General features: G+C 42.3%; 2 protein-coding genes and 1 non-coding gene across 3 annotated transcripts; all 3 read left to right on the forward strand.

Moving 5' to 3' along the window:
- The first annotated feature begins 10322 nt into the window (after window positions 1-10322).
- Window positions 10323-54856, forward strand: LOC143106769 (tripartite motif-containing protein 16-like). Its single transcript, XM_076271239.1, has 7 exons — window positions 10323-10352; window positions 19624-20184; window positions 21068-21163; window positions 22884-23117; window positions 23619-23790; window positions 35325-35381; window positions 54321-54856. Exons 1-7 carry the CDS (start codon window positions 10323-10325, stop codon window positions 54854-54856), a joined length of 1686 nt encoding a protein of 561 aa, XP_076127354.1.
- A 9814-nt stretch (window positions 54857-64670) lies between these two features.
- trnar-acg (transfer RNA arginine (anticodon ACG)) lies at window positions 64671-64743 on the forward strand. The gene has a single exon. It is a non-coding gene; the product is annotated as a tRNA-Arg (tRNA).
- Window positions 64744-66362: 1619 nt separating this feature from the next.
- Window positions 66363-67127, forward strand: tas2r202 (taste receptor, type 2, member 202). Its single transcript, XM_076270771.1, has one exon. It carries the CDS (start codon window positions 66387-66389, stop codon window positions 67125-67127), a length of 741 nt encoding a protein of 246 aa, XP_076126886.1. The 5' UTR covers window positions 66363-66386.
- The last annotated feature ends 4962 nt before the right edge of the window (window positions 67128-72089 follow it).

Consider the following 72089-nt stretch of genomic DNA (forward strand, 5'->3'; position numbering starts at 1 on the left):
CCTATGTAATGCATACAGTAGGTAACATATGTAAAATAGTGTAACCCTAAGTTTTTTTGTTTCCTTCCAGTTTGGTGAAATAAGGCCTTCTTATCTTATTATGACCGCCGCGCAGCGAAGCGGCGGTCATATAGGTTTAGTCAGATTTTTTTTTTTTTTTTTTTTTTTTTTTTCTTTTTCGCATGTCCAAATTTCTGTCAATGATTCCCGGGACACTGAAAGACCGGGGTACACGAAACTTGGTGGGCATGTAACCCCATATGGATAGCATGGAACCATCGTTTTTCGTTTTGATCTGTAGCCCCCCCGCTGGACTGGACCCCCCGAAAGGAGGGTAGGGCAGACACAGTTTTCTGTGAATATCTCGAAAACCGTAGGGTTTAGGAGGACCATTTTTTTTTTGTATGTTGATCTCAAGGGGCCATGTCAACCCATTCCATAACCACTCATTTCATGTATAGCGCCACCTAGTTAAACACAAAAAAGTAAAAATGAGGTGTTGTAATTGAAGGTATCTGTGACCTAACAAAGTCAAAACTGTACAAAATTGGAAGTGTAGGATCATTATGACACCCTCTGTATGCACGCCAAGTTTCGTGGAATTCCGTTCATGGGGGGCCACACAATAAATTCATTTATGTTACTATACACCAACTGGCCTGTAGGTGGCCGGAGACAGTTTTCTGTGAATATCTCGATAACCGTAGGGCCTAGGAGGTCCACCTTTTTTATGTATGTTGGTCTTAAGGGGGCATGTCAACCCATCCCATTACCACTTATTTTATGTATAGCGCCACCTAGTTAAAAATGAAAAAGCTAAAAATTAGGTGTTTTCATCACAATATCTCTGGCTGACAAGGTCAAAACTGCACGAAATTAAAACTGTAGGATCATTATGACACCCTCCGAATGCATGCCAAGTTTTGTGTACTTTCATTCATGGGGGACCTTACAATAAAATAATTTATGTGTACATTTAGTGACGTACACCAACAAGGATTCCCGGGACACTGAAAGACCGGGGTACACAAAACTTGGTGGGCATGTACCCCCACATGGATAGCATGGAACCGTAATTTTTCGTTTTGATCTGTAGCCCCCCCGCTGGACTGGACCCCCCGAAAGGAGGGTAGGGCAGACACAGTTCTCTGTGAATATCTTGAGAACTGTAGGGCCTAGGATGACCATTTTTTTCTGTATGTTTGCCTCCAGGGGTCATGTTAACCCATTTCATGTGCACACATGTGCACAGATACACACACACACACACATACATTCACAGTAATCATACGTATGACACATACTCACACAGTAGACATATGTACGCTTGCATGCACAGGCACATACGCAGGCACAAACACAAGCACGCACGCACACACACACACACACACACACTCACACACACACACACACACACACATAACATAAACATAACACAAACAATCAAGAATTTCTCAGAATTATAAACAGGCAAGATGGAGGTGGGGTTGTATAAAATGAATTTTACATGTGAAATCTATGAACTAATCATGTTTTGGTACTTGTTGTCTAGCAGATACCAGTGAGAATTGAGTGTGGATAATGCAATTTAGTGAGACAGTTAGAATCATATAGGCCTTTCAGCGTGATTTCTTTTTGTGGAAAAAATGTGCTGGACTGGGTGGCGGTCATATTTTGTACCGCTCTGCGGTACATCTAGTTCTCTTCCTAGCTAGACGGGCCCTAACTCATAAGGCACAGTGGCCTCATCCCTGTCCTGTCTAGTCCTCACCAGCTTGATAATACCACCTCTCCCTTAACCATGTAAGGAGGAGATCCTGTCATCCTGGTACCCCCAGTACTTTTCCACTCACCCCACTCCTCTGACAGTTGGTCTGACCTACACAAGATACAATGACCTCACACTGCTCACAGCAAATGCAGTGGCATTAAGACTTATGACACTCTTGACTACATTCTTCTAAAACATGAAAACCCATGCAATAGTATAAACCCTTATGAAACCCATGATCACATCCCTTCACATCCTGAAAACCCACCATAATACCTAGTAGAATCCTAGGTAATATCAGTCCGCTGCTGCCGTTGCTTATATGCCTACTACCAACTTCAGGGAACAAAGTATAACTATTGCAGTGCGATGCAAGGGTAGTTTTTATTTTCAAAAATATTCTATTAACATAGACATTTACATCGATTGTCTGGCGTTATAATTTAAGTTGAAGGAAATAGCTCAAGATGACAATGTTTATCAGATGTTTGACAGAAATGGTTTGGATTTAATCTAAAACTTCTGCTATTCAGCTTGTCTAATGAACTACAATGTTGTTATTGATGTACTGAATGTTATGTATTAGTACTTTGTTCTTTACTCCAATATCATTTATGAACTGAAACAGTTATTTTAAAACAGGTATTCACACAGATATTTGCATTTTTAAAACAGCAAATTATTTTGATTTCACCTGGTTTCAGAGAGGATACTACTACAATACTAAAATAAGATGTGGAGGTTGAAACAACTGTTTTTATACAGAAAATAAAGTTTGTTTTGCTTTAATAAATGTCTTAATCTTTTTTAATGTCAATTCAGATAGTTGATTCTATGCCTCAGCCAGCTATAGCCTCATGACCTTTAACCTCTATCTGTGACCCCATGATCTTTAATGCCTTATTAGTTAATTTAGGCTTAATTAACTGTGTTGGGTTTAATGAGGATCCTTCAATCTGCTTTAGAGGTATGAAACAAATATTGCATGTCAAGTATGACCTCACGTGACCTTGACCTTTGACCCCAAGACATTAAACACCTACTAATTTCATCAAGAACTTATGGTGAGTAAGTACACCAAGTTTGGTAAAGATCCTTTTACCAGTATGGGAGATATCAGCTAATATATAGTATATATATATATATATATATAGAGATAGTTACAAGTTGGTAAACTAGTTATTAGCCGTAGTGGGTAGTGGTAGTTGATATTGTTTTCATTACGGCTGTCTGTTTAATTGCGCTTAGACTGGCCTTGGTGTCGTGAGTTTTTAGAGGGGGTGGTGTTTTTAAGTGTAGCTGGACTAAGTAGATTGTTAACGTTAGCTTTACTGAACTCAACTCGTTTTTTTCTGGAGCTGCGTCCGCACTTGCTGTAAGTTTTAATTGTATGGGAGTCTCGTGTTGTTAAGGGATTTGTTTATGTAGTTGTCATAGTTACAAGTTGGTAAACTAGTTATTAGCCGTAGTGGGTAGTGGTAGTTGATATTGTTTTCATTACGGCTGTCTGTTTAATTGCGCTTAGACTGGCCTTGGTGTCGTGAGTTTTTAGAGGGGGTGGTTTTCCGCGTGATCAATTAGGACTAGCATTTAAAGTGGTTATTGTGCTGGAGCGTCAGCGGAGGCGTCAGCGCTCGTGTGCAGCCGTCCTCGTGTGAAGACTTACTCGTGTCAAGACGAATCGAGTCTACCTGCGACGAGTCCACCGAGCAAGGACACAAGCAAGGCACCTCTCAGATAAGTTTCACTCTTGTCTCACCTTGTCTTGTTAGCTGACAATCCTTCTAATAATGTGCCTTCAACATATCCCTGTATCCGGTCAGGTTAATAAGCGTACTGGTGTTGAAAGGCAACAATCAGTTCAGCAGACTTGTCCTACTTTTTCTGTAGGGTTGTGGAATTGCCAATCTGCAGTGAATAAAGCGGACTTCATTCCTGCTCTGGCCTCACAGTTATCGCTTCAATTGCTTGCGCTTACAGAGACGTGGATTAGGCCAGAGAATACTGCCACGCCTGCAGCGTTGTCGACCAGTTATGCTTTTTCGCATACCAGTCGTTCGTCTGGTAGAGGAGGCGGGACAGGCTTTCTCGTCTCTGATGATTGGAGGTTTACACAGTTGCTGCCTGCTCAGGTCCACAACTCGTTTGAATATCATGCCATCATGATAACTGAACCATACAAATTATACTTGGTGGTTATTTATCGCCCTCCAGGACAACTTGGGAACTTTGTGAACGAGTTGGACATTCTACTGTCTGCTATTCCAATGGATGCATGCCCATTATTAATCCTTGGCGATTTTAATATTCATTTGGATAACTCGTCTGCAATTGACTTCCTGTCCTTACTCTCCTCATTTAATATCACACGTGTCCACAGTCCTCCTACTCACAAGGCTGGTAAAGATCTTGATTTAATTCTGGTACGTAACTGTAATACAGACAAGGTTTTGGTTAATCCATTACATGTATCGGATCATCACTTTATCAGATTCTCTGTGTCTCTCCTGGATAACCCAGCAGCTCCTCCTCCGATAATTTCGTTCCGGCGTAATCTCAGAAGCCTCTCAAGTGACCATTTTGCAACATTAGTAACATCTGCTTTACCTACTCCTAGCTCATTCTTGACACTTGAGGTTAATGACGCTACAGAGACTCTCTGCTCTACACTGGCATCTTGTCTGAGTGACTAAAGCATTGAGAGTAGCTAAGTCCTCTGCTCAGTCATCAGTATTAATTCTACTAGATTTATCTGCAGCCTTTGATACTGTTAACCATGACATTCTCCTATCTATACTATCTGAACTGGGAATTTCTGGAAAAGCTCTTGACTGGTTTGAATCTTACCTTAAAGGGCGTTCTTTCAACGTGTCTTGGCAGGGACAAGTATCTAAGTCTCATGCCCTCACCACAGGTGTGCCTCAGGGATCAGTATTAGGACCCTTGCTTTTCTCTATTTACACCACTTCCTTAGGTGATACCATTCGCTCCCATGGATTTGACTATCACTGTTATGCAGACGACACTCAACTTTACCTTTCTTTCCCACCTGATGACTCTAGTGTTTCCCACCGGATTTCTGCATGCCTTAAGGATATTTCAGCCTGGATGAAAGATCGGCACCTTCAGCTTAATCTCTCAAAAACAGAGTTTTTGGTGTTTCCAGCTAAAAGAGCTATTCCCCAACAGATTAACATCCAGCTTGACTCAACTTCACTGACCCCAACTAGATCGGCACGAAACTTGGGCGTTGTAATTGATGACCGACTTAACTTCTCTGAGCATATAGCTTCTATTGCAAAATCATGCCGGTTTATGCTTTACAACATTAGGAAGATCAGACCTTATCTGACACAAGATTCCACACAACTTCTTGTTCAGACCATGGTCATCTCTAAGCTGGACTATTGTAATTCACTATTAGCTGGCTTACCCGCTTGTGTAACAAGATCATTACAGCTGATTCAAAATGCTGGAGCACGCCTGGTCTTCAATCAGCCAAAGAGGACACATGTAACTCCTCTCCTAGTTACTCTCCATTGGCTCCCTATAGTAGCCAGAATTAAATTTAAATCTCTCACTTTGGCCTATAGGACACTAACTAGATCTGCTCCTAGTTATTTTAATTCAATAATCAAGCCTTACATCCCCAACCGCCCACTGCGGTCTTCTGGTGAGCGTATGTTGTGTCGACCAGTCATAAAAACTGGGTCTAATTCCAGACTCTTTTCTTCAGTGGTTCCATGTTGGTGGAATGAACTGCCCAGTGGTCTCCGTTCCTGTGGTAGTTTTGGGTCGTTTAAGAGGGGTCTAAAGACATTCCTATTCAACATATACTTAGTTGTTTAAGCGCTTATGTGTTATGGTTTATATAATGTTGTTTTATTTTAATTGGGCTGTTAATTAATTTGACATTATTGTTTATTATTGATATTCTCCTTAATGTAGTCTTAGCATGTTATTGTTTTTATATTATTGATTGAATTGACATTATTGTTTTATTATTGCCTTTCCCCTTTTTTACATTGCTTTTTTTATTAGGCTATTGATTGAATTGATATTATTGTGTACTACAACTATTCTCCTTACTATATTTGACCTAGATTTTAATCTGTTCCCTGTTCATTTTTAAATATTATTATGTTGTTTTGTATTTATATGTCGCTTTGGACAAAGGCGTCTGCTAAATCCATAACCATAACCATAACCATAATATCTATATGTGATAATATAGGATTTTGGCCCAATAATCATTATACCATGGTCCATTCAAAGCTGTATATCTTTTTTCTGGTACAAATCTGCGCTGTAGGCACCTGAAATTCTTAATCTACATGTAAATCACGGTTTGATTGATACCAAATATCCTTTTGCTGTATTTACTTCCACCTTCAACCCTAATTCGCTCAGACTACTAGCGTCGTTCAGCTGATTAGCTTGCACTTATCTCTTGGGTCCTTACTTCATCCGTTGGATTTACTCACGGTTTGGAAAGTTGGATCCCGCTTCTGACACCAGTTGTCGTGTTGTGACTTCTAGAATGGGCAATGCACCGCTCATCTGACGTGGGTTAAATGACTTCACACGACAAAGAATCCTCCTTTTGTGGAATTTACTGAACTTCGGCAGGTGAGTACAATACATACACATCAGTGGCCGTGGCTAAACTAGGCTATGGTCTCTAGCTCGGGCACAGAACAGTTATGTTAGCCTACTACTGTCCATGCGGTGAGCTGTGAGCCTATCAACCTAGAAACTGAAAACTGACATGGTATCTCCACTACTCTCACTATACGTGATTATGTCACGCTCATGTACGACGGAGTATTAGGGCCACATATGAAGGAAAAAATATTTTTGCCATGACGAGATTAACTCGACATGTCGACTTTAAAGTTGCCATGTCGACATTAAACTCAACATTTCGAGGATAAAGTTGAAATATCATGTCGACTTTAATCTCGACGTGTCGACATTAAACTCAACATTTTGAGAATAAAGTTAGTTTGGAGAGAGAACGACCGCTCGGGACGATTGAAAGGGAGGACGAATGAAACAATGCAACAAGTGCAACAATGATTCAGAGTGTTCGAGTGCAACAATGATGCGCACATGCAGACATAGTGCATAAATAAAGTACATGCACACATATTCCCTCACGGGATCAAAATAGTATGCTTATGCTATACCTGTGTTTATAGCCTCCTATATTTATTGCAGGTGAGACATGGAAAAGCAGTTTTAGAAAAATGAGTTTTACCATGTTAACCTATGGAGAGTGACGGCCTGTGGGTCATGAAGGGCAGTTATTTGGATGTGCGGTGGCCTTACCCACGTAAAACAGAGTGAAATAACATTTTGTACAGAAACATTATATCATTGGATACATGTATTATTCTAGCTATATAGCCTAAACGGCATAGTGCATGGTATTTCCATAACCGCGAGATACAGCGAGATACAGCACTTCACGATGACGGCAATGTGTAGGCCTAGTTAACAGACAAGACGCAATCTATCTGAATATCTGCAATCTAACAATCTATCTGAAATAACACCTATTTGAAGCCCATTATTCAAGTAACATATTGTGTGTTAGTGTAGGCTACATAGCTTAAACTGTGTAGGCTATGTTTAAACTGTATTGCGAGTTTAATGTCAGCACGTCAAGATTAAAGTAGATATGCTATTACAACTTTATTCTCGAAATGTCGAGTTTAATGTCGACATGTCGACTTTAAAGTCAACATGTCGAGTTTAATCTCGCCATGGCAAAAATATTTTGTTTTCTTCATGTGTGGCCCTAATACTCCGTCGTACTCATGGCCAATCAACGTAAGCATCACACAACATAAACATGAAAGGATAAAGGACAATATATGTGAATGGCCTTACAATATGACCGTGCTGATGCTAACAGCTGCAGCTCCCTCAAATCTAGATTCTCTCATGCATATTAGGCTAGCTTTTGCCAATGAAAATGAATGCAAAATAAAAAAAAAAACAGTCCTGCTCCTAACTGAAGAAACGTTACCAACAATGTTAACAACTACTCAGTTTCATTGCTGCAAGTAGGCCAACAAAGTTGACTGTAAATATGCTTCGCCATATTTAACGAACCAGCTAGCTTTGTGATAACAAAGTCTTACCTTTTATGTTTAGTCCACTGAAAGTTATCCACATATCAAACGATTAAATCCACAGTTATGGAGGAATTGTTTTGGGGAAGCAATTGCACTATATCCAACTTTTGCTGCCCTTTTTAAAATTTAACCACTTTAATCCATAGCCTAGAGCATTGAGCATAACATTACAACTATGTTGACATGATAAAGCTAAATGCCCAAGTCACATCAGAAAAGTTATAGGCTACAAACGCAAATTACACTTAATGACAGCTTGTTCGTAGTGTAGCCTAGTGCTGCCTAATTGAAAGGGGATAGGCAGGTTTATCTTAGGCTATATTAGGCTATTATGTGTAGCACATTTATTGGGCTTTTAGCCTCTTTTAATTTATTTGATAAGGAACTGATACAAACTGAGCAGCAGAAAAGCTGTCATAGGTGATACATAAATAGTTTATTATTATAATTAGGTTAGGCTATTATTACAGTGCATGAAAATGCACTGTACTGTTCTTCCTAGGCAACAACAACTTATTACAGTGCATGAAAATGCACTGTACTGTTCTTCCTAGGCAACAACAACTTCTTTTTCTTATTACAGTGCGTGAAAATGCACTGTACTGTTCTTCCTAGGCAACTTCTTATTATTATTTACAGTGCATGAAAATGCACTGTACTGTTCTTCCTAGGCAACAACTTCTTATTATTATTATTCCGCTTACCACTTTTTCCGTACGCTATTTCTCTTGAACAGTTTAACTTGGAAACTTCATTCAAACTTTGTAACGTAGGTATTCAAACGGACGAAGCTGCTATGTCTTTTCAACTTTAAAACTGTTATACTTTTTAAACTATTAAAGAAAAACTTTTTAAAAATCCCCATAGACTTAACATTGCCGATTGTGACATCATAATACGGCAATTAGAATCCTATGGCAGGTGTTCAGGCCACCTGCCAGTCTCAGGCTTTAAGCATACAAACTGGCCCTATTAAGACTACACATCCTGTTCAACTGCTTCCTCTGCCAAAAACTGTTTAAAAATAAAAGTCCTCACTACAATATTTCATTGTTAAACAATTTAACCCTTTAAACTACTGAACTTTTTAACTGTTCAGCTATTATAACTGTTACTTGTCATCAACTATGACTCCTACCCACTGTAGCTAGTTAGCATGGTTAGCATAGTTAGCATGTTAGCATTGCTAACATTGTTAGCATTTTTTACAAAACTGCTAAAAATTATTAGCTAAGTTAGCTAAGTAACATGGTTAGCATGTTAGCATAGTTAACATATTAGTTAGCATAGTTAGCATAACTGTTAAAAATGATTAGCTAGGTTAGCTAAGTCACATGGTTAGCATAATTAGTATGTTAGCATTGTTAACATGCTAGTTAGCATAGTTAGCATAACTACTAAAAATGATTAGCTAGGTTAGCTAAGTAACATGGTTAGCATAGTTAGCATGTTAGCATGTTAGTTAGCATAGTTAGCATAACTGCTAAAATGATTAGCTAGGTTAGCTAAGTCACATGGTTAACATAGTTAACATTTTAACATTGTTAGCATGCTAGTTAGCATAGTAACTTGGTTAATATTATTATATTTTTTAACATAGTTAGCATAACTGCTAGCAAACATTGGAGCCATTCCAACTGTTAGTTATCGTCAACTATCTACCTAAATAATTTAACCATTTAAATGATCAACGTATTTAACTGTTCAGTCATTCCAACTATATTAAATCTTATCTACCAAGCAAATAATTTAACCATATAAACTCATCATATTTTTGTATTTTCATGCACTGTATTTCCTTCAGGAAATGCTTTTCTAGTTAATACTATTACTTTACATTACATTACATTACATTACATTACATTACATTTGGCTGACGCATTTTTAGCCAAAGCGACTAACAACATGGTAAACAGTTTAAGTTTAGAGCAATTCTCAACAATATTAGGACAATTTAAAAAAACATTAGAGTACAGTAAGAATAAGTGCATCAGTGAGTGCTGTTTTTAACAGTTACGTGTCAGTTTAAGACGGCTGGTGAGTGCTAGGATCAGCAAGACTTGTTGTAAGTGTTGCTATGAGAGGAGATGTTCTCTAAAGAGCTGGGTCTTCAGGAGTTTTTTGAAAATGGAGAGGGATGTCCCTGCCCTTGTAGGAACTGGCAGTGTGTTCCACCAGCGAGGAACAACAGATGAGAAAAGTTTTGATTGGCCTGAGCGTACCGGAGGTAGAGCTAGACGTCGTTCGTCTGAGGAGCGCAGCGGTCTGGAGGTAGCGTATGTCTGTATGAAGGCATTCAAGTAGGTGGGAGCAGAACCGGAGACTACTTTGTAGGCAAGCGTTAGAGCCTTGAATTTGATGCGGGCCGCCATAGGTAGCCAATGTAGCTGGATGAGTAGCGGGGTAACATGTGCCCTCTTGGGTTGGTTGTAGACCAGGCGCGCTGCCGCGTTCTGGATCATCTGAAGTGGTTTCACTGCGCAGGCTGGGAGACCTGTCAGGAGGGCGTTGCAGTAGTCGAGTCGTGAGATGACTATTGCCTGAACCAGAAGTTGGGTGGCATCTTGAGTTAAGTAAGTCCTGATTTTCCGTATATTGTAGAGTGCGAAACGGCATGACCGGGCGACTGAGGCAACATGATCTGAGAAGTTTAGTTGGTTGTCGAGAACAACTCCTAGATTTCTTGCAGTCCTGGTAGGTGAAACAGACAGAGAGTCAAATTTGATGTTGATGTCGTGGTGTATGGTAGGTTTAGCTGGGAGGACCAGCAGTTCAGTCTTTGAGAGGTTCAGCTGGAGGTGGTGTGCCTTCATCCATGTAGCTATGTCTGAGAGGCAATCCGAGATCCGTGCTGAAACCAAGGGGTCATCAGGTGGAAAGGACAGATAGAGCTGTGTGTCGTCTGCATAGCAGTGGTATGAGAAGCCATGCGAACGGATAATCTGTCCCAAGGAGGTGGTGTAGATAGCAAAGAGAAGGGGGCCCAGTACTGAGCCCTGGGGGACCCCTGTGGTGAGATGGTGAGGTGCAGATAGCTGACCAAGCCATGATACGTTAAACGAGCGTCCTGTGAGGTAGGATTCAAACCAGGAGAGAGCAGAACCGGAGATTCCCATGTTAGCGAGTATAGAGAGAAGGATGCGGTGATTAACCGTGTCAAAGGCAGCCGATAAGTCAAGCAGAATGAGTACTGATGACCGAGCGGTCGCCCTGGCTTCTTTTAAGGCTTCTGTTACAGACAGCAGAGCCGTTTCGGTAGAGTGGCCGCTTTTGAACCCAGACTGATTTGGATCCAGAAGGTTGTTCTGTGAAAGGAAGTCAGAGACCTGTTTGGAGACTGCTCGTTCAATGCCTTTGGATAAGAAAGGCAGGAGTGAGACAGGGCGGTAGTTCTCGACTTGAGCAGGGTTGAGAGAAGCTTTCTTAAGTAACGGTGTTACCCGGGCCGTTTTGAACGCTGTTGGAAATGTGCCGGAGGTTAGCGATGCATTGATCACGTGTGTGATAGCTGGTGCGATGGTCGGGCTGATGGACTGAAGTAGGCTCGTAGGTATAGGGTCCAGCGAGCATGTGGTAGGACGGCTGCATGTCAGGAGTCTAGATACTTCATTCTCGGAGAGAGGGGTGAATGCTGAAAAAGATGATCTAGCAGTCCCTAGAGGTTGTAGGAGTGCGGTATCTGAGTCCGATGCGTTGAGTGGGCATGTAGAGAATTGACCGCTGATTGCCGCCACTTTGTTTGTAAAAAATGAGGCGAGGGTATCTGCAGTAAGGCTGGATGGAGGAGGAGGCATCTGAGGGTTGAGTAGTGATTTGAAGGTTGAAAAAAGTTTTCGAGTGTCTGTAGCACTGTTGATTTTGTCATTGTAGAAAGCCGTCTTAGCAGCAGTGATGCTGGCTGAGAAGGAGGCCAGGAGTGTCTGGTAGTTTTTGAGGTCATCAGTTAGTTTGGATTTGTGCCATTTCCTCTCCGCGGCTCTGAGTCTGGTGCGCTGCGATCGGAGGGTATCATTTAGCCATGGATGAGAGTGTTTGGATCGAGCTGGCCTTGTGGTAAGAGGGCACAGCTCGTCTAGACACGAGCTCAGTGTGGAGCAGAGCGAGTCTGTGGCCTCATTAACCTCCAGAGAGGAGAAGGTGTTGAGTGGAGGTAGACCGGAGGCAACCACAGAGGAAAAGTGCGTTGGAGACAGGTTCCGGATGTTGCGGCGGAACGTGACCATCGGCTGAGGAGCCGGAGGCTGTTCTGTCAGGCTGACGTTGAACCGGATGAAGAAGTGGTCAGAAAGATGGAGAGGCGTCACCGTGAGGGTGTCTGTGCTGCAGTTCCGAGTGAAGATCAAGTCAAGCTCTTTGCCAGCTTTGTGTGTCGGTGGGCTTTGAACCAGTTTGAGGTCGAAGGAGTGGATCAGGGCCAGAAAGTCCGCTGAGCCTGGGGCATCTAAGTGGATGTTGATATCGCCGAGAAGAAGAAGCGGACAGTCATGCTCAGGGATGGAGGACAGCAGAGTGTCAAGTTCATCCAAAAAGTCGCCTAGTTGGCCTGGAGGGCGGTAGATGACCAGCACGTAGAGTTTTGCTGGGGCGATCACTGTGATGGCATGGAATTCGAATGAGACATATTTGTTTGAAGGTAGTAGCGGGGTGAATTTCCATTTGTTGGAGATCAGCAGGCCCGCCCCACCTCCTCGTCCAGATGGACGAGGGGTGTGGGATAGTGTAAGGTTAGTGGAGAGTGCAGCCGGGGTGGCTGTGTTCTCTGGTTTGATCCAAGTCTCAGTGAGAGCAAGGAGTTCCAACGAAAGATGGTTGGCATAGCCAGCTATGAAGTCCGTTTTGTTGACTGCGGATTGACAGTTCCACAAGCCCATGGAGAAAGAGGTTTCTGTAGGTGAGGACCGTTTAAGTTGCTGTAGGTTAAGGCGATTTCTGCCCCTTTTGGCATGATGCCGTTTTCTGCGATGGCCGGTGATAACAGATATGGTGGAATGGCACATTTTTGCCTTTGTCGGCGCCTGTGCTCGGTGAACTTGCACAGGTAAACTTGCTTGTCTTGACCGCGTCCGTCTTAAACGAGAACGGCTGAAACGAGGGCTGACGCTTACGCTGACGCTTCAGCAACAGCCTCTATTGTTATGCTGACAGGAATTGCCTGCAGCTGTCCTCGCGTCTCACTAATGACTTTTAATAACTATTGTTACTGTTATTATTATTATTCGGATGAGCCAATAATGTAAATCTGAGTCTGAAAAGTTGGCTACAAACAGTCTATACTGCTGTAACTGCACTGCTGCTATTATTAATTGTTAACTTCCGGGAACTCTTTGAGGCTTCCATGAGCGGCCATTGTTGGGAAAAAATGGAACATTAGCGTCAATGGAGTTGTCGCAACTCTACCTTTATATGGCTCTGACTTAACATGGGATTTTACAATATTGCATTGTTGAGGAACATTCTTTTATTTTCAAAGAGTTAGTACATTTGTCATGCTTATTTCAGAATGGTTTGTTGCAAAATTGGTGTCTATTTTTACATGTTGGCCCTTCAATCAATGGAAATGGTTGTTGATGGGGATTGACTGATAGACTGTCTATCCAATCAGAGGGGCCTGTATGATGCCTCTTTACTTTGCACAATTTTGGCTAAAACAGTAGACAGTATGTTTATGTAAGTGAATGAAGATAAATTGTAAAGGTTGAAGATGGGGTTGAATGGGGGTTTCTGGGCTATAGGGCCAGATAATAGCGGTATTAAACCGATGATGTATCATCTTGGGGTCACCAAGTCCCCAAAAAAATCTTCAAAAGTGACCTCACTGCTAATAGCTTATTTAGAGGGCATGCAGGTAAAAGCCTGTCCAGCCATTTAACTACTAATGTAAACGGCAGGAGTTACTGAATGGTACAGTGACTTTGTCTGGAAGTGTGGTCTATTGTCAGATGAAATGAAAATTGAGCTCTTTGGCTAGAAACTTTAGATGTGTTTGGTGTACATAGAAGAATGGCTATAAAAGAACCCCATGCCTAATGAGAATTATGGTGGAGGGGCTGTGCTATTGTGGGGCTGTTTTTATTCCCAAATGCCTTGAGAACCTAATTAAGGTGCATGGTGTCATGAACACCAAGAAAAACCTGAACATTTTCAAAGGAAATCTGCCAATCTCTGCCAAGACACTAAAAGTTGGTCATGATTGGATCATTCATCAGGTCAATGAACCAAAGCAAATGTCCAGATCAAAACAAATATTGTTTGCTTAACACAAAATCATGCTTCAGACATTGCCATCTCAGTCCCCTGATCTAAACTCCATAGGAAAACAGTGGGGTGAGTCAAAGAGGAGTGTGGACCTAGGAATCTGGACGATATGGGGAGATTTTCTGGGGTCTTAAATCCCTTGCTTTGTATTCTCCAACTTTATGGGGTTTTATTGGCAAAGGGAGGCTTAAGAAGTTATTACAAGCAGGGGGTGCCAATAATTGTGAGCAATGTGTTTTTGTTACAAATATTTATTTCTTTATGAGATTTTCCTTTTTCTCCAAATAAATTTGCTTCCCTTCAAGGTCGGATTTTTCCTAATTTCTTTCATTGTGAGATTACAATAAATCACCAACAGATTGTTTTTTTATACCAGTTTTTAGTCAACTTTAACCAAGGTGCCAATCATTCTGGAGGGTACTGTATATAATTGCTATAATTATTGCTATAATTTTAAACTATATTTTCTGATTCAAAGCTGAACAACAGCTGATTTTATACAGCTATAAAACTGACTAAAAGCTAGATTCATGTCAATTCAGGTTGGTTTTTACAAAGTTAAATTGTGTTTTGTTTTATAAATCATGATATTGAATTATGCAGTGCAAGATGCCTCAAAGACAGTAGACAAATGCAGAAAGAAATCCACAAAAGGCAGTGGATCTCTCTCTCTCTCTCTCTCTCTCACACACACACACACACACACCACACATACAAACAAATAGATAACGATTTCACCTGGTGGGGTAAATGATCTATATACTATAGTATGATGTAGTTTGTTGTAAGATTCCATGTTGAATTTTGTTTCAATATGGGTCGCTATAATTTAATGGATTGAACTGTAAATTACGCTGACATATGTTTAAAAATCTTGTTTCATGTGCCCCTTTTTCAATTTGAGCCCCTGGCCCTCCAAAGGTCTCTGCACGGCCCTGATATAGAGAGCTAGGCAATGCCCATGATGATGACTGAGCTGTGTAATGGGTCTGTTGCCTATTAGACTACTTTAGGCTATCACGACTACTTCATGACTACCTAAAACCGTCTTTATTCAGAAACTGTGTCATTGGTCATTGATTGTACTCAAAAAAAGCCCTCTAGCCTTTTTCACAAGCCTGTATTACGCAATGGGTTCCTCAAAATTTCATGCACATTATTATTGATTTACTTTCTTTCAGATATAAAGTTCTTTTGGGAATTTTTTTTTGTGAATAAAATGATGGCTTGATTGAAAAAAGTTGGTACTCATGATCCTAAATTCATAAACTGAAAGTTGGAAGTTGGGTGCTTAATATCACATCGGCTTTATGCAGCCATATTTGTGTACTGTATGGGTATCCTATCCTACATGTAGGTATCTTTGTTCTTCAGGGATATTCTGAACAACGATCTTAATTCGAGTTGAGTGATTACCCAGGCTTTATTTACAATAACTTTAAAAACTAGATGTACCGCGTAGCGGTACAAAATATGACCGCCGCTCAGTCCTGCACATCCATTCCGCGAAAATAAATCATATTAATGAATTTGTCTCCATCTTCTACTCCATTCCCCACTCTTGAAACTTTTGTGTATGCTTGTTTGAAATGTGTGTTTGCACACATTCCGCACACAAAGTAGCCTACTGGCGCTGCAAAGGTGAATAGATTTGTTTCTGGGACAAAAAATCTGTAACATTGTTATAAAACCTTTAAAATCTCTAAACAATCTCAAGTAGGGCAGTTCATCACAGTCCATCCATTGCAACTGGACTGATGAAAGGTACACCTGTAGGCTACATTGTATTTGGGAAAAGCAGAAGGTAGCAGCATAATGTATTTATTTATTTATTATTAAACAAAACAATCCCTGTCAGTTCCATGCAGTTTTCAACAGCTATCAAGAAGAGAGGTCATGTCATGGATTTTTGTGAATGTTTCTTCTTCTACATATGCATAAGTTTAGTCATCTAGTTCAAATGATATTCAGCTTTATTGTCAATGCACAAATGAAATACCAGTAGTCTAAAACAAAATGCCGTTTTTCCCAGTGGTGCAAATAACTGACATGTCCAAAGGGCCTTCATGAAATGCGTTGCGAGACTGTTCATACACATTTTAACGGGCAAAGTTGAAGAGCTACTCTCCGTTATTGTTTGTGCAAATAATATGCTGATTCATGTTCCCTTGCATTTTGCAACCATGAGGTCAATGGTTAAGCTCAATCTTTTGACGCAATCTTTTGATTTTCACCCAGCCTAGTCCATGGTAGGCGCCCGATAGAAATATTGTTTAATTTTGCGATTGAGATATCCACGCACTGGCGCCCCCCCTGCGACGTGTTCGCCCCCCGGTTTTAGAGCTATTCTAAATGCAAAAATGCATAGAGGGAGTTATGACAAAACCGTGACTGTTAACAAACTATAAGCTATATAAGGTAGGCCCTATGCTAGGCCTATTACACAACACAAATTGTCGCTAGGCTATGCTGGCGACCCAAATAAAATCTCCGTTGGAACCAATGGCTTACACCTTACAGTATCAAGCTGCCACCTCTTGGCGAAAAAGTTAATAGTTTTGCATATCAGTAGTAATACATTTCACGTAGCTGTGAATCACGGAAAGGGCGAATGAAGTGGACACTTCTAAACGGAACCCAACCCACTGTACAGTAGCTCAAGGTCTGTGGCTAAAGCAGCCATAATGAAAGCGTTATCATTGTTTGGATACTTCACACACACGTGTTTTTTAATCGCATAGACTACAACTACCAAGCTGGAATCAAAGCACATCGACTCCCCTCTCACACCCTAAACACGCACTTCGAACAAACAAAAAGCGCCTCAGTCTCACGGAATAGCCATAGGCAAAACTGTATCTGACCCTTATAACGTTGGCACTAAATCATTCATCGCAAAGAATGATTTTTGTAGCACGTGCAACAAATATGTGTAGGTACAGCCCTGCCCTGAATACATCTCAACGTGCGCTCTAAAACATCTGGTTTAAATGGAGATTGTAGATCATCACGGGATCATAGACAGGTTATCTTTCAGGTAGCCTATAGCACTGCTATATTTTCCATTAAAAAACCATCACGTAGCGAACGTGTTGTGGCTAACTCACTTAGCTCCTGTTAGTAGCCTAGGTTATGGTCATAAGCAAATGAGATGACAGTCGAAAGATACAATTAGTGCTGTTATCGATTTGCTTGGTAGCTTATAAACGCATTTATGGTTTTCTACAAATACATCAATAATCAAATTGGCCTCCATCACTCAACCATGCTAACAGTAACATTATTTTACCTACGTTCTGCTATTGATAGGATTAACGTAGCCTACCTGCAGTAAAAAACAAGCATGTCCGATAAACATTCTCAGATTTATTTCGGCTTCAAGAGGAAATGGGAATTACATGTCATGCAGAAATCATCCTACCCTTAGACGTTCTCTGCGGTAAACTACTGTAGCCTACAGTCTTGTCCTTGTAGGAAGCATAGTGTCTTTCCAACCCATTTAAGATTAACTTCCAACAAAATTACGTCTCACTGCAACGATGCGCCATCTAGTGGACAAACGACTACTTATCGCCAATACTGGAAATGCAGCCATGATGATGATGATGAATATTTATTTTGGCTTTCTTTTAATCCTACTGAATTTGTAATTATGTATCGGCCGTTCTAATACCGATAGTATGTGGGTGCCTGTGTGTGTGTGTGCATGTGTATATGTGTGCACCACCATCTACAGGCCAGTGAGTGTAGAGTCACTAAATGTACACATAACTTAATTTTTTAGACCCCCCCCATGGATGAAATTCTACGAAACTTGGCATACCCCCAGAGAATGTCAGGTTAATCATACACATAAAATTTGGTGCAGTTCTGAACGTCTTTACTGAAGAGAGGGGCGATTAAAGCAGAATGATATTGCATTTTCATTTTTTACCGGCGGGGTGCAAATCACAAATGAGTGATTATGGGCTAAGTTGATGTGGGCCCTTGAGACCAACATACCATAAAAATTTCTTCATCCTCGGTGCCACGGTTCAGGTAGTTATTGAGGAAAAACTGCATTTTTTGGGTTTCGGGGGGCCCAGCGCGGAGGGGGAGTGGCCCCCGGGGACCAAACGAAATTTTTCCGTAAAAGTCTAGTGGGGCTACATACCCACCAAATTTCATGTGCCCTGGTGTTTCGGTGCCCCGGGTATCGTTGACCAAAATTTCAGGAAGTAGATGACGGGAAAAAAAAAAAAAAAAAAAAAAAAAAACTTTGACAATCCCTATATGACCGCTTCGCTAGCTTCGCTAGCGGCGGTCATAATTATGTTTCATTGCAACTTTGAGGGCATTTCCACCCTTTATCTAAAAAAAGCACAATTTTGCTGTCCATGGGCTAAAAGTGTGTTTATTATAAAGTGTTTTTTTAATCTGGCAACCAAATGCTTAGCTCACCAGTTTCTCCTTTTAATTCTGAATCCATACATACCTCATATGTTATATTTGGTTAAACTAGTCAAAAGTTGTAGCAGTTTAAATATTTTGCAGCGCCCCTAGAGGCTATTTTGTTATCTGTGTGTTTGACACTCGGACTCAATTTGTTCTATAGACCCTTCACTTCAACTTAGAAGTGAAAACCAAACTTTAACACCAATTTGAAATGACTGAGAAAAATTACACATACATACGACCCCACTAATTGTTAGGCGTGAAAGTAGGCCTACTAGGCTACTTTTATAGCCTGGCTAACACCAAACCTCATCTCATTGAGATGGGGTCTGGAACTACACATTCATTTTCTTGAATTAATATGAAACGTGGTACAAAAAACAAATAGCCCCCCCCCCCCCCACACACACACACACACATAGTGTGACTGGATGAATTGGTCAAAGTCCTTTTTTCATTTAGGCAAGTCCCTCCACTAAGCGGCCATATTGCAACTCACTTTGGGCACTAATTTGCGCATGTGCAAGGCTTCACAACACCAACCTCGCTCCAGCAGGTAGATCTCAACACATGATTGGCACAATGTATTCACACATCAGTTTTTGGCCGCAGAAGGGGCGGGATATGTGTAGACAACTGCCATATTGGCGTTACGAACTAGCCCCATGAATTTTTTATGGAGGATTTTTGAGTCCTGTCTCCTCATTAGAAAGTCTCTGGATTAGTGTCCCACCCAGGGAAAAGTCTATGACTTGTGTCCGCTAGTCATTATCTGTCTGTCTGTCTCTCATACACCCTCACACACCCAACACACATACACACTGGGATAGAGAAACATATGTACCGCATATTCTCAGATTAAGTTGTTGTCACTTTTCCTTATCCATGTGACAGCCACTCCTCCTGATGATAATACAGGAAACCAAAAGTGACCTTTCACACTGCTGTCCTCCTTCTTGCTGTGTGTGATCAGGACAAGACATGGCAGACGCGGACGCCTCAAACAAAAGACAAAAAAAGGAGTCCTTCAATTGTCCAGTTTGTCTGGATCTACTGAAGGATCCAGTGGCCATTCCATGTGGGCACACTTATTGTTTGGGCTGCATTAAAGGTTGCTGGGATCAGGAGGATGGTAAAGGCATCTACAGCTGCCCCCAGTGCAGACGGACATTTAGGCCAAGACCTGCTGTCAGTAAAAACACTCTGATTGCTGAGCTGGTGGAGGACTTCAGGAAGACTGGACTCCAGGCTGCTGCTCCTGCTCAGTGTTCTGCTGGACCTGTAGATGTGGAGTGTGATGTCTGCACTGGGAGAAAACTCAAAGCCGTGAAGTCCTGTCTGGATTGTCTGATGTCTTACTGTGAAAGTCACTTTAAAGATCACAATTATGTAAACCCAGGAAGAAACCACTCAGTGATTGATGCCACAGGCCAGCTACAGGAGAGGATATGCCCTCATCATAAGAAGGTGTTTGAAATATTTTGTCGGACTGATCAGAGTTGTATCTGCTATCTGTGCATGATGGACGAACATAAAGGCCATGACACAGTCACAGCTGCAGCAGAATGGAAAAACAAACAGGTGAGTACTGTAGCTTTACTTGTGTCTTCATTTTATTTGAAAGGTCTGATATACAAGTAATGTGTTTATATAATGACAACAGCATCATAGCCTACTTCTTAAAGTCTACTGATTTTCTTCAGACTTATTAGGCTCATTGGAAAATTCACAAAACAGAAAAGCATTGCAGGTGCAAAGTGCAAAATGTATAAAATCTGTCAAACATTGACATGGCAGTATCAGCTGAATATGACACCATACAAAACGTCCAATGTTTTTTACAGTCCCTGAGCCAGTTTGACTTGTGCTTAATGCTTACTACCAGTTATCTAACTGAAAGAAGTTCATGTTGTTTCTACAGGTAAAATATGATCTGTTCATTAAAAAAACTAATATCTGGTCATCTTGGCTCTGATCTAACTTGACCTGTGTTTAATGTGCTCAATGGTGTTTGAAGCCCCCACCGTGAACTTCAAGGCAACACTGCGACCGTTGACTTCAAGACACCTAACCCTTGCCTATCCCTAGTGCCTTCCATGCAGTGCTGCCTAGAAGATGACGTTTGGGGCTTAAAACACCATTGTGCCTTTAATGCATACTGTCAGGGCTCCTACCAAAACCAAATTAATAGAACATAGCACTGTTCTCTGATACAGAAACTGTTCAAGTGCAATTCCTGTTGATCAGATGCACTATGTATTTTTGTCTTGTAATGATTGTATATTGTCTTTTTTTTTTGTTCTTCCATTTTATGTATTTTTTGAACTATGTTTTTAATATTGCCCCTTTATGTTTTTTTTTAAATTTACAATGTTTTAATTCAAAGCACTTAGAAATGTCCCTGTGTATTAAATATGCAATATAAATGAACTTGCCTTAAATTTGTCTGCCTTTTTATAAACAGAAGCAGTTGGGGCAGACCCAGAGGAGATTCCAGCAGAAAATCCAGGAGAGAGAGAAGGAGCTGCAGGAGCTCAGGAAGGCTGTGGAGACTCTCAAGGTGAGTAGCCTACTGACCACAAACAACACAACAGCTGATTGATTAAGGTTTCAGCTCTCTAATATAATTTTAATTATTAGAGCAGCTTTGTTGATGTGCTATTACAAGATCACAGGTGTAAGGTTGTTTTGTCAGAACAAACTCTTTTTTTATCCAATTGCTTAATGATGCATGCTGAATTAATGATGAACTAGATGTACCGCAGTTCGGTACAAAATATGACCGCCGCCCAGTCCAGCACATTTTTTCCACAAAAATAAATCATGCTGAAAGGCCTATATGATTCGAATTGTCTCACTAAATTGCATTATCCACACTCAATTCTCACTGGTATCTGCTAGACAACAAGTACCAAAACATGATTAGTTCATAGATTTCACATGTAAAATTCATTTTATACAACCCCACCCCCATCTTGCCTGTTCATAATTCTGAGAAATTCTTGAATTGTGTGCATGTGTGCATGCACACGTTTATGTTTATGTGTGTGTGTGTGTGTGTGTGTGTGTGTGTGTGTGCGTGCTTGTGTGTTTGTCTGCGTATGTGTGTTTGTGCATGTGCATGCATGCGTACATATGTCTACTGTGTGAGTATGTGTCATACGTATGATTACTGTGAATGTATGTGTGTGCGTGTGTATCTGTTTATGCACATGTGTGCACATGGAATGGAGGCAAACATACGGAAAAATTGGTCATCCTAGGCCCTACAGTTCTCAAGATATTCACAGAAAACTGTGTCTGCCCTACCCTCCTTTCGGGGGGGTCCAGTCCAGTGGGGGGGCTACAGATCAAAACAAAAAACGATGGTTCCATGCTATCCATGTGGGGTTACATGCCCACCAAGTTTTGTGAACCCCGGTCTTTCAGTGTCCCAGGAATCCTTGTTGGTGTACGGTCACTAAATGTACACATAAATTATTTTATTGTAAGGCCCCCCATGAACGAAAGTTCACAAAACTTGGCATGCATTCGGAAGGTGTCATAATGATCCTACACTTTCAATTTCGTGCAGTTTTGACCATGTCAGCCAGAGATATTGTGATGAAAACACCTAATTTTAATTTTTTGCTTTTTAATTTTTAACTAGGTGGCGCTATACATGAAATAAGTGGTAATGGGATGGGTTGACATGCCCATAAACGGAATTCCACGAAACTTGGCGTGCATTCAGAGGGTCATAAGGGTCCTACACTTCCAATTTCGTGCAGTTTTAACTATGTTAGGTCACAGATAGCTGCGATTACAACACCTCATTTTTACTTTTTTGTGTTTAACTAGGTGGCGCTATACATGAAATGAGTGGTTATGGAATGGGTTGACATGGCCCCTTGAGATCAACATACAAAAAAAAAATGGTCCTCCTAAACCCTACGGTTCTCGAAATTTGGACATGCGAAAAAGAAAAAAAAAAAATCTGACATCTGACTAAACCTATATTTAGCTGTGCGGCGGTCATAATAATGAGCATACATCCAAAGCAAACTATTGTAGTAGTATTCTATTAGATATTAGTAAGTGCACTGCATAGTCTGTGATATAAATGTTTAATCATGGGGAGTGCAAGCAATAAATTCTAATTCCACCCTCATGCCAGATTGTTGTGAGTAACAGTGCTGCCATCTCTACAGCACACAAAGAAGCACTAACACCATGAAACACTTTCAGCGTTACCTCCCTCTGTGTGTCTCCTGCCCTCCTCTTTGTGTGTCTCCTAACAGAGCTCTGCACAGACAGCAGTGGAGGACAGTGAGAGGATCTTTACTAAGATGATCTGCTCCATTGAGAGAAAGCGCTCTGAGGTGACAGAGCTGATCAGAGCTCAGGAGAAGGCTGAGGTGAGTCGGGCTGAAGGACTCCTGAAGCAACTGGAGCAGGAGATTGCTGAGCTGAAGAGGAGAGATGCTGAACTGGAGCAGCTTTCACACACAGACGATCACATCAATGTCCTCAAGGTAACACTGACCTGCACTCCTGAAAGTGAAATTAAATGTACAATATATAGTATTTAATAGAACAAACTTCCTGTGTAACATAATATGTTCTTATGAACAGTGTGTGATAAAATCGGTATGATTTGTGATGAGGTACAAAATAGATCCCACTTCTTTACAAGCAGTAGGTACAGTATGTATGTAGGTATGTGACTTGCACACATACATAAACACACTAATGCGTAATTACACACTAAACCAACTGATCAAACCCATTATGTCTGTAGCCTTTGGGGAAACAGCCCTGACTTAATATACAGGTGGCGGCCTTTCTCACCTTTCATGTTTCTCTGCAGAATGTTGTGTCAGTCACAGCTCACATGTGCTCATTCCAACCAGCATGACACTCACAATAAACTAAAAAAAAAAACGGATTTTACTCTTGATGTAGCCCTCGATAAAAACACAGCCCCAACTGAATATTCAGATAGCCTGTCTCCACTTTTATATTTTTCTCTGTAGAATATCCCATCAATCAGAGATTCTCCTCGCTCTAAAGACCTACCCAGCATGACCTTTAGCCAAAGTGTCTCTTTTGAGGCTGTGAAGGAATCTGTCTCTGCAGTGAAAGTACAGCTAGAGGAGAAACTGGAAGGCATCTTCAAGCAGGAAATAGCCAAGATATCTGCAGCAGGTTGGACAAACATCTAGAATTGACACAATCATGAACTACTTTTATAAGACACTGTTATGTTCAAATAGTGATGGATTCATTTGTACTGTATTTTCTGTCTCTCAGCAGTTACTCATATCCAGATCATCCAATCTTTAGAATGTGAGTCTATCATTAAATAACATTTCTGAAAAGTATAGCATACACATGAAAGATAATATATGCAAAGATGTATGTTGGTTTGTTCTGTTGATCCTGGGTGAATGAGTGTCTCTCTGTTGGTTCCCAGATACTGATCCTGAATTCCCAGTCAGAAGAACAAACAGTAATGACAAACTGCCAACCAGTAAGTCTTTAATACCTGATTCTAACAGCCTCTAGTAAAGGAATGATAGCTTCACTGAATCTTTTCATCTTTTAAATATTTTCTCAGCTACCAAAAACTGGAGGCATGGGGTGTTGCAAGTCCCTAGAGTACACATTAGAGTTAATGTGTTTCTTTTTAATAAACTGCCTGTACACTTACAAAGTTCTCAATGCTTCGGTTTACATGTAGAGACCCTCATTATGCTACTATGTAAGTGTGGTGCTATTTTGAGCCTTGTTAGTGGTATAGAAATAGCGATTTCTTTCTACTGTACGTGTGCCCCGAAGGCTAGCGTTAAACGCTAATTAGCGGTTTGCAATAAAACTGGTCACATTCGACTAGCATGAAAATAAAGCCCAGCGAACGGTCGAACTCGTACAAATGTGTTATTAACCCCTAGGTTCATTTTGCGCCGGAATTGTCAATTAAGGCCCTTTACATAGTTATGAAGGTATATTGGGTGCAAAAGTGGCGAGCACATTTAACTGCAGATTTTGCATGTGCACACTAAAGTCGTAAATGTGTAACAGTAAAGTTGAAGTTGTACATATTTTTTTATATCTTGTTAACACAAAATAGGGGCTACGGGTTCACAAATCCTTTTTACAGGTACACAAATCCTTTTTACAGGTACACAAATCCTATCCTGTGAGTCACAACTTTCAAGAGTCACGCACTCGACACTTTTGCTCCAATCGTTGCAGCGCAGTAGGTGCGAAACACATTTGCACATCCGTGTTTCATAATCTGAGAACATGCACAACATTCGTGCATTTGTAAACCCAAATGTGAACTAATGCATCCGAAGTTGTGCATCTGTGAAATAATTTCTCATTAATAAAATTCTACAGATCACTTTGATTTTCTTGCACGACTACAAGTCAATTGATACAAGTGCTCGAATCTGCTTCTACGAGTGACGATACTTTTGCTCCTGGCTAGGTGATATAATAGGAGCAAAACGATTTGTATGTGTGCACGTCGAGCGAATCGATCGAGAAAACAAGGCGGCCGGATCTGGATCGCGCTCAGACTACCATTGCCTGCTCATAAGGTAAGTAACATGATAATAATATGAAGAAAGTTATCTTGTTTGTTGGTTTACATTATCATGACAGCTATGTTTAGCTTAGTTTACCTGCTTGCTAAATCCTCCAGTGCCAGATCAAGCTAGCTATCGCTAGATAAATAACTAGTTTAGAAGTACAGAAATATTGGCCGTCACTGCCCGTCCAAAATCGTTAGGACACACAATCTGACACAATCGTTCTGCAATTTTCGAACAGCTGACTTGTATCTTGCACGAAGACTATTGGATAGTGCAAGGCAAGTTAGCAATTGTTTGCTGTGCAGACATTATGAATAATAAGGTCGTAGAACTTAACACCGCACACCGCAAAAAAAATTTCCTCGCTTTGTGCAAAGAAAAACTATAAATCGTGTGTCCTTCATTGATAAGGAAACATGCTGAGGTTACTTACTTTATGAGCAGGCAATGGTAGTCTGAGCGTGATCCAGGATCCAGATCCGGCCGCCTTGTTTTCTCGATCGATTGCTCGACGTGCACACATACAAATCTTTTTGCACCTATTATATCACCTAGCTAGGAGCAAAAGTCACTCGTCACTCGTAGAAGCAGATTCGAGCACTTGTATCAATTGACTTGTAGTCGTGCAAGAAAATCAAAGCGATCTGTAGAATTTTATTAATGAGAAATTATTTCACAGATGCACAACTTCGGATGCATTAGTTCACATTTGGGTTTACAAATGCACGAATGTTGTGCATGTTCTCAGATTATGAAACACGGATGTGCAAATGTGTTTCGCACCTACTGCGCTGCAACGATTGGAGCAAAAGTGTCGAGTGCGTGACTCTTGAAAGTTGTGACTCACAGGATAGGATTTGTGTTCCTGTAAAAAGGATTTGTGTACCTGTAAAAAGGATTTGTGAACCCGTAGCCCCTATTTTGTGTTAACAAGATATAAAAAAATATGTACAACTTCAACTTTACTGTTACACATTTACGACTTAAGTGTGCACATGCAAAATCTGCAGTTAAATGTGCTCGCCACTTTTGCACCCAATATACCTTCATACATAGTATGGGTAAAAGTGTGGTAAGAGGCATGAGGGCTATCTAAAAATACTTTAAGACTTTTATGAAGAGTTTAGGAGAATAAAAGCAAATACACTAGAATCTATTGAATGGATCTATAACAACAGACAAAAATTACTTATGCAGTTGTCTTGTGATAATGAACTGATTGTGGTGGGTTAGAACTGAAGGTCCTCTAAATGTGTCCTTATCGTCCTAATGAAGATTAATGACTCTTGGATGAGTGTATCTTCATATTGACTTGTCAGTGGGAGGTTGTAGGCCTTTAAGATTTCAACAGTTGGGGACTTACATATTCTTTAAAAAAGGAGAAACGGTCACATAAAATAATGAAGTTTATGCAAAGTGCAGCCTTTTCTCCTTTTCTGTTATAAGTTGTTATAAGTTGTTACGGGTATATGAGTTATTCGGTCCAGCACTCTGAAAAACTATATAAACTAGAAAATATGACCGCCGCTCAGTCCTGTACATCCTCTTCGCGAAAATAAATCACGCTTGTAAATTTGTCTCCATCTCCTTCTCCATCCCCATACTCTTGCAACTTTTGTGTATGCTGTGTCTGTGCATGCGTGTTGTAACATTTCCGCAATAGCATCCATCAACAGGTTATGGGATACTCAAACTTCAAAATTAACACCTCCTTAACCTAAAAACATTTTACACATCATGCCCCTGTCCTAACAAATAACCCATTTGTGACTGAAAAAAAAAATATATATTTATAAGCCTCTAAAACTGTTACTGGGGAATTTCCCAATACTCTTTCAGTAAATATTGAAATAATAGTGTTTCAATGAAGTTTGTGCATTGTCAAATGTTTTGAGTAAATGGCAACATGACCAGAGCTGTTTACTTCATGGTTGCACCTTCAGAAGAGGATGACTGCCTCACAAATCCCAAATAAAAGGTTTTTAAAGTATGTTAAAATAAACATAGGGAAAAGTTTTTTACACATGGTCTTTCCCATACAAAAATGTGGTATATGGCAATATATGTAAATTACATATATGATGTATATGTCAATGTATGCCTCACACATATAAGTCACATATATACACATACATGTTAAATATATTTCAAAATATAGCAAAATTGGCCGTTTTTATATATGTCACATATATTTTCCCAGATATACAAATATATTACAAATATATGTCAGTTGCATATATGTTAATATATTATAAGTTATGTATTTGTACGCATACTAGGGATACCAATATATTGCAAATATATGTCTATGGACATACATTTGCACTCATATTAGGTAAATATATTGCAAAATATATGTAATGTTCTGCTATGTCACATTTATAGAAATATGTCACAATATATGTATATTTCAGAAATATAACATTGTTGATGTTCCAAAGAAAACACACAAAATATTTGTTTAACCTTTTATTAAAGTTTATTTTTTCCACACAAACAATGAGTAAACTCTCCAGGTAGAAACTTTTTTTCTCTGTATGGAAGTGGCACACATTGATTTGGCAGAATGCACTCAGTGTTCTCAAGGCAGCAGTCCTCACAAATCACCACCTGCAAACAGGAAACAGAGAAGATTAATATGCTGTAAAACACACAGAACATGAAAAAAAACATCACTGAAGCACTACTACCTACACATGCATCTTTAATAAACACATGCCTTGGCACAAGTAAGCTTAAATAAGGGCTATGAGATGAAGAACATTTAGCCTAATGATCCATACATCAGAATACTTTGACAAGATTTGGGAAAGATTCTTGAAAGATTGGAGTCTTTTAACTAATGCCCCCCATTCAAGCTTTACTCAAAAGACTTTCAAGAATCTTCCCCAAATCTTGTCAAAGTCTTCTGTTGTAAGAATGGCTTAACACTACCCTTCACAAACTAAAGATCCATTTAAGCCTACTAACGTTCACGTTAGCCTGCATGGTTATTAGCAGCCACTTTAAATGTAGCCTAAGTTATAGCTAGGTTAGCTAACTTACTTACACCTGATATTTCATTCAAACTAAAACATATATTCATAACGACATCTCAGACAGGCTTGTTGTTGGATATGATGTTAACTATCATTCTAGATATTCCACATAATGGTAAAGTTAGTTAATGGAAAAGTTAACATTAATAGCTAACATCGCTAACGTTAGCAATATTAGCTCACTAACGTTATCGATAGCTAATTGATAACATTAACGTTAGCTAATTCTAACATGATGGTTAGACTGTTAACAAACGGATTTGGTTAACATTACACACATTATAAAAACAATATTTTTCTAACTAATTCCCGTGTACTAAAGGCCTTCTTACCTTGGATATGATGACAGCAGAGTTTGCACAGCTTACAAAGTCAGATGCATGACAGGAAAGAAAAGTGAAGGTTGAAGTCACTGTGGTTGGTGTTCAAAAGTCAGTCAACGATGGGGGATGGGTATTGCTGTGTGCGCATGCGCATATCAAGATACTGCAAGCATCCATTATATTTAAAGTAGCTTTGGCCTCACACATTTTTGTATGCACATGGTGCAACGCAAACGCTCCACACAAAACATTGACACATAAGGCAAAAGATGCCGCAGCATACTTCGACACCATACCTGTGACGCCAAGACATAAACAAATATATTCACACTAAGTTCTCCATTTGGAAAATAAGTAGGCTAATGGAATCTATGGATATGTAGGCCTATGCCACCATATATGGAGACTACAAATATGTCTGCCACATATACACACATAAAGTTCTCCATATATTTAGAAAATAAGTAGTGGAATCTAGTGTATGGATATGTATGCCACCATATATGGAGAGTACATATAAGTCTGTCACATATTCACACATAAACTTCTCCATATATTTGGAAAACAAATAATTGGATTTAGTATATGAAGATATATAGCATCTTATATGGGAAATTAAAATATTTTGTATGCATGTATGCAGGGTGCGATTTGTGTAAAAACCAGGGGGGGGGGGGATGATTTTGAATAAGTTTGTAACCCCCCCCCCAAAAAAATAAATAAAAAATTAACGAACGATTCATAACCTAGTAATGTCATGGCTAATAATACCCTAGGCCTATATTATTTTTGCCACCTTTGTAACATTTTAGTTTTAGTTTACAGTGGTGTATGACTTTAAACAGCGAGTGTGCTTGGTATGACGATCAGCTCCTCTAATGCAGGGTAGGACTACGTTTTGACAAGCATACAAATTCACCTTGTTCTTGCCCCATCTGAAATGACTTCTCTACTTTTGCTGCCTCCATCCTTTCTGTATTTGTTGTGTAAAAAACGTTGTATATTATGGCACTGAAGTCTTAAGTTAGTGAATTGGCTAACAGTGTTAGTTGGTAACCAAATAGCCTACACATTGCGCTACACGCTGCGTAGGCTACGTGCATTCTCTCTCCTGCTGATTTGCGTTCAGTAGCCAAGTGCGTAATATTGCAAAAGTTAAAAAAATAAATGTGTTTATTGTAGCCTACAGAAAATAAATAGCCAATCATACTGTCAGTTAATTGCCTACAGTGCAGTGAAGAGTTTGGAGAGTAAAGTTATAGGGCAACTTGAAGTTTTATGAAAATAATTTACGAACCAGAACATAAACCTGAAGCTTCTATTTCTTGCAGCTGTTAAAACACCCGCTAGATAGTTTAAATACCCACCAACATACGTTTTTGCAGTACAGATTATTTCTAAAAGTTATTTGTCTACTACTGGCTGATTTATCAAACGAGTGCTTTCACGTTCGTCCTCCGCAAACTACAGGTGTTTCGGTAGAGAGCCATTGAATAAGCAATGCCAAGCAATTTCTGTAACACTTTTTGTGACATTCAGCAAATATCTCCTCATTTAATGTAAGTTCCTTCGGACAATAGGCCTACGTTCTACTCTACGTGCAGTTGTCCTCCATCTCAGTTGCATCAGTTTTCTAATTTTGAAGGTTCTAAAACATTATTATGCTTCACTGAATCCTTCTCGTTTTCTTTCATTTGTCCAGCTAACTTTTCCATTGAACCTAGCCATTTATGATGGATTACACACTCGACATTCTGAAATGTCCTGCACGATCAAGGCCAAATTAAGTTATCACGCAGCCACTGTGTCAGCAGCATCAGTGCTGACGGTGACGGTGCGTTTCTGATGTCAGATTATTACTAGACTGTTCTCACGTTGCAGCGCTTTACTTATATGAAGAAGCATTAATTAATATAAGGGGCAGAGGGGGATAAATGTTGTCCCCCCCGACGATAAAAATAATTTAGCAGAGGTAGGGATAGGAAAACCAGAGGGTGGGAAATCCTCACCATCCCCCCCTACAAATCGCACCCTGCATGTATGGACATATAGCTTTGAATATATGTTTGACATAAATATTTGAATCGCATATATGTCCATATAAGTAAAATTATAAGTCCCTGTTATTTGACATACACTGTAAAATGTAATTTGTTGACTTTACTTAAAAAAAATTAGGAAACCGATTGCCTCAAATTTTTAAAGTAAAGTTGACAATCAATATTTAAGTTGTTATAGCTGAAAAGAAATGTGTTAGGACAACTCATATCATGGTAGTACACTTGAGTACAGTTAACTCAAAATCATTAGTTATTATGACTAGAAAAATGTTAGTAGAGTCAACTCATGTCATGGTAGTACAGTGAACTCAAAAATCATTAGTTATTATGACTAGAAAAATTTTAGTAGAGTCAACTCATGTCATGGTAGTACAGTTAACTCAAAAATCATTAGTTATTATGACTAGAAAAATGTTAGTAGAGTCAACTCATGTTATGGTAGTCCAGTGAACTCAAAAATCATTAGCTCCTGTCACTAAGGAAATGTCAGTTCAGACAACTGAGTTATGTTCAGTTAGCAGTACTCATTAAGACAAGTTATCGTTACATGGCTAAGTGTTCTCAATACTAAGGAAATCTTAGGAAACCGATTGCCTTAAAATATTCAAGTAAACTTTACCCAAAAGTTTTAAGTTGTTGAAACAAAGAGAGACAACAGTTTGAATGAATCACTGAGACACTTTATTTGATCTAAACATATCAATAATGTGAACTGCAGACTCAATACAAAAAGGCTCAACAAAAGCCTGTAGGCTGAAGGCTGTAAAACACTTTAAAAAAATTAAAGACCTCCATAAATAAAATGGAAAGAAATCTAGATGATCTTTAGTGTCTCTGTGAGTGAGTGAGAGAGAGTGAGTGAGAGAGAGAGAGAGTGAGAGAGAGAGAGAATGAGAGTGTGTGTGTGAGTGAGTGCGTCAATTTACTTGATCAATACATAATACACAAACAAAATACATAAACTGCACATCCAAAACAAAAGGCTCAACAAAAGCCTATGACCTTTAGTGTCTGTGTGTGTGTGTGTGTGTGTGTGAGAGAGAGAGAGAGAATGAGAGTGTGTGTGTGTGTGTGTGTGTGTGTGTGAGTGAGTGTGTCAATTTACTTGATCAATATATAATACACAAACAAAATACATAAACTGCACATCCAAAACAAAAGGCTCAACAAAAGCCTATGAAGGCTGTAAAACATTTAAAACAAATTGAGAACTCCATCAATGTGTGTGTGTGCGTGCGAGCGAGCAAGTGTGTGTGTGAGAGTGAGTGAGAGGGTGAGAGAGTGTGTGTCACTTTACTTGATCGAAACATATCAATACAGTGAATTGCAGATACAAAACTAAAGGCCCAACAAAAGCCTATGAACATTTAAAACAAATTGAAAGACCTGCATAATTGTGAGTGTGTGTGTGTGTTGAGTGAGTGAGTGCGAGAGAGTGAGTGAGTGAGTGAGTGTGTGTGTGTGAGAGAGAATGAGAGTGTCTGAGTGAGTGAGTGTGTGTGTGCTATTGAGTGAGTGCGTCACTTTACTTGATCTAAACATATCAATACAGTGAACTGCAGATCCAACAAAAGGCTCTACAAAAGCCTATGAACATTTAAAACAAATTGCATAATTGTGTGTGTGTGTGTGTTGAGTGAGTGAGCGAGCGAGTGAGCGAGTGTGTGTGTACGTTGAGTGAGTGAGTGCGAGAGAGCGAGCGAGTGTGTGTGTTGAGTTTGTGAGTGAGTGTGAGAGCAAGTGAGTGTGTGTGTGTGTGTGTTGAGTGAGTGAGTGAGTGCGAGCGAGTGAGTGTGTGTGTGTTGAGTGAGTGAGTGCGAGAGAGTGAGTGAGTGCGAGCGAGCGTGTAGTGAGTGTGTGTGTGTGTGTGTATTAAGTGAGTGAATGATTGCAAGTGAGTGTGTGTGTGTGTGTTGAGTGAGTGAGTGCGAGAGAGCGAGTGTGTGTGTGTGTGTGTGTTGAGTGAGTGAGTGTGTGTGCGTGTTGAGTTTGTGAGTGAGTGCACGCATACGAGTGTGTGTGTTGAGGGAGAGCGAGCGAGCGTGTGTGTTGAGTGAGTGCAAGAGAGCGAGTGAGTGTGTGTGTGTGTGCGTGTGTGTGTGTTGAGTGAGTGCAAGAGAGTGAGTGCGAGAGTGTGAGTGAGTGAGTGTGTGTGTTGAGTTTGTGAGTGAGTGCGAGAGTGTGGGTGAGTGAGTGAGTGTGTGTGTGTGTGTTGAGTTTGTGAGTGAGTGTGTGAGAGAGAGCGAGCGAGCGAGTGTGTGTTGAGTGAGTGCGTGTGAGCGTGTGTGTGTAGTGAGTGAGTGAGTGAGTGCGAGTGAGTGTGTGTGTGTGTGTTGAGTGAGTGAGTGAGTGAGTGTGAGCGAGCGTGTGTGTGTGTGTGTGTGTGTTAAGTGAGTGAGTGAATGAGTGCGAGTGAGTGCGTGTGTGTGTGTTGAGTGAGTGAGTGTGTTGAGTGAGAGCGAGCGAGCGTGTGTGTGTGTGTGTGTGTGGGGGTGAGTGAGTGAGTGAGTGAGTGAGTGTGTGTGTGTGTGTGTGTGTGTGTTGAGTTTGTGAGTGAGTGAGTGCGCGCGCGTGTGTTGAGTGAGTGTGAGAGAAAGAGCAAGCGAGCGAGCGTGTATGTGTGTTGAGTAAGTGAGTGAGTGTGTGGTGAGTGAGTGCGAGAGAGCGAGTGTGAGAGTGTGTGTGTGTGTGTGTGTGTGTGTGAGAAAAACAAAGAGCTTCACTACTCACTGAACTACAATGTACAATTGTAGTTCAGTATTTTAAGTATTGCAATTAGCTTGCTCATAGAAGAAATTATTAGAAGCCCTATTTATAACCAGACAGATGAAGATGTTTTATTACATTGCAGAATAGCTGCTTGTGGTCACCAGCCAAAAAGGCTTTGCTGTTGTCACAGAGGAAAGTTCACAACATTTTTGTACATAATCATATCACTTTTGCACAGATTAGTAGAACCTCTCATTAACAACTGAAGATGTGTGTGGGAGGGGATTTTTTTTCAGGTACCATTAAACAGACATGCAAACTGGTCAGGGAAAAAAACAAAAAAAGGTGAGAAGGGTACACGAGGATAGTGGGTCATATGACTGATGCTTTTATGCTTGCTGCTAACAAAGCATCCTACCCTAATGGAAGCATATGAAATGTACCACACATGCCTGTTCTTTAAAAGGATCTCCGGCTAGTTTGAAAAATTAACCTTATTGGGTTAGCCCTACCGTTTGCCCCACAAACATGATAGAAGAACACCCCTATGTTTTCGTTGTAGCGAGATATTTTAAGACAACGTTTTTACTAGTAAGTCGCCATTGTAAAAATTTGATCCTTAAAATTTGATCCTATAAGCAATTTGATCCTTAAAATTTGATCCTATAAGCATAACCTATGGATTACACATTGTACTGTATAGTTTACATTGCATGTCGAAATTGCATATGGTATATATGAAAATAATAGGCAACTTTTATGACACTGTTGTTCCCGAATTTGGAGGTGTTGTGGCATTTGCAGTGCATGTGTTGTGACCCCTCTCGGCCACTGTAAATTAGGACCTAAAACTACTTACAAAGCATGTCTTGAAGAAATCTTTGTTCTCATCTCCAAGGAGGATGGGAAGGCCGCGGAGGACTGCCGTACGCTTTGCAGTAATATCTGTATTCTGAAAGATAATTTTATACATAGCACCCATAAATGGTCAAGGACCACCAATTAACAGCTCTGCATATACAGTTATGTGCAGAATAATAGCAGTGTGTTTTAAAAAATTGAATAAAGCTCAAAATCCTTAGAATAGCTGTTAATTCCACAATGCATTGGGAACACTACACATTCAATTTCAAAAAAGTTTGTGTTATACCTTTACAGAAAGTGAAAAAGGAATGTTAAGCTGTTCAAAAAAATAGCAGTGTTTGCATTTTTCTTTACAAACTCAAACATTTACTGTATAAACTGAAACATGTCTCAAGATTTTGCTTTACTTTGAATTACTGCACTAATATCTAGTTGCAATACTATTATTTCTGAGAATTGCTTCACATCTGTGTTGCATGGAGTCGACCAACTACTGGCACCTGTGAATAGGTACATTGTGCACCACCATGCTTGGTGTCTTCAGTGTACTGTGGCTTGAATTCAGTGCATGTTGGACAAACTGTCTGTGGCCCCCTTGAATTTTGCACCTTTTTGCTTAATATCTCTGGTCGTATTTATAGAAGACCATTCATATTTGGATGGCTGTAAGATTATACATAAATGATATGTGTCTGTTTACGTTTCCGTAGTTACACCATATGTTGAGAATAAAACACTGTTACATTTGTACCACTGTTACAATTGTACCAGTTCTCCCCTACTGGAGAGAGAGGCTACACGGCTCTCAGCGGGACAGTTCAACTAGTGAGTGTAATTCCCCAAATGGTGGAATATCCCTTTAAGAATTGGAGTAATGTGGTCATTTCCTCTGATATAATTACACTTCTGTGGTAGTATGGTGAGGGTTTCTACAGACAAACCAAAGTATTGTAAACTTTGAAAGTGTACAGAGAGGTTATAACAAGACCTGTATCTGTAGGAAGAACATTCCTGGTCCGGTAACGTCAAATCAGCAGGCGCGTTCGATCTTGCAGCGATGCTTCAGTGATGCTTGAATGATGAGTCCATCTCCATCTTCACTTTGGTTAAAGTTTTGTTAGTTATAATGCATTTTTTCTTTCTCAGTGTATGATGTCCAGGCTGCTTTTACTGAGCCAGTAACCAGAGAGGAGTTCCTAAAGTGTAAGTTGGTCTGGTCTACAAACACGTATAAAATTGTTACAAATATGTACACAGTCATTTATTCAAGTATTTGTGGAATCACAAACACACATACACACACACGCAAACATGCACACACACACTATATTTTTGAAAACACCATTCATACCCCCATTCATAACCATTCATACAAATATAGGATCACACACACACACAAACACACACACTCTCTCTCAATGATATGAACACACACACATGCAGACTCACAAACATAACCACACACACTTTTAACTAGATGTACCGCATAGCGGTACAAAATATGACCGCCGCTCAGTCCTGTACATCTGTTCCGCGAAAATAAATCACACTTCAATTTGTCTCCATATTTTACTCCATCCCCCACTCTTGAAACTTTTGTGTATGCTTGTTTGGCATGCCTGAGTGTGTGTGTGCGGCTGCACAGAGAGTAGCCTACTGGTGCTGAAAAGGTGAATAGATTGTAGAATAGCCAAAGAAGATGTAGCATTGTTATAAAACATTCTCTAAACATCTCTAAACAATCACAAGTAGGGCAGTTCATCACAGTTCATCCATTGCAACTGGATTGATGAAAGGTCACTTACACCTGTAGGCTACATTGTATTTGGGAAAAGCAAAAGGTATCAGCATAATGTTATTTATTTATTTATTTATTTATAAACAAAAACATCTCTGTCAGTTCCATGCCGTTTTCAACAGCTATCAAAAACAAAGGTCATTTTTGGATGGATGGACTTTTTGTGAATGTTTCTTCTTCTACATAAGATTTTAGTCGTCTTTAGTTCATGTAATACTTTATTGTCAATGCACAAATTAAGTAACAGTAGTCTGAAACGTTATTGTTAATGCACAAATTAAGTAACAGTAGTCTGAAACGAAATGCTGTTTTACATCTAGTGGAAATAACTGACATGTCCAAATGGGCCTTGATGAAATGCGTCGCTAGACTGTTCATACACATTTTAACGGGCCAAAGTTGAAGAGCTGTTGTCCGTTATTGTTCGTGCAAATATAGGCTAATTCATGTTCCCTTGCATTGTGTAACTGAGGTCCATGGCTAGTCTGGCTTTCACCAGACCAACCTCAATCTTTTAAGAAATCAAAAAATAAATAGCGGGCAGATCACCAAGAGTTCACCAAGCCTAGTCCATAGGCACCCGATATTGTTCAAGCTCTGGCTATTCTAAATGCAAAAATGCATCAGGGAGTTATGACAAAACTGTAACTAACAAACTAGATCCTAATAGAAAGCTGTTAGCTTCCCTAAGCTACAGGTAGGCTTATAAGGTAGGCCTATTTACAACATAAATTGTCAATAGGCTATGCTGGCAACACAAATAAAATCTCCTTTGGAAACCAATGGCTTACGCCTTACAGTATCAAGCGGACTTAAACTGCCATATCGTGGCGAAAAGTTGTAATAAAATTCACGCTCCATGAGTCAAGGAAAGCGCGAATGAAGTAGCCACTTCTAAATGGGACCCACTACACAGTAGCTTAAGGTGTGTTGCTAAAGCAGCCATAATGAAATGAAGGTGTCATTGTTCGGATACTTCACACACACGGGCTTTTTAATTTCACAGACTACAACTACCAAGCTGGAATCAAAGCACATCGATTCCCCTCTCACACCCTGCACGCACTTATACACAAAATAAACAGGCGTCTCAGTCCAGGGCTCTACAGTGCGCCCATTTCACTCGCATATGCCAGTAAAAATGATGACGTGCGAGTGCAAAAAAATATTTAGGCGCACTGGTGCGAATGACTTCTAACCATGTCAATGTTTGTCTACAAAATACACCGCAACATCGAGAAACAGTACTGGTGCAAACCATAGGATCACGTCGCGAATGCAGCATAAAACTACACCTCCCATCAACGTTAGCAGTTTCGCGTTGGGACTCGATAGTAGTAGTCGCTTCTATGAAATCCATGAGCGCGCAGAGAAAGCGGAAAGTTAGACTAGCCAGCCAAGATGAAAAGATTGAAGAAATTAGTTCTTCCGCCTTCTATCCACCGAATTAATCGGATATAGGAGGAACAGGATAAGATTCTGAGAATGCAGTGAGAGAAGGAAAGGTAACCTAACATGCTTTTTAGCCCAGTTGACGTATTGGCTGCAATATGCAAAATATAGCTGTAGCGAACAGGCATAAAAGTAGCTTCCCGTAATACTCCCATTGTATTCAAAGGTAGAACGCTACTGACAACTCCAGGCTTCCACGCATGCTTGTTTGTTTACACCGAATACAAGCTTAAGTGCAAAACGAGTGTAGGCCTAACGTTTGGCTACTGCCCCCATCAATGCAGATATTTCAAATAAAACAATAAAAGTATAAAAATATATATATATCCTTGATTAGACTATGTTTTGTGGAAGAGAAAATTGACTGTTTTAGTAGTAGTATTAGGCAGTATGCAGTCAGATAGGTCACATGGGCATATTTGGATTAGCTACAGGTGGATTCACAAATAAATAAATTAGCCTACATTTGGCAGGATACTTGATATACAGGCTAAATGCAAATATGGCAATGTATTGTATTATTTTACATTAACAAAATGTAGGAAAATAAAACAGACTGAAAATAAAGTAGGCACTGATCTTTAAAATCCTGTTTCCTGTAGCCTAAATGTTGTCAGTCATTCTTAATATTCGCAATTGGTGCACTGGCATGTTTAACTGTTAGCTGCAGTGTAATGTTAGATTATGTGTAAATTAAGTACAGAACTGACTGTGCTCCCAAATTTTTGTCTGTGCTCCTAAATTTTTTAACTTGGGGGCACAAGTGCTCCTGGAAAAAAATGTTAGTGTAGAGCCCTGCAGTCTCACACATGTATAGGCAAAACTGTATCAGACCGGTGTAACGTTGGTAAATCTTCCATTGCACAGAATGATTTTTGTAGCACATGCAACAAATGACAGTCGAAAGATACAATTACAGTGCTGCTATCAATTTGCTTGGTATAACCGCATTTATAGTTTTCTACAAATGCAATCAATCAAATTGGCCTCCATCACTCAACCAACGCTAACGGTAACATTACCTAGGTCCTAATTGATATTATAAGATTAACGTACCTGCAGTAAAAACCAAGCATGTCCAATAAACATCCTCAGATTTATTTCGGCTTCAAGAAGAAATGGGATTTACATTTCATGTGAACATCATCCTATCCTTATTAGATGTTCTCTGCGGTAAACTATAGTCCTTGTAGGAAGTGTCCATTGTTATTCCAACCCAGGTTTAACTTCCAACAAAATTACGTCTCACTGCAACGATGCGCCATCTCACTACAACGATGCGCTGACTACTTATCGGCAATACTGGAAATGCAGCCATGATGATGAATATATATTTTGGCTTTCTTTTAATCCTACTGAATTTGTAATTATGTATCGGCCGTTCTAATACCGATAGTATGTGGGTGCCTGTGTGTGTGTGCATGTGTATATGTGTGCACCGCCATCTACAGGCCAATGAGTGTACAGTCACTAAATGTACACATAATCTATTTTTTTTAAGACCCCCCCATGGATGAAATTCTACGAAACTTGGCATACCCCCAGAGAATGCCAGTGTAACAGAGGTAGTTTTCCCTCTACCACGTTCTCTGCGTTGTGTTGTGTATAATGAGAGACGCCACAACCGACCTGGTCTTTGACTACTCTTTTACTGAAATATAGGACAAAACAAACACATCAGACAGGGAGCGAGCCAGTCGCATCACAGCTCCTCTGCCTCAGGACAGTAGCAAAAGAGCGCGCGCGGCAAGACTACGAGACACGCAGTTAACAGCGTCGCCACAAAAGTACATGTGAATAGACAATAACAGAAGTACATAAAACAAACATGGCATACCTGAAATATAGGACAAAACAAACACATCAGACAGGGAGCGAGCCAGTCGCATCACAGCTCCTGCCAATCAAACAGGTAAACCACATTTAAATGCATTCAGTCAATTCACCAGTATGAAGGTCTAGCTAACTAGTTAACGTCGCTACACCTGCAGCCACGTTAGCAGACTGTAGCATGTAGTACTACAGTAATGTGCATTGTGTAACGAGCTAACATAAAAACAGTGATTAAACAAACATAACTTGTATATAAGGTGTGCAACACCAGAAAACAGTTCTATGTGAAAAATGCACCATACAAGTAACCATTAAAGCATAAATAAAAGATATGATGTATTGTCTGCAAGACTCCACATACCTCTGCCTCAGGACAGTAGCAAAAGAGGCAGAGGAGGGGGCTACATGAACACTTAAGGGGTCTTCAGCGTGGGAACCGACCCCTGCCACACCCAAGCCACACCCCCCTACAACCTACTGTACCTCAGAGGCGTGGGAAACTACAATAGAACTTGTAGAAACGGTGGGGGAATTCAGGGAAGCATAATTAACCCTGCTACACTCACCCCCACTGACTTCACTGAATTTCACTCATGAAGAAAACAAACAAAACAAATAAAAAAAATACATAGCATGCAGGACAGTGAACCCACAATAAGGACAGAAAGTCCACCAACACATGAATGCTGTCCAGTGACGGACTAGAGAAGTAAGAAGCCAGCTAGAGGGGTTAGCTTGGCTCTAACTTATCACAGGAAAAAGGTGCCATATACACCTTACCAACTGGGGTACACCCACCTACAACCATAGCCTAATGCAATAGGCAGAAAATTATGACATTCTTTCCCCACAAGGAAAGATATACAGTATGGAGGGAAAAAAAACAGTATTTCACAAAAGAAAACAAACAAACAAACAAAAAGAAATCTCCCTACAGAGCTCCTCTTAGAAGACTCCGCACCCACTGGAGAGCCATAGTCTGTATAAGCCTCTTCACCGGCCTAACCAGTCTACCCCGCCTGGTGCGTAACCCACCCCCATAATGACCAGGTGAAGCACGGGTGTGAGCAGCAGACCTAAAAGTTGAGGGGGGCTCAACGGACAGAGACTCTTCGGCACAATCACTTGGCACAGCACAGCCAGAGTTCCTGCTGTGCAAAGACGGAACAGTGCTTACTGAGTCCGAACTACCTGTGTCCGGAGCCACTTGAATCCCCTGCGGATCCCCTGTGTCGCTACTATGCGAAGTGGAAGCACCAGGAAGTCCAGCCACCCATGATACAGTTCTGTCAATAGAAGCACGATCCCCACTGAACTGTGAGCTGCCCACCTCACTAATGCTGCCACCAGAAAATGACAGATGCTCATCATCATCCACGTTGGTCAGTGGCAAGAAGTTAACCGGCAAGATGAGATTCCTATGCACAGTTTTCACAGTACCCGTTGGACTCCTAATTCGGAAAGTGTGAGTGGAGTAGTTCACAGAAACTACAGTGTAAATGGTCCCCTCCCACTTATCCGCCAGCTTCTTGTTGCCCCGCTCCCCCTTATTGGCCAGCAGGACCCTATCACCAACTACAACAGGTTGCCCCTTAGCTCTCCTATTGTACAGCTAAGCCTGCCTGTGCTGCTGCTTCTCAGTGTTAGACTGAGCTAAAGCCATAGCCTCCCTCAGGTCCTTACCCAGTGATGCCACGTAAGTGTCAATGTCTACTGTGTCCCCATCCAACAGAACATTTTTAAACATCAAGTCAACAGGCAACCTAGGAGTGCGGCCATACATCAAAAAGAAAGGAGGGAAACCTGTGGTCTCATGAATAGTACAGTTGTACGCAAAGGTGAGGTTATTAAGAAGCTGGGGCCACTTGACCTTTGACCTAGGGGGTAGGGCCCTTATCATATTCCCTAAAGTGCGGTTCATCCTCTCTGCTTGACCATTCCCCATGGGGTGATACGGGGTGGTGTGAGACTTGTCCACCCCAGCTAACAGAAGCAGCTCCGCAATTAAAGCGCTTTCAAAATTAGCCCCCTGATCTGAGTGAATACAAACAGGGAAACCATACACACAGAAGAACTTATTCCACAGCACCCGAGCTACAGACTTAGCAGACTGATTAGGGCAGGGATAGGCACACGCCAGCTTAGTGAAGTGATCTGTCACCACGAGGACATCAATGGACTTATTATTAGAATCTTCTGCAGACCAAAAATCAATGCAGACTAATTCCAAAGGAGCTGAGGTAGCAATGGAAACGAGAGGAGCCCTAGCCTCAGGTTCCGGAGCCTTGCTAACCACACACCTCTTGCACCTGTGAACATAATCCCTGACATCCCTTTCAAGCGTGTCCCAGTAAAACCTTTGTCTTGCCAGCCACAGAGTACGTTGCTGGCCCTGGTGACCTGCCTCGTCATGAACCCCTTTCAGAACCATGGACCTCAGTGCTTCGGGCACCACATACTGGAAGGCATTTTTTCTAGACACAGGATTCTTAGCCACCCTGTACAGCACACCTAATCGTGTTGTCAGTTTACCCCACTGCCTTAAAGTCCTAAGTGTCTCCCGGGATTCATGTACCCGCTCACGCCTAGAGGGGCGTCGCCCCCTATCAACAAAGAACCTGACCCTGCTAATGGTGAGATCCTGACACTGTTTGTCATACAGTTCCTCATGACTGAAAACAGGCAAAGTATCCTGCCCAGTCATGGACATGGCCCTCAACTGCTGAGCATGAGAGATAGCCCTAAGCTTAGCACCATCCTCCCAATTACGAGAAGATTGGAGCACAGCAGAGACCTCCTCACGCGAGACCCCACCTCCCGCCATGTTCTGAATGACATGTGTGGCCTCAACACACACGCCAAGAGATGCAGAAGCCTCACTCTGACCCACATGTGTGGCCCCAACACACACATGGTCAGAGGCAGAAGTCTCAGGGGCATGTGTGGCCCCAACACACACGCCAATAGACCCCGCAGCCATGCCCCGAACAGCATGGGTGGCCCCAACACACAGACCGTCAGCCACGGAGGCAGCTTGCCGCTCTCTCATTTCAGCAAGCTCAGAGGATAGGCGAAACATGTCCTGAACTGAATCCACCTGCAAATTCTCTGCTTCTTTAAACAACTTGACATAGGGTGTTCTGGTCAGGCGATGCATAACTCTGGATCTCACAAATGGCTCTCTGCTAAGGGCATCCGCCACCACATTCTTAGGGCCTGGGATATACAAGATGTCAAAGTCAAAGGCCGCCAGCCTAGCCACCCAGCGTTGCTCACAAGCATCCAGCTTCGGCTTCGTCAAAACATACTTAAGGGGGTTGTTATCAGTCCATACAGTGAACCTGTGGCCCCGCAACCAGTGACTAAATTTATCACAAATAGCCCACTTCATCGCAAAGAACTCCAGCCGATGAGCAGGGTATTTAGACTGGGCATGATTCAGCGACTTGCTCGCAAAAGCAATAGGCCGAGCTTTGTCCTCACCAGGCTGCACCTGAGACAGAACAGCCCCAAGACCACTAGTGGAGGCATCAACAGACAAGAGAAAAGGCTTTGAGAAGTCTGGATGCGCTAAAGGCACACTACTCACCAGTGCATACTTAAGGCTCTGGAAAGCTTCTGCACACTCAGGGGACCAGTCCTGAGGGCAGAGCTTCCTCCTCTGCACAGGTCTACTCACACCTTTACCCCTGCGTGGTCGCTTAGACCCACCTGTAAGTGCAAAAAGTGGCCTCGCAATCACAGAACAGTTTTCAATGAAATGCTGGTAGTAAACCACCATGCCTAAAAAGGAGCGGATCTTGCTTGCAGATGGCGTGACGCCATCAGCCTCCATCAAATCTGACTGTGAAACATTCACAATAGCCTCAACCTTATCTGGATCACTAGCCACGCCATCCTGAGAAATTATATGCCCTAAAAACTTCACAGATCTCCTAAGAAAATTGCACTTAGCAGGCGATAGCTTCAAGTTGTGCTCTTTCAGCCGTTCAAACACCATGCGTAAGCGCTGCAAACTTTCCCCTTCAGACCTGCCAAATACAAGGACATCGTCCAAATAGCACAGGAGACTTAAGAAATTTTGATCGCCAAAGACAGAGAGCATCATCCTCATAAATGTAGCTGGGCTATTGCAAAGGCCCTGAGGGAGCCGGTTATATTCATGCAACCCTAATGGCGATGAAAAGGCTGTATATTTCTTGTCATCCTCATGTAACGGCACATTGTAATAACCCGACGTGAGATCCATGGTGGAGAAAAACACATTGCCACCTAAAGCTGCAAGGACATCAGCCTGGTGGGGAAGTGGGTGGGCGTCTTTCACAGTGCGCGCATTAAGCCACCTAAAGTCAGTGCATATCCGCAGATCTCCGTTTTTCTTCCACACCAGCACCAGTGGAGAAGCGTACTCACTACTAGACTTTCTAATAATTTCCTTCTCCTCCATCTCATCCAAAGTCTCTTTCAACCTCTGGTAGTGGGCCGGGGACAATCTGCGATATGGCAATCTGAATGGACGGTCATCAGTCAACCTAATCCTGTGGCAGAACCCATGCGCCTCACCACAGTCAAGACGGTGACGAGAAAAGACAGACTCATGTTCTTTTATTAGGTCAACTAACTTATCCTTCCAATAAGAGGAGACCTGACAACTGTCAATGGGTATAGCACCCAGTCCAAGACCCTGCAGCGAAGAGTCACCATTAGCAACACTGCTGCCAAGATCACTCTTGACAGATAAGCTGCCATGAGAGCCACCTGCACTCACTTTAGCTGCATGCTGTGAAACAAAGTCCTGATCAAAATCCTCCAGTGCAACGCATGGATATACATCAGCTACCTTCGCATTTTTGCGTAAGGTTACTGCAGCTGACGTGGGATTAAAAACCTTGACTGGAAGCCACCCATCTCCCCACATAGGAGAGACAACACGCCCTACTAGCATCTGCCTATTAATACAGCGCGAAGTGCTGGGCTCCACAGCAACCGTGCTGCCGACAGAGATGCGCGTCTTAGGCGGTAACCTACCCCACACAAGGTGTTCAGTCATGGGCTGTAGCGTGACTGCACTTCTCAGCCTCAGTGTGCCCACTTTATCTGGGATGGACCCCCCTCTCCATCTCTCCAGACTGGATAACAGACGCAAAAACTGACTATTATCATTCTGACCTGCAACATCAGGCTGGCTCACAACCCGCCAGAAAGCATCACTGGATTTAAACTGCCTAATCAAAGGCTTCAAAACATTTGTGCCGACAATCAAGGGATCCACCTGTCCCTCAACAATTAAAACTGGGACCTCAAAACTGAATCCATACATTTCAATAACCAAATCGCATACACCCAGAGGACTAGTCTGCTTACCCCCACAGCCAACCAGGACAATATCAACAGGGACTGGAGACTCACCTGGCAACACACCGGCTTCCCTCAGACGCGGTACAACGTCTGCACTAAGCGTGGTCGCCATTGACCCAGTATCCAACATCCCCTTCAATTCAACTTTGCCCTGCACCAACACAGACGTGTAAAACAGACTGTCACTCTGCGCAGCTTTCATGGTGTTTTGCATGACTATTTTACTTGATTTCGGCAATTTCTCACACAAATATGAATACACAGACTCAATATCATCATTTAAGTTGGAGGGTAAACTCAGATGCCTGCCACTGCCCTCCTCTGAATGGAGGCTTCCTAGTTTCCCTGAGGCGGCCTCGGCCTCTGCGCAGTCCCCACTACAGCAGAACCAACAGCACGCCCTAAACCCTGAGACCTACCCTGACACTGCGCACGAGTGTGCTCAGGACTGAAGCACGAAAAGCACAACCTATGTAACCTACAGTGAGACTGTGTAGAGTGATCAGCACTCTGACACACATCACACTTGAAACTGCGCTTCACATTCTGCTTAGGGTAAGTATGCTGAGCAGCCTGCACATTGCACACTAATGCCTTCTCAAGCATGCCCAGTAACCTGTCCAGCGTGGTGCCCTCTGTAGCCTCGCTATCTGGCTTGCCCACCCCCACTGCAGACCCACCAGACAGCATAATGCCACTCTCAGCCTCAGTTACAGGCGTGACAGCAGAAACAGTGTGCTGTGACACACGACCCCTCTGACCCTTGCGATTTCTTAAAAACTCATCCAGACGTGCCTGAACTTCACAGGCCGTCCACTCATTCTGAGGCTTGCTTAGAAACATCACAGACAGGTCCCGGTCAGGGCAATGCCTAATAAACATGGCAGCGACTTCTACAGTCTGCAGCCACACTGACCTACCATCATTCCCCATAGACTGTTCTGCTACCTCCGCCGCTTTATTCAACCTAATCCAATAATCAAGAGGTTGCTCATTGGTATACGGTGTGGTAGCGTAGAAGTCAGCAATAGGCATACCTGAATGCACAGCACTGTCAAAATGCTGCCTGAGGAGGCGAAAGACAGCATTCACATCACCAGAAGTAGACACCTGGACATTACTACGGAGCCAAATCCTAGCTACATCCCTGGCGCGGCCCAACAGTCTGCTAAGGAGCTCGTCCACCAGTTCCCTCCCAGTGTAACTACTCTTACTCAGATACCCCCTCATCAATCCCTCCCATTCACACAGAGTGAACTTATCCGAGCTATCACCTCTAAAGAAAGGTGGCTCTTTCCTCTCAGACTTGAGGACGAGATTAAATTTCGAAGCATCCATGAAAGCACCACCCCCTGGGGAATGGCCTACAGCGAGAGGTGTAGGTGAACCTGACTGAATATTCTTCAAAAGACTCGCAGTGACAGACTGACTAATATTAGCACTGATCTCTTTCGCCTGCTCACTACTCAACTGGACTGGAATGTCCGACTCAGTGAAATTGAGTGGTAACACATCCTGACGCATAGGCGTAAATGGTGTAACCCTGTTACCATCAGCTAAACCAGGGCTACCTGGAGTACTACATGTGAGAAGGCCCCTCCCCCTCCCAACACTAGAGTACCCACTATCCATACCCCTGCCAGCGTGATCCAAGGTAAATGTTAGATGGCCTCTCCCAAAACTAGAATGCCCAGGACTACCACCCCTAACATCCATGGTAAACTACCCACTCAAAAGGAATTTAAAAAAAATAATAATAAAAAAATCACAGTTATATATACATACACAATGCTCTCACGTATCACCCAAGCAAATGCAGGAACAGATAATTAAAACTGCAACGTAAGAGTCTTTGCAAAAGATACATGCGCACAATGGCAGTTCGTGCAGACGACAGGGGCTCCGACGACAGCAGACTGCTCCGATGAAGAACGCAGCAACAGGTCCGGTCGAACGTCTCCTCGATGCAGCAACCCCAGCGTTCGGCTTCAGCTGAACAAACGACGGGTCAATCGGCACCAGTGTAACAGAGGTAGTTTTCCCTCTACCACGTTCTCTGCGTTGTGTTGTGTATAATGAGAGACGCCACAACCGACCTGGTCTTTGACTCTTTTACTGAAATATAGGACAAAACAAACACATCAGACAGGGAGCGAGCCAGTCGCATCACAGCTCCTCTGCCTCAGGACAGTAGCAAAAGAGCGCGCGCGGCAAGACTACGAGACACGCAGTTAACAGCGTCGCCACAAAAGTACATGTGAATAGACAATAACAGAAGTACATAAAACAAACATGGCATACCTGAAATATAGGACAAAACAAACACATCAGACAGGGAGCGAGCCAGTCGCATCACAGCTCCTGCCAATCAAACAGGTAAACCACATTTAAATGCATTCAGTCAATTCACCAGTATGAAGGTCTAGCTAACTAGTTAACGTCGCTACACCTGCAGCCACGTTAGCAGACTGTAGCATGTAGTACTACAGTAATGTGCATTGTGTAACGAGCTAACATAAAAACAGTGATTAAACAAACATAACTTGTATATAAGGTGTGCAACACCAGAAAACAGTTCTATGTGAAAAATGCACCATACAAGTAACCATTAAAGCATAAATAAAAGATATGATGTATTGTCTGCAAGACTCCACATACCTCTGCCTCAGGACAGTAGCAAAAGAGGCAGAGGAGGGGGCTACATGAACACTTAAGGGGTCTTCAGCGTGGGAACCGACCCCTGCCACACCCAAGCCACACCCCCCTACAACCTACTGTACCTCAGAGGCGTGGGAAACTACAATAGAACTTGTAGAAACGGTGGGGGAATTCAGGGAAGCATAATTATGACCGCCGCTAGCAAAGCTAGCGAAGCGGTCATATAGGGATTGTCAAAGTTTTTTTTTTTTTTTTTTTTTCCCGTCATCTACTTCCTGAAATTTTGGTCAACGATACCCGGGGCACCGAAACACCAGGGCACATGAAATTTGGTGGGTATGTAGCCCCACTAGACTTTTACGGAAAAATTTCGTTTGGTCCCCGGGGGCCACTCCCCCTCCGCGCTGGGCCCCCCGAAACCCAAAAAATGCAGTTTTTCCTCAATAACTACCTGAACCGTGGCACCGAGGATGAAGAAATTTTTATGGTATGTTGGTCTCAAGGGCCCACATCAACTTAGCCCATAATCACTCATTTGTGATTTGCACCCCCCCGGTAAAAAATGAAAATGCAATATCATTCTGCTTTAATCGCCCCTCTCTTCAGTAAAGACGTTCAGAACTGCACCAAATTTTATGTGTATGATTAACCTGACATTCTCTGGGGGTATGCCAAGTTTCGTAGAATTTCATCCATGGGGGGGTCTAAAAAATTAAGTTATGTGTACATTTAGTGACTCTACACTCATTGGCCTGTAGATGGTGGTGCACACATATACACATGCACACACACACACAGGCACCCACATACTATCGGTATTAGAACGGCCGATACATAATTACAAATTCAGTAGGATTAAAAGAAAACCAAAATAAATATTCATCATCATCATCATGGCTGCATTTCCAGTATTGGCGATAAGTAGTCGTTTGTCCACTAGATGGCGCATCGTTGCAGTGAGACGTAATTTTGTTGGAAGTTAATCTTAAATGGGTTGGAAAGACACTATGCTTCCTACAAGGACAAGACTGTAGGCTACAGTAGTTTACCGCAGAGAACGTCTAAGGGTAGGATGATTTCTGCATGACATGTAATTCCCATTTCCTCTTGAAGCCGAAATAAATCTGAGAATGTTTATCGGACATGCTTGTTTTTTACTGCAGGTAGGCTACGTTAATCCTATCAATAGCAGAACGTAGGTAAAATAATGTTACCGTTAGCATGGTTGAGTGATGGAGGCCAATTTGATTATTGATGTATTTGTAGAAAACCATAAATGCGTTTATAAGCTACCAAGCAAATCGATAACAGCACTAATTGTATCTTTCGACTGTCATCTCATTTGCTTATGACCATAACCTAGGCTACTAACAGGAGCTAAGTGAGTTAGCCACAACACGTTCGCTACGTGATGGTTTTTAATGGAAAATATATAGGCTACCTGAAAGATAACCTGTCTATGATCCCGTGATGATCTACAATCTCCATTTAAACCAGATGTTTTAGAGCGCACGTTGAGATGTATTCAGGGCAGGGCTGTACCTACACATATTTGTTGCACGTGCTACAAAAATCATTCTTTGCGATGAATGATTTAGTACCAACGTTACAAGGGTCAGATACAGTTTTGCCTATGGCTATTCCGTGAGACTGAGGCGCTTTTTGTTTGTTCGAAGTGCGTGTTTAGGGTGTGAGAGGGGAGTCGATGTGCTTTGATTCCAGCTTGGTAGTTGTAGTCTATGCGATTAAAAAAACACGTGTGTGTGAAGTATCCAAACAATGATAACGCTTTCATTATGGCTGCTTTAGCCACAGACCTTGAGCTACTGTACAGTGGGTTGGGTTCCGTTTAGAAGTGTCCACTTCATTCGCCCTTTCCGTGATTCACAGCTACGTGAAATGTATTACTACTGATATGCAAAACTATTAACTTTTTCGCCAAGAGGTGGCAGCTTGATACTGTAAGGTGTAAGCCATTGGTTCCAACGGAGATTTTATTTGGGTCGCCAGCATAGCCCAGCGACAATTTGTGTTGTGTAACAGGCCTAGCATAGGGCCTACCTTATATAGCTTATAGTTTGTTAACAGTCACGGTTTTGTCATAACTCCCTCTATGCCTTTTTGCATTTAGAATAGCTCTAAAACCAGGGGGCGAACACGTCGCAGGGTGTGGATATCTCAATCGCAAAATTAAACAATATTTCTATCGGGCGCCTACCATGGACTAGGCTGGGTGAAAATCAAAAGATTGCGTCAAAAGATTGAGCTTAACCATTGACCTCATGGTTGCAAAATGAAAGGGAACATGAATCAGCATATTATTTGCACAAACAATAACGGAGAGTAGCTCTTCAACTTTGCCCGTTAAAATGTGTATGAACAGTCTCGCAACGCATTTCATGAAGGCCCTTTGGACATGTCAGTTATTTGCACCACTGGGAAAAACGGCATTTTGTTTTAGACTACTGGTATTTCATTTGTGCATTGACAATAAAGCTGAATATCATTTGAACTAGATGACTAAACTTATGCATATGTAGAAGAAGAAACATTCACAAAAATCCATGACATGACCTCTCTTCTTGATAGCTGTTGAAAACTGCATGGAACTGACAGGGATTGTTTTGTTTAATAATAAATAAATAAATACATTATGCTGCTACCTTCTGCTTTTCCCAAATACAATGTAGCCTACAGGTGTACCTTTCATCAGTCCAGTGGAATGGATGGACTGTGATGAACTGCCCTACTTGTGATTGTTTAGAGATTTTAAAGGTTTTATAACAATGTTACAGATTTTTTGGCCCAGAAACAAATCTATTCACCTTTGCAGCGCCAGTAGGCTACTTTGTGTGCGGAATGTGTGCAAACACACATTTCAAACAAGCATACACAAAAGTTTCAAGAGTGGGGAATGGAGTAGAAGATGGAGACAAATTCATTAATATGATTTATTTTCGCGGAATGGATGTGCAGGACTGAGCGGCGGTCATATTTTGTACCGCTACGCGGTACATCTAGTTAACCCTGCTACACCAGGTCAATCATACAAATAAAATTTGGTGCAGTTCTGAACATCTTAACTGAAGATAGGGGCGATTAAAGCAGAATAATATTGCATTTTCATTTTTTACCGGGGGGGTGCAAATCACAAATGAGTGATTATGGGCCAGATTGATGTGGGCCCTTGAGACCAACATACCATAAAAATTTCTTCATCCTCGGTGCCACGGTTCAGGTAGCTATTTAGGAAAAACTGCTTTTTTTGCGGTTCGGGGGGCCCAGCACGGGGGGGGAGTGGACCCCGGGGACGAAACGAAATTTTTCCGTAAAAGTCTAGTGGGGCTACATACCCACCAAATTTCATGTGTCCCGGTGGTTCGGTGTCCCAGGTATCGTTGACCAAAAATTCAGGAAGTAGATGACGGGGAAAAAAAAAAAAAAAAAACTTTGACAATCCCTATATGACCGCTTCGCTAGCTTCGCTAGCGGCGGTCATAATAATTTTAATACAGGCACTGACACACACTCACACATGCAACCATGCATACAGCCATTCATACAAAAATGTACAGAATCACACACAAACACACACACACACAGCCACACACAGTTTTGAAGTTTTTAATAGAGACACTAGAAACGACACACACACACTGATACACAGAAACAAGTCTAGCGTTCATTATACTCGCCATTCCCGACCTGTTGTGCGACAGTGTCTGACAGTGTGATGTCACGGGAGCGCCGTAACTATTTATGTCACAGGCAGGGGGCGCTATTCGCCATTGACTCTTTTCTTTCTTCCCAGAGGAGCAACACATATCCCACCCAATATACGCCAAGGCAAGAGAGTGTCGTTTAAAACAATGAGGTTTTTTATTAACCCTGTACTGCATGAATTATCACCTACACTTAAAAAATGTTTTAATGCATTTTTCTTACTTAAAATGGTTTAAATAATAGAAATGTCAAAAAGAAATTGAAAAAAAATGTAAAGGGGGGTAGTTGGTAAATTGTTGCCATATGGCAACAGTGTGCAACGGTAAAAAAAGCTGTAAAATCCATTTTTTCTTTAAAAAGTCATATGAACTAAACTAGAAATGTAATGCCAGAGGAATTTCAATAGTGAATGGAAAGCTGCTGGCAGGGCCGGTTCTCCCTATATGCACACTATGCAAGTTGGGTTTGGCCCCGCAAGTTAATGAAGGCCCCCTCCCCCTAGCCTAATGTATGAACTTTGATTCGCTGTGCTGCATGGACAATAGATGCACATCGTAAATTAGGCCTATATGAAGTATTAAAATTATTTTTTAAAATAGTCTACGTTTGAAAAAAATATTTAAATAATAAGAGAATCAGGGGAGCCAGTTCATAGTCTATTGGCAAGTAGCCTACTACAGACACACAGGTGAAAAACAGTCAGCCAGTAGGCTACTAGCACAACCAGACCCTTACAAAAAAAACTGCATTACTTCAAGTGTCAAACTGTAGAGTATGAAAACCACAGTTTTGGAGAAAATATTTGCAGTTCTTATGCAGGGAATGCAGTATTTTAGACACAAAAAACTGCATTGTACTGCATACTTTACTACAGAAATGCAGTATTTTGGACATGAAAATACTATACTGCACTGTAGCCTACTGTGGTATAACTGAACTGTATTTGAAAAAACGGCAGTTATTTTTTGCAAGTGGATATGTACAGCAAGCATCAAAAGCAAACAGCCCAGACGGTGAAACTGGGCATTTATTGCTGTGTTAAGTTGATTCACACACAATTATGTTTCTTTCTCATAGTCCTTTATAAGGAAAAAAAAACTATATTTGGTAACTTCCATAGATATCCAAAATGGGGTGGGATGATTGTATTGGGAGCACTGAGGTGTCAGACGATACTGTAAAAAAATGGTTACATTTTCACACTCAGAGTTCAGGTAGGAGGGCCCCTTAGCAGGATTTTGCTTAGGGCCCCATGGAGGTCTGAACCGGCACTAGGGTGACCAGATGAGATTGGCTGAAATTCGGGACGCTTTTTTTTTTTCGCGGGGGGGGGGGGGTTAGGCCTACAGCGAATTTTCAAACCTGTACCAAAACACATTTTTATTCAAACATCAAGTCTGCCTCAAAATACAACAGAGAAATCATGAACTCAAAATGTCATTGTGGGAAAAAAACAAAACAATGACTGCGTAACAGTGCAAATCAGACCTTTCAGAATAAGGATAATAGCCTAACGCTAATAACAAGCCTTGCCAAAATTATGGGTCATTAAGTAAGAATTCAAAATAATTGTTAGATTAAGTAGATTATGTTAAAACGACATGGACATTAGGCCGAACTTCCGACGTATTTTTTTTTGGACACGCCGGCTCTGCCTGCTGCGCTGCCTGCACATTCAATGTCCTCGGCTTCGCGAAATCAGTGCATATTCGCGCCTAATTATAGAACGTCAAAAAGAAACAAAGTAGCCGGGCTGCATCCAGACACTTAGCTGCCGTCGGGGGCTGCATGCAGTCGACTCAACCTCTCTACGGACAGTTTTTAATGTTTATCAGAAAATAACTACTCAGTATTCTGATTGAGTATAATTTTCGGGACAATTAGGGCAGGATTCGGGATTCGGGACAACTGCTTGGATATCGGGACTGTCCCGAATTTTTCGGGACGTCTGGTCACCCTAACCGGCACTGGCTGCTGGCTTCATCATTGAGTCCAAATGTTCACACCAAATTTGAAGCATGTACATCAAGCCGTTCTGAAGTTGTGACACAAGCAAGAAAGCTGGCCTTTGGAAAATGTACTTCAGAGAAAGCCTAATTGTATGCAATGCAATAGGCTACCTGCAAAACAGGGCTGTTGGTGTTGATGACTGCTCATTCTGCACCCAGATAACAATTATCTATGTTGAATCTATGTTAAATCAACATTACTTTGTCAAAGTTAAATTATTAAGTCAGTCACACTGCAACATTGATCATCACTTTTGCATCCTTCATTAATATTGAAGCAATGTTGAAATTAACTACAGATCAACGGGATTCCAATGGTATTTCAACTAAAATTCAACTTATTTTGAAAAGCAAGTGCATTTATTCACTCTTCTTCATCAAGAAAAATTCATATGTGCTGTGCTTTCCTGTGCCATTCAATATAGCATACATAGCAGTTGCAGTCAGCCTGATCCTCCACACCATCTAGTAGCAGAGTGAAGCGGCACCAAACCGAACTAGGAGGGGGGGTAGTTATTAGATAAATATGTTCAACTGAACAACAAACTACAGTACACACAGTGAGGTGAAGCACACACTAATCCCGGCGCAGTGAGCTGCCTGCATCAACAGCGGCGCTCGGGGAGCAGTGAGGGGTTAGGTACCTTGCTCAAGGCCTACTGGTCGGGGTTTGAACCGGCAACCCTCCGGTTACAGGTCCGAAGTGCTAACCAGTAGGCCATGGCTGCCCCCAAATACAAAATACAACTTTGATAATTTTTATAGCCTACTACTGTAACTTTGGCCATGGTGCCCTGAAGTGTCATCTTTGTGGCCCCCACCAAATATGCCCAACTGAAGGCCAAGTGGCCTTGCCACTAAAATGGTGAAATTCCAAGCCTGTCCCTGGGTCCTAGTTCTTTCCTTATAATTTCCTGTGTTGCAAATCTCGCTGGATACTTCGTTAACTTATCCAGCAAACTATTAAAAATTCACGACTGTAACAAATCAGTCATCCGAACTGCAACTCTTGCCTAGCAGGTTTAACTTCCCTCTCTTCTCCTGACTATTCAAACTTCATGACTACCATTTTATTTAAATGACTCAGTTTATTTAAGATGTGGGCTAGACTATATGAAATGCCTGAATGTGGTTGATGCCTGTAGAGTCACACCTGCTCCCTGATCTTGGCTTCAAGCTAGAGGCTGAAATTTGTCGTGGGACAGGGACAGAGGAAATTATGTCATTTTGATGTTACACTGTTGCGCGACAGGTCGGGAACAGCGAGTATAATGAACCCTTAAGTGTGTCCTATTTTCTCTTCTCCATCAGATTCCTGTCACTTCACACTGGATCCAAACACAGCACACAGAAACCTCCATCTGTCTGAGGGGAACAGGAGGGTGGAGAGGAGAGCTGAATTTCAGTCATATCCTGATCATCCAGAGAGATTTGATGGGATTTATCAGGTGCTGTGTAGAGAGGGTGTGTCTGGACGCTGCTACTGGGAGGTTGAGTGGAGTGGGGTGTTGGCTTATATAGCAGTCTCATATAAAAACATCAGCAGGAAAGGAGGGGGTGATGAGTGTGGGTTTGGATATAACAATCAGTCCTGGGGGCTGCATCCCTGGGTTCTGAGGCCCTACGACAGTAGCAGCTCCTCTTTCTGGCACAATAAGAAAGAGACTGAACTCCCTCTAGTGGCCAGTTCCAGAATAGGAGTGTATGTGGATTACAGGGCAGGAACTCTGGCCTTCTACAGCATCTCTGACACAATGACCCTCCTGCACAGAGTCCAGACCACATTCACTCAAACACTCTACCCTGGATTTAGGATAGGTATTGAGTCATCAGTAAAGCTGTTGTGACCCACACTGTATACAGCAGGACAGAAATGGCAAGACCCCAGATACAGATAGATGCTGTGATCACACACACACACACACACACACACACACACACACACACACACATCCACACATCCACACACACACACACACACACACATCCACACAACACATCCCATCTCATCAGCACACATATAAGCCACCACTCACATCTGAGATTCTCTGTTCATCCTGTGATGACACGCTGTATGATGGAATGTTGAATATGAAGCTACTTATGTTTTACTGACTAGACGACAATCTTTATGAGACAGTAATCAGCCAACTTTTTAGAATAATTAAGAAATATTGCCTGTAAATGGTCATATACTGTCTCTATATAATGTTGTCAAACAGATCACTAGAGCAATCCATCTGAACCCAGATCAGAATATTGAAATCATCTGTCTACTGTGGGAAGGCAAAGTCATATTGATATAGGCTAGGACTTTCTTGTATGTGTTATATTTTAACCTAAACGGCATATATATATCATGTAGTCATATAGGTTTAGTCAGATTATTTTTTTTTTTTTTTTTTTTTTTTTTCTAAACCCATCCACCACCCCCCCCCCCCCCCCCCCCTAATGGAGGACTTTTTTTTTTTTTTTTTTTTCTAAACCCATCCACCACCCCCCCCCCCCCCCCCCATTATGTTGGAGTTGAGCCATAATATTTGTTGCAGTATGTCCTCGTTTCTTTCTGGTGGGTGAAATTGAAAGTGGAGCCAGCTTTGCAACGCTTCAGTCAAGAAAGCAGAGAGTTTAGAAAAAATATCCTTCATTGTAAAAAGTTGTGATGAGTGAATTTGAATAAAGGGGAATAGGTTTTTTTTAAACATTGGGTGAACCATTCCCAGCAGTCTACTAGAAAACCATTCCTTGTTTTTTTTTTTTCTAAACCCATCCACCCCCCCCCCCCCCCCCCCCCCCTAATGGAGGACTTTTTTTTTTTTTTTTTTCCCATCTTTGTCTTTTTTGTATTTCTCCTTTTTAATTCTGTTGATTTCTTTCACATCATAATAATATAACATAATAACATAGCTCAAAATTGTAATTTCCTTTGGCTGATTCACTCATAAAATTAAATCTATACGAATTGTTCAAATAATAATAATGTAAAGAAATAAGGAAAATTAAAAGTCAGGTTAATCATACAGAGGCAATAATAAATAAATGTAAAAATAGATAATAAAAAATAATACAATAGTACTGAAAGTAAATAATAATAATAATAAAAAAAAACTTTTATAGCAACTATATCTAGAGTTGTCATTTTAGGCTAGTTTATTATTTGTCTATCTTCCCCCCAGTTTTCCCAATGTTCCCCTTCTATAAGTTTAATCCATCGTTTTCTATACATTGCATTATGAGCTCCATATGTCATCCCACACTCAATTTTACAATATAATTTAACATAACTCATGAACCTTTTGATACCTACTCTATTTTTACATTTCGAACCAAAAATAAACATTTTCCCCAGTAAAATGATTATATTTTGTATTCCTTCTGCCACAGCTAGGTTACCAAATAGTACCATGTACAGATCTGTTTGTAGTTTGATATCGTGTACAGACAACCAATTTTCAACCTGAAACCAAAATACCCCAGAGGTTGCACAGTACCAAAAAAGATGTTCCACTGTCTCCTCCTCTTCTTGACAGAATCGACATTTTGGAGATGGTTCAATTTCCCACACATGCAACATTTTTTTTGTTTCCAAAAACTTGTAAAACAATTTATATTGGAAATATCTTATTTTATTGTCAAGCGTTGTTTTGTATAGTGTTTTAAATACATATGTCCATGGTATTGGAATATCCAACTGCCATTCCCAGTAGTTCATAAATTTATAAGGGATATCTATGAATTTGCCGTTTACCAGATTGAAGTTATACATCTCCTTGTTTATTTTTGTTTTTGTGATCCACTTACCCACTTTCATATGGGGCTTGCATACCCATTGTGAAAAAGAGAGGCTTTTTATTTTCCTTTTCCATATTCGAGGTATTGATCCTATAAGCTGATTATACTGATGCAGTGAACCAACATCACCATATTTTTGTTTTATCTGTTCATATGATAATATTTCACCTTTCTCCACAATGTCGTTGAAGAACACTATTCCTTTCGAAAACATATGTTCTAAGAAAATTGTTCTGCCTTTCAGCATTATGTTGGAGTTGAGCCATAATATTTGTTGCAGTATGTCCTCGTTTCTTTCTGGTGGGTGAAATTGAAAGTGGAGCCAGCTTTGCAACGCTTCAGTCAAGAAAGCAGAGAGTTTAGAAAAAATATCCTTCATTGTAAAAAGTTGTGATGAGTGAATTTGAATAAAGGGGAATAGGTTTTTTTTAAACATTGGGTGAACCATTCCCAGCAGTCTACTAGAAAACCATTCCTTGTTGAAATAGAATTTTGGGATAAGAGATGCCTTAATGGATAAATTCATAACTTTTAAGTTTAGCAGTTTTGTGCCTCCTACATTGTAATCATTATATAAGTATACACGTTTAATTTTATCTTTCTTTCCATTCCATATAAATTTAAATATTTGTTGTTCGTATTCCTTATAGAATGATTCAGCGGGTGTTGGAAGTGAGAGCATTATATATGTAAACTGTGACACAACCAGTGTATTGACAAGTGTTGTTTTGCCAAATATCGTCAGTTTATTCCCTTGCCAAGGTTGTAATATTTTGCTGAGCCGTTTTAATTTGATGTTGAAGTTCAATGTTGATATTTCCTTCACAGTCTCTGGTATGTGGATTCCTAAAACATCGATGCCACCATCTGTCCATTTCACTGGCATTTTGCATGGAAGGGTAAAGTTTGTATGTTTGAGTGAACCTAACCTCATAATGTGACATTTTTCATAATTGGGTTTCAAACCAGATAATTTGGTAAAATGGTCCAAATCGTCTATGAGATTTTCCAGGGATTGTGTGTTTGGTTTGATCATAAATGTTGTGTCATCCGCATACATTATTATTTTCGAGTGTATGCCGTTTAGTCCCAATCCTCTAATTTTTTCGTTTGACCGTACTCTTTCTGCCAATATTTCAATGGCTAAAATAAACAAATATGGAGAAAGAGGACAACCTTGTTTCACTCCCCTCTCTAACTTAATTGGTTTTGAAAGGTGACCATTATTAATTACTGTACTGGAAGCTCCCCTATACATGACTTTTACCCAAGTTATAAAGGAATCCCCAAAACCAAAATATTGTAAGCATCTAGTGAGAAAAGTCCAGTATATTTTATCAAAAGCCTTCTCAAAATCAGCAACATAAATAAGACCATCTTTTTCCTTGGTTTCATAGTGCTCTATTATCTCCAATAGCTGTCTGATGCTACTAGATATATTTCTGCCTTCAAGGAATCCGGTTTGATCATGATGTATCAGTGCTGGTAGAACCTTTTTGATCCTTGTAGCTATACACTTAGCTAAGATCTTTGAGTCATAGCCCTGAAGAGTCAGTGGTCTCCAATTCTTTAGGTGAACAGGATCTTTACTTCTTCCACCGGAATCTTGTTTTAGCAATAAAGAAATTGCACTTTCTCTTTGTGTTCTTGAGAGAATACCTTCAACATATGAAAAGTTTAGACAATCAATAAGAGGCTTTTTAAGTTGTTCATAAAATACCTGATAAACTTCAATGGGAAGGCCATCTAGGCCAGGTGTTTTTCCTTTTTTAAAGGACATTATTGATGTATAAAGCTCCTCCTCTGTTATTAGGCCCTCACAGGATTGTTTTTGGACCTCCGTTAATTTTGCATGTTTGCTAGGGAAAAATATGTTTTCATCACACTCTTCATGAATATCCTCTGCATAAAGTTGTGTATAATATTTTTCTATTTCATTCATAATGTCATCTGGTGTAATTAGTATTTTCCCATCATTCGTTATTAATCTTTGTATATTCTTTTTTGAACTGTTTCTTCGTTGTAAGGTTAAGAAAAACTTGTTACATCTCTCTCCCATTTCCATCCACTGTGCTTTGTGTTTATAGTATGAAATGTTTGACTTTTCCTGGGTTAAATGTTCAAATTCTTTTTGTTTTTGCTCAAGTTTATCAAGAGTATCCTGAGTAGTGTCTTGTTTCTCCACCAACTCTGTCAAGACTTCAATTTCTGTTTTTAATTCCTGTTCCATTGTTTTAAAACATTTTTTTCTGTACGAAGCCATCTCAATTGTATGGCCTCTAAAGGCACATTTAAAGGCCTCCCAAACTATATGCGGGTTAGCCGTACCTATATTGTAGGAAAAAAAATCCTTGATAAAATTTGATGTTTTCTCCACAAAGGTCTGATCTTCAAGCAACTTTTGGTTGAATTTCCAGTACCCCCTACCTCTGGGAAATTCTGTCATTTCAAGATGCAGGGAAATTAGTTGGTGATCAGATCTGAACTTATCTTCAATCATCACTCGTTTAACTTTGACTACCAGTGAAAAGGAAATAAGAAAATAATCTATTCGGCTGGCCTGATTCTGCCTTCTCCATGTATACCGTTGCGATTTGGTTTTTTTTAATCTCCATATGTCTACCAAATCCTTCTCATCCATTATTGTTCTAAGTTCTCTAAGTGCACGTGGGTGGTAGTTCATTGCATTCGATCCTTTGCGGTCCATTTCATTATTCTGAACAATATTGTAGTCCCCAACCATTATGTACAGGTCACTTACAAACTCTGTACCATTTATAGCCTTATTAATATCTACAAAAAAGGAGGGTTCATCACCATTTGGCCCATAAAGATTAATCAAACACAGACTTTTATCTTCAATTTTAAGCTTTATAATAATCCATCTTCCCTGAGGATGCACTTCTACATTCTCTATCTTCAAATCATAGTCCTTATTGAATAATATCATCACTCCTCGTGTATTCTTATGGCCATGGGAAAACAAAATTGAACCACCCCACTCTTTTCTCCAAAGATCTTCATCAGGGGGTACTGAATGGGTTTCTTGCAAACAAATTATAGTGTGATTTTTTTCTTTAAGCCATGTAAATAATTGTAATCTTTTACTCTTGCTTGATAAGCCATTAACATTATAACTTGCTATTTGAACGTTAGTTCCCATATCTATCTAAGTGGAATGATTTAAGGAATCCATGTACCTTTGCATATAACCAAAAATAAATAAATAAAAGGAAATACAAAAAAGGAATATTAGACATCCAAGGCTTAATATTCTGTCTGCAACTTAGTCTTTGCCCTCCACCACCCCCCACCCCACCCCTTACACTGACCACCCCCCACCCATACATTTTGGTCATCGTACACAAACGCATACTGTAGCCTAATCTACCAGAAAAAATAGAGAGAAAAAAAGAATAAGTAGAAAAAAGCAAGAGGGAAAAAGGAGGAAGTAAAAAAAAAAAAAAAGAAAAAAGGAAGTAAGAAAATAAACAGCAAAAGAGAGTATAAAAGAAAAAGAAAAAGTCACGTGACGCTGAGCCATCCGTAGGTTATTCCTTGAAAATGTCCCATATAGGCTATTTTAATTATTTCCAAAGCTCATTTTGCTTTCTGGTGGCCAAGTCCAGATCATGCAGCACTTTCAGTTCTGGGGGAAGCTCATACGAAAAGAGACCAAGGTGTTAGGCCTTTCATCCACTCGTCACCGGCCAGTGGGGAAAAATGTATAGGCCTACTCAAAACCTAAATCAAAACGTGAGCTCCTCTCAACGGCGAAAGGGTGAAATTATCAGTTCCTCACACAAATGGAGATTCAGCATTAGGCCACCCAGCCAGGTGTCGGGCCGCAGTTGCCACCATCAAAAAGTTACACCAAACCGACATCTTTCATTGTATCGCGGCGTTCCACCCATGTTTCGTCATGTAAAATATTTTAAATGTAACTTACCAGCGTTGATATCATGTGATGCCAAGCCTTAGAGTACTCACAACAACCACGGCGTGACTGTGGGGTCTTTGAAAAGCTGGTTTTCGATGTATAGTTTATCCACAACCAGGCGCGTCTTTGCCTTGCGGGCTTTGTGATCCTTCATGATTGGCACCAATGCGCGTCTTCTGTCTACGATTTCCCGAGGGAATTGTTCAAACATCGAATAGTGTGACCCCTTGAGCTTCTTACCCTGGCCTAACACCTCGAGTTTGTTTTGGAAAGTTGCAAACTTCACCACCACTGGCCTAGATGTTCCATCCTCCCTTCTGGCCAATACGGTGGGTGGTTTCAATTGCGACTTTAGCCAATTGATCCTCGGCCATCTTCAAATCCTTGTTCATGAAGTCCTTTACAATATTTTCGGTCACTACATATGTTTCGTTTTTTTCTTCTTTCAGGCCCACGATTATAATATTGTTCTTCATGCTTCTACATTGTATGTCAAGGATATCTTCTTTCAGAGCCCTGTTTTCCTTAGATAGCCTACCAATCTCCACCTGTAAAACCTCCACGTTGGACTTCAGAGAGTTGTTTTCCGCCCGTAGCTCTTCAATTAGTTTGTTTGTGAATTCCACTGATGTTTTCAGTTCGTGAATGTCTCTACTCATATCCTGTAGCAAATCGAGTTTTTTAAGTTGTTCAAGTTGTTCGTGAATGGTATTCAACAGGTGGCGGTCAGCTGAACTTATCACCTGTGTGAAGCTGGCCCCCCATGTTACTCAAAAATGATTAAAAACACTGATATTCGTTTGTGCTATGTTTGTGCCGGTTTGTGCCGTAAAAATTATCGTTTGTGCTGTTAAGGGTTTTAAGTAATTAAACTTTAAATTTTTCTGGCCAGTGACGTCACTCAGCCCCCCATACTTGTCCAAATTTCCCCAAAATAGTCTCAATCGTTTGTGCTACGTTTGTGCTCATTTGTGCCATTAAAAGTAACATTTGTGCTACTATGTTTTTTAAGATATTCCACGTTATTTGTTACACGTGTGACGTCACTCAGCCCCCCATCAATGTCGAAATCTTTCCAAAATAGTCTCAATCGTTTGTGCTAGGTTTGTGCTGATTTGTGCCGTTAAAATAAACATTTGTGCTACTATGTTATTATGGTTTATTTATTACTCGCGTGACATCACCAGCCCCTCGTCAATGTCCAAAACTCACCAAAATTGTCTCAATCGTTTGTGCTATGTTTGTGCTGATTTGTGCCGTTAAAAATAACATTTGTGTAGCTATGTTTTTAAAGTTATCACGCTTTGTTACAGGTGTGACGTCATCCAGCCCCTTATCAGTGTCCAAATCTCCTCAAAATAGTTGTGATGGCTTTGGCTACGTGCGTGTTGATTTGTGCCATTTAAAGAAACGTGTGTGTACTATGCAGTGCGTGTGTGTGTATATTCACTCCAAGTTGGCCTACCATAACTCATCACTGCACTGTAGCCTATATTCTCTAAGATAAACAAATGTATTCTTCAATAATTGTATGCATCAGAATTACAGTGGATTGTGCACACAAGCAGCACTTAGGCTTTGTTGCTGACCCAAGTCTCCAAGGCCACCGTGGATATATGAAACTTTGCAAACAGCAAAGGAAGGAGGCAGCAAAGCTAGGAGTTATTTTAGATGGACAAGAAGGTAGGCTAAATTGGTATGTTTGTCAAAATAATGTTTAAACATTAAAGTCATACGACAGTAGGCTATACTAAAACTAAAGGTACATTTGTAGCCTTTTTAGCACTTTATAAAGTTGACTAAATTATTAGGCTACTCTTTAGCTATAAACCTAAGAAACAGCTTCCTTGCACTTGTGTTTTCTGCTCAGATCAGGAGAAACATTTGGTAGGCTACAGTTTGGGACGATTTGGCCAGTGTGTGTGAGATGTCATGCGCATAGCAGATAGAACTTGGTAGGCTAATGTAAAAATATAGTTACAGAAAACACATTGATGGGCTGGGCATCACGTGTAATAAACATAGGAGAAATGTCGGCGCAATCAGCACAAACGATTGGGTAGGCTATAGGCCTAGGTTTGGACATTGATGGAGGGGCTGGGTGATGAGCTAGGCTACAATTGCTGGACAAGGCCGCTGGACAATTTACATAGTAGCCTACCCTACAAACGTTTATTTAAATGGCACAAATCAGCGGCTATTTTGAGGAGATTTGGACACTGATGATGGGCTGAATGACGTCACACATGTAACAAAGCGTGTTAACTTAAAAAACATAGCTGCACAAATGTTATTTTTAACGACACAAATCAGCACAAACATAGCACAAACGATTGAGACCATTTTGGTGAGTTTTGGACATTGATGGGGGACTGGTGACCTCACGCGAGTAAAAAATAAACCATAATAACTCAGAAAACATAGTAGCACAAATGTTTATTTTAACGGCACAAATCAGCACAAACCTAGCACAAACGATTGAGACCATTTTGGAAGGATTTCGACATTGATGGGGGGCTGAGTGACGTCACACGTGTAACAAATAACGTGGAATATCTTAAAAAACATAGTAGCACAAATGTTACTTTTAACGGCACAAATGAGCACAAACGTAGCACAAACGATTGAGACTATTTTGGGGAAATTTGGACAAGTATGGGGGGCTGAGTGACGTCACTGGCCAGAAAAATTTAAAGTTTAATTACTTAAAACCCTTAACAGCACAAACGATCATTTTTATGGCACAAACCGGCACAAACGTAGCACAAACGAATAGCAGTGTTTTTAATCATTTTTGAGTAACATGGGGGGCCAGCTTCACGGAGGTGAACTTATCTCCGCCATTTCTGGTTCGCTTGCGCTTGAAAGTTCAGCACGGGCTCTCTTGTTGTCAGATTCTTTTTGTCTCACTGACATTTTGTTGTAATACTTGTCAATAAAACTTTCCAAGTCCTCTAACTCCGCCAGTATGCTATATTAATCGCATATTAATTATATTAATATCATTATTTTTTTTCTTTTTCGCATGTCCAAATTTCCGTCAATGATTCCCGGGACACTGAAAGACCGGGGTACACGAAACTTGGTGGGCATGTAACCCCACATGGATAGCATGGAACCATCGTTTTTCGTTTTGATCTGTAGCCCCCCCGCTGGACTGGACACCCCGAAAGGAGGGTAGGGCAGACACAGTTTTCTGAATATCTCGAGAACCGTATTTACCAAGAATAAATGCATTTTTCATTTTTTTTATTTTGCTGGATTCATTGTGATTTTCCTTGTCAACTTCAAAGAACTCCTCACGTCTGTGACAGACAGAAGTAACACTGCTAAATTCTAAGCTTGTTTAGGACCAGTGAACGCGTAAGAACGCTAGTAGGCCTATCACTCTGTGGTGTGGTACTCTCTGGAATTTATGCACCAAGGTAACTGAAGTAGCCTAAATATATTTGTGTCTTGAAATTATGTTTGAAATAAATGTCTAAAATGAACAAAAATGTTGTGTAAGAGTTATCTTGTATTTTATAAGTAACTGAAAAGAGTTGATAGCAGTTGGATAGTTGAGTTAGTTATTATCAATAAATATAACAGCTAATGTCGGGATGAGCAGGAGACTACCATAAATCCTCAGATTATGGCCGGGATTCTATATAGCCGGGCCTCGGTTAATAGCCGGGGACGATTCAGACAAATAAAGGCCCGTCCCCAAATATAAGCAGGGGTAAAAATTGCCTACCAGTAGGGCTACCATGAGCACTAGAAGACAATTGTTTCGATTTAACTCAATGAAATAAGACCTCTTCTTAATATTTTATATTATTGGTTGGATTAATGCAGGCAAGGAAAAGTCGTTTTCCTACACCAAGCTCAGTCGCTTGCCGCCCCCTTCTGAGCTTGCCAGAGGCTGAAGCAGTAGGCTACTACATTTAGGGTCAGTGGCGCAATGGATAACGCGTCTGACTACGGATCAGAAGATTCTAGGTTCGACTCCTGGCTGGCTCGGCAGCAACTTGGGGCCAGCCGTGGCCTACTGGTTAGTGCTTCGGACTTGTAACCGGAGGGTTGCCGGTTCGAACCCTGACCAGCAGAAGTGGCAACGTCACCGACTGACAATCGGCCAACCCAGGTTTGGATTCCCAACCCGCTATTGCAAGTGTGTGTCGCTTTGGATAAAGGAGTCTGCTAAATATCAGCTCAACTTTAACTTTGGTTCTTGTTTACACTTGTATTAGCACTGTCGACTTGTGACAAGATGGCCACACATTTTAAAAATGAAAACAAAGTAAAAGGGGTCCGAGTGTGGAGAGGTGAGGTGCAGGAGCAGCACTTCCACCAGTGGCCTACAGGGGGCAGCAGCTGCACTGGCACTCTGCACAAGGTGGCACTACAGATCCATGGATTGTTGGGATCAGTACATTCTCCTTATCTCTTTGTCTCTGTCTCTCTCTGTTACACTTACACACACACACACACAATCTGAATCAGAGAGTATGGATATTGTCATCTTTCAGCCACTCCCATTCCCTCATCATCTGATAGAACAGTAGACACAGACACACAAGACACGCACACATGCACACACACACACACACACACACACACACACACACACACACACACACACAGCAGCAGCAGACAGAAGGAGAAAATAATCTGATCTTGTGCTTCTTTCAGAAGAATGTTTATATATTTGTTTCCTGAATGGCCTCCTGTAACTCACTCTGCAGGCTACTCTCCGTGGCATATCCCCTAACATATCCCCTTTCTGTGATAAATGTAAACAACAAACAGGGACTCTTAACATCAGTTTTGGTCTTGTTCTAAGTTAATTCTCCTCTGGTCTCCTATATTTGACTACGTTTTCAAAGGCTTTTCACAAAACTATTGCACCTGACCCAATCCTTGCCGTCTTTGGTTCAGTGGTGTTTAATCCCAACATCACAAACTATGAGGGGCAAGCCATGTCCCTCTGTACTCTGTTGGCCAGGTGCCTCATTTTGCAACAGTGGAAATCAGAGATCAGCCCTCTACTCCAGCAGTGGCCTAGAGAGTTAAGCTATACATGGGAAGACTTCACTATAAGATTTCTAACAAGGAAAGAATCTTCCAAAAAAAATATGGCAACCCCTGCTGCATGCGAGACAAATAATGCCCAGGGTGAGTGTACAGCTTTTCTCTTTCTTTTTCCCTGAATTTGTTTCTGTGCACTATGTTGACTGTCATTATTTCTGTTTTTCTCTCTTGCTGGCTTTTCTTTTTTCTTTCTTTTTTGTCGGGGTGGCTTTGTTGGCTTTTTTTGTTTTGTTGCTGAAAATTTCAGAAAACCCTGAGGAAAAGCTCTTGTATTGTTGAGTTGAGTTTTGAGTTGAGTTTGAGTTTATTCACAATCCCATTCAAACATTTCAATGAACCAGTAGGGGTACAAAGACAGACGGCTAGAGTGAATGGGTCCCCCAAAGAAGCTAGAAAAGCTTATACGTGGGGGCCCATGGTTCATGAAAGGGTAACAGTGCACGCCGCTTGTTATAGTTATACTGTATGACCGCAATGATTCCCTCAATAAATACATTTAATAAAAATGTTTTATTCCCAACACAGCGGCATGGCAGAGAAACCAGATATGGTGCTGGTGCTCCAAGCTGGTGATGGAGCCGGTGCACTGCTACGCCCGCGCCCAGGAGCTGGTGCTGCGCCAGAACGCCACCTGGAACACCGCCTTCCTGCTGTTCTACTTCACCACCAAGCTGGTGATGGAGCCGGTGCACTGCTACACCCGCGCCCAGGAGCTGGTGCTGCGCCAGAACGCCACCTGGAACACCGCCTTCCTGCTGTTCTACTTCGCCACCAAGCTGGTGATGGAGCCGGTGCACTGCTACACCCGCGCCCAGGAGCTGGTGCTGCGCCACGTGCGGCCCACCGTGCTGCTCATCCCCGTCTGCGGCCTGGCCTTCTGCTGCCCCCTGCTGGCCAGCATGGCCACCAGCAGCCACAACGCCACCTGGGTGACGGACTGCGGCTCGGTGCTGTCGGTGGACGTGTCCGGCTACACGTACGTGGTGCTGTACCTGGTCTTCTGCGACGTGCTGCCCGGGGTCATCATGCTGAAGAGCAGCGTCTCCATCTCCGTGCACCTGCTGCTCCACCTGCGCCACCTGAAGTCCAGCACCAACGGCCTCCACGGGCCCAAGCTGGGCGCGGAGGTGCGCGTGATCCGCATGAGCCTGTCGCTGGCCTTCATCTACCTGCTCTTCCTGGCGGCCGAGCTCTACACCCACTACCTGATCTTGCAGCAGCACCAGAACGTGCTGGTCATCACCGTCCTCCTCTACGTGGTGCTGTACCTGGTCTTCTGCGACGTGCTGCCCGGGGTCATCGTCACCAAATAAAGGGACATTCAGTGTGAGGAGGGACTGTATTGGGCATGTAATAAAGCTGAGATTATACAATGAGAACACAATAAAATCATATTTCATATTTCATTTTGGGATTGGGGAGAAAGACCTCTGATTTCTCAGACTTGTTTATGAATATTTACATCCCGAATACACTTCTTTTGGAGCTCAACTATGTCATCTGTCTGGCTTAATCACCAGTTAAGTAGGTTTTCATTTTTAAATACAAATGCTAATGCCCACAACTTCTCCAGACCAAAAAACTGGCACCTACTTGACTGGGCATAACTGAGTCAGAATAAGGATTAAGAAGAGGACTTTCCACTTGCTACTTATCAGCACCGATGTGTGGGCTGACACACACTCACAAGACAAGCATGGGCTGCAAACAGATGTTAATACTGTAAACCTAATGATAGGGAAATCAAAAAAAGAAGAACTGTATAATGACATTTAGTTTTTAGTTATTTTATGTATTCTGTCATAGCCTACATGTCTCTGATTTTGTCCTGTAATGGACGATGCTGATGCTGAGCATTTTCTTTACGCATGCAGATTCACTTTTACTATTGCATACCTTACATAACATATTGTAACGTCCTGGGTGTGTTTTATGTTAACTGCCTGTAGAGGCGCTGCAGGGGGGGCGGGCACGCCTGAGCAGCAGAAAAGTTACAGTGTTGTTTTATTTGTTGTGTGGAGTTCGCGGGAGTTCTAGGAAAAACAAGGACTGATATATATCGGCAAGACGCAGCCCGGTAATGGCAATGAACTCAGCAGTCGATGCAGGCTCCCAGGGGAGCACCTGCGGGTCTTGGCCAATGATATAGAGAGCCTTACTAAGCGAGCATATATAAGTATAAGTATAAGTATATATACTCTTTTGATCCCGTGAGGGAAATTTGGTCTCTGCATTTATCCCAATCCGTGAATTAGTGAAACACACACAGCACACACACAGTGAGGTGAAGCACACACTAATCCCGGCACAGTGAGCTGCCTGCATCAACAGCGGCGCTCGGGGAGCAGTGAGGGGTTAGGTGCCTTGCTCAAGGGCACTTCAGCCGTGCCTACTGGTCGGGGTTCGAACCGGCAACCTCCCGGTTACAGGTCCGAAGTGCTAACCAGTAGGCCACGGCTGCCCCCAAATGTGCACACATGCCACCTGATGTGCAAAGTGAGTTGGCAAGAGACCAGTTCATCAGAGCTCTGTCACCCACTGAGCTGCGTGTGCATGTGCAGCTGGAGCATCCACGATCGTTGCAGACTGCTTTGGAGTTGGCGGTGGAGAGAGAGATTGTGTGGGGCGTGTCAGCTGGAAGTAGCCGCAGTGAGGGCATGCCTACAACTAGAGTGGCGGTGGGCACCAGCCCAGGCCTGGAGAAGCCAGCGTGGGCAACTGAGATAACTGAACTGATACGGGCTATGTCTCTCCAAACAACCCGTGCCCCGCGCACATCACCCAGGCTGTGTTGGGGGTGTGGACAACCAGGATACCTCCTCAGGCAGTGCCCAAAAGCTTCCACGGGCCCGGGAAACGGTGCGGGGTCCGCATAGGGGAGGCTGTGCGGACTTCAACCTCATCCTCCTCCTCCTCCTCTTCGTCGTCTACAGGAGGGGCCTAACAGCACAGCCGGGGAAGTCAGGCCCTACTTTCCCCAGAAGCAGACGACAACATTTCCCCAGGGTCAGTGGTAGTGGTGGGGCGGACATGTGTTGGGGACTTTTGCTGCGTCCCAGTGACTGTAGAGGGGGTCCCCTGCTCTGCTCTTGTGGATACAGGATCCACAGTAACACTCATAAGACCTGATGTGGTGCCAGGCAGGAGTTAGAGCCCACCACTGTGCAGCTGCGCACAGTCACGGGCGGCCTGGCGATGCAAGGCAAAGGCATGATGACTGTGACTGTGGGGGGCAGGGCTGTCCGCCATCCAGTGTGGGTGGCAGGTGTGCAAGACCCGTGCATACTGGGACTGGATTTTCTTAAGGCTACAGGCTGCCAGCTGGACCTAGGTGGAGGCACGCTGAGATTCCAGGATGGGCCTGCCATCATGTTGGCGGCTACAACGCCGTTGTCTGCTGCCCCCACCACTGTGCCAGCACGAGAAGTTGTTACGGCAGATCCCCAGGTCACACTCACGTCCCCCAAAACTCCACAGTTCCACTTCAACCCGTCACTGCCCCACCATGGCATGGCTTGGCAACCTCCTCCATCTCAGGTGGGGACAGAGGAGACAGACTCCAACACCATGGCACCCCTACCGGCAGCGCCAGCCTCCATCAGCATGGGCCACCCCACGGCCCTGCTGCCCCAGCCAGGGGATGGGGCGGTGCAGTCTGCCATACGGAAAATCTGGATGGAGAACCGTGATGGCCTGGACTCACAACAGCAGGAGCTGTTATGGATGCTTTTATTTGAATTTAGGGACAGCTTTGCACTGAATGAGGATGAGGTCGGCCGAACACAGCTGGTGGAGCATGAGATTGACACTGGCGACGCCTACCCCATAAAGTGTCGGCCTCGCAGGCTTCCACTGGCGCGTCAAGAGGCATGTGACAAAGCTGTCTGAAACATGCTTCAGGCCGGCATCATCGAACCGTCAGACAGCCCCTGGGCGGCGGTGGTGGTCATGGTGCCCAAAAAGAACGGTGAGTGGCGCCTCTGCTCTGATTACAGACCACTGAACGGGGTAACAAAGAAAGACTCATATCCACTGCCCCGCGTCTCAGGCTCGGCCTGGTTTTCCTCACTGGACCTCCGATCCGTCTATTACCAGGTTCCCCTCTCCTCGTCTGCCAGACCAAAGACTGCTTTTTGCACTGGGCGTGGGCTTTGGCAATTTAAGGTCCTCAGTTTCGGCTTGTGCAATGCGCCAGCAACATTCGCCAGACTAATGGACCGGGTGCTGACTGGCATACCACGCCAGGAGTGCCTGGTCTATTTGGACATCCTGGCACATGGACCATCGTTTGACGCCGCCCTGATGTCGTTACGCTGCGTGCTGGGAAGAATCAGGGATGCCGGGCTGAAGCTCCACCCAGATAAGTGTCATTTTATGCAGCGCCAGGTGACTTTTCTGGGACACAGGGTGGGGCAGGAGGGAATTAGTACTGTGCAGGCAGTGGTTGAATGGCCTGTCCAGTCCACTCAAAAGGAGGTGAAACGTTTTTTTGGGCCTTGCCTCGTACTATAGAAGATTTGTACGGGGTTTCTCATGCATAGCTGCTCCTCTGTTCCAGCTGTTGCAGAAAGACAGAGAGTTTGTCTGGACAGAAGCATGCCAGGAGGCATTCGTCCAGCTGCGCCGGGCCCTCAGCAATGCCCCTGTGCTAGCCCCAGCTGACCCTTCCCTCCCATTTATGTTGGACACTGATGCCAGTGGGGTGGGCGTCGGAGGAGTGCTGTCGCAGGTGGGTGCTGACGGAGAGAGGGTAGTGGCCTATTTTAGCCGGGTGTTCAACAAGGCTGAAAGGCGCTACTGCGTAACCCGTCGCGTGCTCCTGGCAGTGCTACTTTCTGTGTGCCACTTCAAATACTACCTGTGTGGGCTGCCTTTCACTGTGAGAACCGACCACTCAGCTCTCCAGTGGCTGATGTCATTCAGGGAGCCGGAGGGACAGGTCGCCAGGTGGTTGGAGGAGCTCCAGGCCTATGATTTCACAGTGGTGCACAGGGCAGGAGCACAACACAGCAATGCAGACTCACTCCCCCGTCGCCCGTGTGCAGCGGACGGCTGCCGCTATTGCGAACGAAGGGACAGTCGTGAGCATGAACTGTGTGAAGAGCAGCAGCAGCAGCAGGTGGTACGGCAGGCTGAGGTGTTTGTCTGTCGGGAGCTGCAGACGGTGAGTGCCGGGGAATGGAGGCAGCAGCAAGAGGTCGACCCCGACTTACAGCCGGTGCGCCAGTGGGTGGAGTCACAGCAGAGACCTTCGTGGGAAGAGGTGGCAAGACTCTCACAGGCCACTAAGGGGCTGTGGTCCAAGTTCGACGCGCTGCGCCTGGGTGATGGCGTGCTGCAGAGGGCGTGGAAAGAGCCGGCTACAGGGGAGGAGCGTTGGCAGCTGGTGGTCCCCAGGGGCCTGAGGACAGCTGTGCTGCAGGCTGTGCATGGAGCTCCGGGGTCAGGCCACTTCGGTGTGACCAAGACGCTCCGCCAGAGCTGCTATTGGGGACGTCTTCGGAGGGACGTGGAAGACTTTTGCCGGCGGTGTGACCTGTGCACAGCGCGGAAAGGCCCACCAGGTCGGTCACATGCACAACTGCAGCAACATCTAGTAGGGGCACCCATGGAGAGAGTGGCTGTCGATATTGTGGGCCCTCTTCCGCGAACAGATAAGGGCAACGTCTACATTCTCTCTGCCATTGATTATTTTACGAAGTGGCCTGAGGCCTACGCCCTCCCAGACCAGGAGGCAGAGACAGTCGCTGGTGCCCTGCTGGGAGGCATATTCAGCCGGTTTGGGCTGCCTGACACGCTGCACAGTGACCAGGGGAGAAATTTTGAGTCCGCTGTGTGTGCCGCCATGTGCACTCGTCGTCTGGGCATAAAAAAGACGCGCACCACCCCATTACGGCCTGGTGATGGTTTGGTAGAGAGACTCCACCGTTACACTGGGTCAGCAGCTGGCTATATTGACATCGAAGCATCAGCGAGACTGGGATGAGCATCTTCCGCTGGTGCTCATGGCGTGCCGGTCAGCGGTCCAGGAAAACGCTAATGCGCGGCAAAAACGTAATTATGATATGAGGGCCCGAGGGAGGCATTTCCAAGCAGGAGAGCTGGTGTGGGTGCACAACCCACAAAGAAAGAAGGGCCGTTGTCCGAAGCTTGACAGCCAGTGGATGGGGCCTTGCAGGGTGTTGGAGCGGATGGGGGAAGTGGTGTATCGGGTGCAGCTTCCGCCAAGAGGAAGGAAGGTAGCGCTGTCCCCGGAAGTCCCCGGAACCCCACGT

The sequence above is a fragment of the Alosa pseudoharengus genome, unplaced genomic scaffold, assembly GCF_046254945.1.
Source record: "Alosa pseudoharengus isolate Yale_2024_CS ecotype anadromous, Long Island Sound unplaced genomic scaffold, YU_APseudo_1.1 YU_APseudo_1.1_scf_6, whole genome shotgun sequence".
NCBI classification, from domain to species: domain Eukaryota; kingdom Metazoa; phylum Chordata; class Actinopteri; order Clupeiformes; family Clupeidae; genus Alosa; species Alosa pseudoharengus.

Coding starts and splice junctions, on each gene's coding strand:
- tas2r202 (XM_076270771.1), top strand. CDS start 66,387: ATGGAGCCGGTGCACTGCTACGCCCGCGCCCAGGAGCTGGTGCTGCGC.
- LOC143106769 (XM_076271239.1), top strand. CDS start 10,323: ATGTGCCCTCTTGGGTTGGTTGTAGACCAG. Junction 20,185..21,067: donor CAGAATGGAAAAACAAACAG/GTGAGTACTGTA, acceptor TTTTATAAACAG/AAGCAGTTGGGGCAGACCCA. Junction 23,791..35,324: donor AGCCAAGATATCTGCAGCAG/GTTGGACAAACA, acceptor TTTCTTTCTCAG/TGTATGATGTCCAGGCTGCT.